At 41.1% G+C, this 72,089-nt stretch overlaps 1 protein-coding gene across 3 annotated transcripts; it reads right to left on the reverse strand.

The window, feature by feature from the left end:
* Positions 1–15,503: 15,503 nt before the first annotated feature.
* LOC125891421 (chemokine-like protein TAFA-1) lies at positions 15,504–53,035 on the reverse strand. Of its 3 annotated transcripts, none has more exons than XM_049580709.1 (6): positions 52,657–53,035; positions 51,240–51,381; positions 17,737–17,877; positions 16,509–16,633; positions 16,245–16,332; positions 15,504–16,095 (listed from the first exon to the last, which is right to left on the reverse strand). In XM_049580709.1, the coding sequence occupies exons 2-5, from the start codon at positions 51,379–51,381 to the stop codon at positions 16,300–16,302; spliced, it is 441 nt and encodes a 146-aa protein (XP_049436666.1). In that variant the 5' UTR covers positions 52,657–53,035; the 3' UTR covers positions 15,504–16,095; positions 16,245–16,299. The 3 variants fall into 3 exon arrangements, with proteins under 3 accessions (XP_049436666.1, XP_049436665.1, XP_049436667.1); XM_049580708.1 differs by having other exon boundaries at positions 16,075–16,095; positions 16,215–16,332; XM_049580710.1 differs by having other exon boundaries at positions 16,075–16,095; positions 16,215–16,332; positions 51,240–51,384.
* Between the last annotated feature and the right edge of the window lie 19,054 nt (positions 53,036–72,089).

Here is a 72,089-nt window from a genome sequence, read left to right on the forward strand (position 1 = left end):
ATATGGGCCCGTCCACCCCAGGGGCCCCAGAGCAATGCCCTGCCTGCACTGTCTATTTTCACGCCTGGTGTGAAACCCTGTTCTCCCTGACTTTCAAACGCATGTATGGTAGGCCTGCATTGTGGGTTATGGTTAAGGGTAGCAGCAGCATTATACCTCCATATTACTGGAAAGAAAAATAGGTTGCATCTACCTGGAGCAAGCAGAGATGTGATGCTCCACCCCGCCAGCAAACAAGGTGACCTAAATCAAACGCACCCACGATTTTGCGTTACCAACAGGTGCGATATGGGTGTGGCTAAATGCAACTCTGTGTGATTTCAGCTTTAGTGTGGTGCTTGGCCTTTCTGCTGTTTGTGATTTAACTGCTGAGCCTTGTTCAGCAAAACATGTTTAAAAACGTTGCCAGTGGGAGCAGAGTTACTGGGACTGGTTCTTCTGGAATTTTGCTTTGAGGAAGACGGAGTTGTTGAGCAGGAGGAAGTTGAACCTGGAGACATTGTGGAGGACTCTGTGCATTTGACTCCCAGACTGCCCTCTGACAGGTGAGCACAATAACAAACTGTTTAACTGTTGTTACTCAGTGCACGAGGAGGTCAGCAAGTGTTTTCACCTCTGCTGTAATATGTGTGAGTGTGGACTTTATGTTGCTGAGACATCTCTGTGCTTTCTGCTTTGCTGATTTTTTTTATTCTGCTGTTGAGTCTGTAAGGAATTGTCAGGCTGTTTAATTAATGTGACTTAATGAGGCATGTGGTGTCTGTTGCGCTTTTTATTTATTGTCGGTCATTTTTAAATTGTCTGAGTTTTGTCCCAGTATCTGGTGAAAGCTGCTCCGAGGAAGGCGACTGTATGCTTCTAATTGAGAAGTAGTTGTATGCACAGGCAACAAGGTGTTTTGTTGTTGTTCCTCCGGTGTGACATTTAATGCAATTTATTTTGTAGCCTGAAGGTGTTCTTTAATTTATCAGTAGTGCCATATATCATCGGAAAACATTTTGTCCTTACCCTGAGTGCATTTTTACACAAATACTTTTGCTTGAGTAAAATCTGTACTTACAGTAACAGTACTTTTCCTTAAGAAGGCTATAATATTGTAGCACTCTCCATGTTGTTGCAGTAATAATGGTGCTGTATTTCTCTTTCTCTCTTGTCATATCCACATGATGTAACAGTTAGGGGTGTCACAATATACTGGTACTGACAATAACTGTGATTTATAAAATAAAATATTGATATCATCTTAATAATACACATACAATAATATTGTATAAATAATTCAGCGCCTCTTAAATCCTTTCCGTTATGGCTTTGTCTCTCTCCCACGATGCCATCTGGCTGCCTTCTCACTATTTATTATGTGTAAATACTATTTTTCTATGCAGTTGTACTGGTTATGTTTACAGACTCTCCCCACCTCCCTACACTTGTATTGTGAGTTTAGTTCGTTTGCCAAAAAAAGAGACACACACACAGTTAACAAAATTAAAGATGATTCTGACTGGTAACATTATTATTGCTATTATTATTACTCAAATTTTCTATAGGATAGATATCGTGGTAATATCGTTTCAGTGCCAGCCCTAATAGCAGCTGTATATTTCAGCAGTATGTGCTGAGTTTCCTCTGCACTGCATCTTAAAGTGAACCAGGAATTTGTAAAAACAGCATCTCTAAATCTGCTAAAAAAAGAAACCATCTCCATGTAAATGTCAGGTTTACAATACTGTCACTACTGTACTGTACTGCTGACAGAACCAAATCATTTTCCACTTGGGTCTCTTAAGAGTGTATTGACAGTCTTCAGTTTGCCTAGGTGTCTTGAGTTTATTGAGATGTCACTGCCTGTCATGTGGAAAACTAGGTACTTTTATGGCACGTGTCCCAGGTATCAACATAGTAACACATTTCTGACCGTTTTTTTCAATGGAGTAAATGCATATTATTACATGTTTAACAAAGAATGATGAAGTAGAACACCTCAGGCAACAAGGACAGATGTTACATCTCATTAACAATGAAAATAAAACAGAGTAGAATTGGTACTGGGGAAAAAAAAGGATCTTGTTGTGTGAACGTGTCCGTGTATAGTTGAGAAATGTTGCAGTTACAGCCTCAAGTTACTTTATATGCGTGTTAACCATTTCCATACAGAGAGATTTAAAGATTTTACATTCTGGATAAAAGAAAGATGACGCCTGCAAGACAAAAACCAATCAAACATGAAACTCTAGGAGCTGTACCTTGTTAGCCTGGAAATCCAGACCCAGATCTAGAAAGATTTAGGGTCTGGCCATGAGTAATGAAAATGGCCCAACTCGAGGGGCGGCACCAAGCATGCATTTGTAAATATCACAGCACGCAATTGGATAACACTATGACCAATCAGAACAATACACGGAGTGATGTATACGCTTAGCTACCAGCGGAGCTAACTGGTAGATTAGACTCTTGCTGTATCCAATAGGCAAAACAGCAAAAACGTCCTTCTTGCAAAGGAAAGCGCCATCTTCTGTTTCTCTTTTAGAGAAAAAGCCAAGTCTAACTCGTTCATTGTAGCGGCCAAAGCTGTTTCAAACAACTGGTGTTCATCCGTAGCCATCTTGCAATGTTTACCGACTGATTCCGGACTTCGTCATCGCAGCGCTGTCGTCTTCTGTTTAGATCGCTTCAGGCCCGCCTATATCAGATACACCGATGTGATTGGTGCAGCTCGGTTTCATGGGCATGGGTAATGAGCATCATTACTGATTGCCAGAGTGACTTGCTGAGCAAATTCAAATTGTGCTCTTGCGAGAACTCTGGATTTCCAGGGTAGTGCCTTGTCAAAATAAATCAAAACTTTAATTTGAAAGGACTGACACAGGAAGTGGCCACGCTCAGCAGTCAGACAGGAGTCACGTTACAAATCAATCACAGCTGTCAGATATCTTTCCCTTCTTCTGTAAATATTCAGTCTGATAAATACAGAAAAGTTGATCATGTTAGTGCAGGGCTACCCAGAGCTTTACATCTGTCCCCCGGACGATAGGTCTACACATTTAAAAACAGCTCCTGGAAGAAGATCAACTCTACACTGAGGATTTCAGGTAAATAGGCGATATGATGCTTGTAAAGCTGGCACAAAAAAGGCAGAGTAGTGCCCAGCAACCGACCTCACATTTTCAGGCGGTTAAAGACGCAGCATGTGTACGGCCCCTAATTTCCAGGGCTGATACCTGCAGTTATTCCACAGGCTAGTTAATAACATTGTGGCAGGAAATCCAAAGTGTGGGATCATTTTGAGAAGGTGAAGGACGAACCCAAGGTGATATGTAAACTCATCTTTATTGGTCGACTACAAACATGACGTATCATCTGAAACATGGAAGTAGCTACATGCCCATTAGCCCACAGCATCATAAACAGGCGGCTTGCTCAGTGTGTGACGTGCACTTGTAGATAAAATATAGGCCTATATTAATGAAGGGTCATTAGTACGGTTTTGTATTTCTCTGTAATGTAGCACAGTGTTAACAATGTTACTGATACTATTCTTTCTCACACCTTCAACTCAAACCATTGTGTTGCCCTGCCCAAAATATATCATTTAATAATTAAATTAATATCGTAAACATGCAGGCGACTAGTCGACTAATGGCCCTAAATGATGACTATTGGTCGACTGGGAAAACTCTTAGTCCGGAGCAGCACTACGCCTACGTCAGCTCCATTCGCTGATGAAGATCATGGGGTGAAGTCGTAGGCTCAGAAAAAGCTTGTAATGTTTTTTGTATTTTTCATTATTCTCCTCTTATTTTACAGACTGGACATTAATCACATACATTACATATTATATTATTTTCCTGGCCTTCTAAAAGTATGTTTGGTACTCTAACAGAGTTTGTCTGGTGTTTCCTTTTTCGTAGTTGTAAATTCAAAAGATTAGCTGTCATTTTCCTGCAAATGTGTGTGCACAGCTCATAAAGTAATTGTCACCAGAGCATTTTTAATAAGCTTACATGTTGATGAGCAACATTTTTCCCCCTAAAATGAGTTGAAAACTCTTCCCTGTGCAGACTGTTTCTTGTATCTTAGAGTCAAACAAGGACAAAGGTTTGACTGTGTGTCCTCTGAACTTTCAACTTTCACATGATGTGCCCTGGCAGAAAGCTGCTCGGTGCGGGCCATGTGTTCACCCTTCAGATTAGGCCAGCCTAATTTCCTAAACTATTTTTAAAGTGTCTTGTATGGGTAATTGTGATTTACTGTCAGTCTCCATTAAAGTCAAGTGTAAGGGTGAGGCCTGAGTGGTGAGGAAGAAAATAACCTACAGCAAGACACCACAGACAGGGAGACGGATTGGACACGAGTCGCTCGCTGCTCATTTCATGTCCTTCGCCTCAAAGGATGACGCTCGCATTATGTCATTGTCTCGCCATGAAACAAACAAACAAATTAAAATCTCAGTCAGGCAGTTTCTTGGTGATAAACACAATAGTATCTCTATCTAAAAACATTTAAAGGATAGACATAGTAAATAGGTGGATCTTGGGCCCAAACCCATTATTATTTTTACCTTTTCCTCTTGTTTTTGAGTCACATCTTTGCCCCTGGAAACAGAGTCACAAAGGGTAGTAAGTGAAATCTTCTCATATTAAATTTGACAGCCCTTTAGGACCCTGATAGATCATCAGTACTTGTCATTGATGGCATTCATGTAAACAGATGCAACTATGGCAATAATGGTATTATCACAATCTGCTGTGTATCTGATGGAGATAGAAAAGCACAGATGCTCATGAGCGGTTTGCAACTTAATCACGCTATCAACTGGTCAAACGATACATCAAATAAAAAAGAACATTGCTTCATTGCCAGACCACTTGTGTTACTCTGTGAGCTAACATTAGCAACCTGTACTCCTATGTACCCTGCCAGTATGCACTGATATTAAAGGAGTGGTATCAAGTGGCTTTAGTCAAATTTCGGCTGTCGTTTGCCATTAAAGGGGGGAATGCAACACGAAAATATGTCAAAACGTGGGACTGCCAAACACAAATCAGCAATAACAAAGTAACGTTAGCTAGTTTGCCACCAAGACATACTTTTTTTTGTGTTATACATCTTAAAGCAGCTGTGTGGAACTTTTTACCATTAATAAAACTATCCCTAGTTCGTATCACCCCCCCTTGAAGATCCGCATATTTATTTGAACCCAACAGCGACAAAAAAGCCTTTCTCTATATGGCTATTTAGCATAGCCTCGCGCGGGTCAGACACAGCGGAAGTCAGCAAACCAGAATACGGCACCCAGAGGCGGAAGGAAGTCTGCACGCCCGCAGCAGCCCGCAGCCATTAAACCACAGAAGAAGAAAGAGCCGTGTTTACGAGTAGGATTTAAGAAACAGGCTAAATGACATGTAGTAGGAGTAGTGAATGATTTCGGACACATTGCACACTCTTGTGCAGTAGGTGATGGTATGCACCTGGAAGTTGTTTGCAATCCGCCAATAAATTGAAAGAAGAAGAGCTTTGTTTACAGAGAGTGTTCTTCGAGTAAGCGGTACGCAACGGGCATTGCTGAACACATAACAGTTTTACCAGATGTACTGTATAAGGACTTGGTTGTACTTTCGATGTCATGGCAGATAAAGAAGGAGCACGATCTAAAAGAAAAAGAACAGAAGAAGGCTCAATGGGACAGTGATAGGGCTCAAGCCCAAACGCGTGTAAACCTCGGTCGGGCATTCACCAAGTGGAGAGAGCTGAGAGAATTGAAAGGTTTTAAAACTGATCCCGAGTTGGCCCTTTTCCTAATCGACAGGTATGCAATTTTTGTTTTTATTTAGAATATACCACAACTTGTTAGACGTTGTTTCACTTCAATATATGACGACATGGAAGTTATAAGCAAGCTAAATGTAGCGTTAGCTGATGTGAACCGCTTTTGTCTAGTAACGTTGCAACAAATGCCACAAAATTATCTGTGACTGTGACCATGAACACAAATATACAGCAGGCAGTTGTCCTCAGTTTATGAGAAATTCAGAGGTACACCAGAACATTTATGATTTTCCTCTGGCTCTCCAAAACAAATGCATGCGGTAATTGCCGGCTGCAGTCGGAATTTTACTACACCAGGCTGTGGGTGTCATAAAACATAAAGTTCCACACAGCTGCTTTAAGAAAAAGGATGATAATACAAATGGTTATTGGAACATTTAAATCTTTATTAACAAAGAAAATACATTTGTAGTTTTCTGTTGTTCGTGTGGCCATCTTGCTGATGATTTTTCATAACACTGGGTTTGGAGCGTGCCTCTTACAAACCTCAATTTGGAGGGCCTTGTAGCCCGAACACTTTGCCCTACCCCCCACAAGAGTCAGAGCACCTTACCCCTAGATGAGACCTTGTAAAACAGAGGGGTAGGAGGGGCACTGTGCTCCAGAAATGAGTCCCAGAACCCAAAAATGAGTCAGCAATTTAGCACTCCTGGCTCCCTTGTCTCACAGTCAGTGGGTTTGGGTTAGATATCTGAAATAAGGTCTGTGGTCATGCTTTGTTCTACAACATTAAACATGTCACCAAATACCACACTTAGGAATTTAGAGCTTGTGTGTGTCCAATAAAAGGTAGTTGCTAACAAGTGGCTAAATTAGAGTACAGCAGTGGTTCCCAACTGGTCTGGCCATGGGGTCGTTTGGCCATGTTGTTGAGCTAGTTTGCTGTCTCTGTCAAGTAGCTGTCCGTTAGTCACTCACTCTACAGCAGAAAATGGCACTTCAAATTAAAAGCTCTGTGCCAAAAATTCACTGTACTTCAATATAAAGTGTGTTTTTTACAAAGGTGACACATTTGTGAGTTGTTTGTGGACCATTCAGAATGGACTGCAACCCACTTTTGGACCGAGACCCAACAGTTGGGAACCACTGGACTACAGAACATCATCACGCTGAACTTGGCTTTACAGCCTGGTTGTGGTGGTGACGTTATGTAATATGACCGTTGAGTAGTTTGTTAATAGCCGAATGTTAGCTTTTTAATTCTGGTGAGTCCATTTGGACTTCAAAATTTATGTTCATTTGTGAGGATTATTTTGCCGATCAGAAAGTGTAGGTATCATAAATATTTGTTTGCCGCAGTGCTTATTTTCTGCAATAATCCAAAATTCAATGGAAATTCCCATAGGCTTTTGACGAGGGAGCCAGGATGATGCTAACTGCTGCGTCGACCTACAGAAAAATATCCTTGGAGCACTCTAATGGGATTGAGCCTTAGAAATCCTTTTAGACCCTTTTAAAGGCAAAAACCATTTTATTTCCAAGGCTGAATCATTAGTACACCATACTACCAGCCTGATTAAATTGTCAATATTCATTAGCAGCGCAACTTCAGTTCATTTTCAGGTTTTTCATACATATGATTTTCAGCCAGCAATTCCAATATACCAATAATAAGAGCACACAGCCATCTTCCTCAGCCTGGAGGTACTTTCATGTCATGGTTAGTCTGTTCAGCTCCTCCACAAAGCTTAACTATTATACCAGACCTATTTTTGCCTACCTGTAGTTATTGTGTACTATATGCTGTGTTGTTCACAATAGCTTGACAAAATGCAGGGGGAGCTCATCTTTAATTCAAGGCAGTCTTTCTCACACAGAGATAAATCCTCTTCCCCACTTATAAGAAGAAGGAAAAAGCCTGCAAGTATTCATTTCTGTATTCGGCAATTATTTAGCCTACCTGTATCATCTGCAATTTCAGAGAAGGATTCAATTTTATGTTTCCGTTAGGCGCTTAGCTGGTGCTCTTACCCAGGGCGACACTGAGTTGCTTAAACTGATCCACTTCCACAATGCCAGCACTCCAGCCCGCAACATATGGCCGACACACATGTCACGTTCATTTCCAAACAATCACTTCAGGTTCACAGCAGGTCACAAGCCCTATTCAAATTACCACGCCAGGAAACTTAACATTTTGTTGTGTTTTGTCTTCACGGAGCAGTGTGATTCTATTAGAAAACCATTTTTAGCCCTCTGATTTAATTTACTCTCTCACATTTGTCAACATGAATATCTGCAAAAAACGTCCCTGCAAAAACACAAAATGTCAGCTGAGTGCCTCGGCATCGGTCTGACATAACTTGATATAAGTCGGTGCAACAGACACTGTGCCGGTGTCATTGTAAATCTGTCTGTGTTTGCTTTGTGTGATCAAGTTGTTATTCCTTTGTGAGGACCTAACGGCATGAAAGGCCTGGTGTTCTCTGCATGAATCATTTAGATGAAAGCCTGAGGAGGAGGGGGGGAGGGAGAAGGAGCATGAGGCACCTGATGTCAACTTTAATTAGAATCCAGTTTGGTCGGCGTTACCTTGACTTTAAAATCTCAGAATCCTGCAGGGGCAGTGGAGACAGTTCTCGGTTACAGGATGTGATTAGACTGGGTAATTCTGGTGATTGCTTGATGCCACAGAAAACAACTGCAGAGAGGAGTCAATGACTTTTACCTTGTTAAATGCTTTGTGTGTGTATATGCATCGCTTGCAGTTTCTCGTACGTGCATCCAGTGCAAATCTGGTGTTTGTAACAGCCGTGCAGCTAATTTTATACACTACTAATAAAAAGGCATCTTGAGCATTGATCTTCTCTCAAGCAGATAATTATCGGTGTGTGGGGACTTTGTCTTGATAGGAGTTATTTCACACTTAACACCTTATCATCATATCCTGTTGCTTTAAGTTGCACCTTGATATTCATGGAAACAGAGCAGCAGCTTCCAAGTGCAGAGAATGGAGCATGACTAGACTGTCTGAGTGTTTTGAATGAAATGTGTCTTCAGAACAAACCCATGGGAGCCTCAATTCCCAGGACGTCCCTGGTGCATCATAAAGAGAAGTCAGGGCACATCACCATCACTTGTGTCTTATTTCTCACTGTTCTGCAGCTTGATGTGAGACATCAGAGCCTACAGCGGCAGCCCAGAGAGCCACTCCGAAGACTGACAGAAAATGAGATGCTGCTCGCTGCCATCTTGCACATATTATGCCCATTTAGCAATCCCATGTTGGACAGGAAACATCATTTCAAAGGCTAGTCTGAACTGTCACAGCCTGAAGCAAATAAAGCACGGCCTAAACAGCATTTTCATGTATTCACGCAGCCATGTTCAGCAGCCACTGCTGCCTCGGACAAATGCTGTAATTTTCAGTACAATGGATGATGGACAGTGTGCTGTAATTTGGCATCTGTGTTTATGCTGCACGATCCGCAGCGCAGATGGAGCCAACAGACAACATGTGCAAGGGCAGAAACACAGCAGGGAAACACTCTCATTCAGATGCTTATTGATTGCTAATACTGTACTACCACACCTGGATTTACAGTCCAAGTCCTCCCCCTCAGTATGGCTGAACATGCTTGTCTCTCTATTACTAACTGAGTCAAATTCACAGGCTGTATGGTAATGAATGGGGGCGACAACTGCTAGTACGACAACTAACAGCTATGCAAGTTGACTCTAGCTGCCATGCAAATAAGCTTAGCATGTGTTTCATGTGAGAGCCAAAGTCTCGCCTCACTTCCAGGTTCTGTTCCACTTGTTTTTGCACTGTATTTTTGCACAGTGGGTGTCTTTCACAAGGCTTTCTAGAAAGCTGATTTTTTTTACTGGGTTTGGGGTTTTGATTTGTGATCTCAGCACTCCATAAGTCACTCGGTGATTCTGTCACATACAAGAGCACTCTCAACTAGGGCTGCACAGTTTATCGAATTTTAAGCCTTATCATGATTTTGGCTTTCCACAATTAAGTTAACATGATTGCAGGGTTTCCCACATATTCACTGACTTGTGGCAGCCTACCATGAAAACAACATCTGACACCATGTATTGATTTTCTATTTTTGGAGCTGGACTGTTCATTAGGAACTCCACTGGAATATGTATACCGGTCGGTTATTTATTGCCCCACACTTTCAGAGTGCAGAGCGTACTCTGGGCACAGACGGAGCAGTAAAATGAGCAGCAGCTGCTCCTCTCATCCATAGATCTGATCTGATCGACTCATCAATTATCCACCCTATGACTTAGGACGCATTCACACTGGCGCTATTTAGCCCACTTTAAACAAACCCTGGTCCACTTTCTTGAATAGTTCGGTTTGTTTGGAGTGGTGTGAATGCTCATTCGAACTCTTGTGTGGACTCAGTTCACTTGCAAGTGAACCCTGGTGTGGTTTGCTTACAGTGGAAAATGCAAACAGACTATTCAGCGAACCAAAGAGAGGAAGGCCGCATTGCATTTTGGTGTTTGGAGTTTTTGTGGTGACCAAGCTGGCTGAAGGGGACGGATTTCCATTTTCAGTCCTGGCCAATCGGTGAGCCGGGTTTTCTTCTTCCTCCTGCTTTTTTCTTCCTGGCCAGTGGGCGTTTCGGGCATTACCACCCCCAAACGAGCAGCTGTTGTAACTGCATGACATTGTCCAGGCGGTTTGGTCCGCTTTAAAAAGTGCAGTGTGAAAGTGAACCGAACCAAATGAAGGTGTGAAATTTTTCGGCATTCTCCGCCCAATCGAACCGAGTCCCCGGGACTATCCTGGTGTGGATGCACCCTTAAATTCCACAAACTGCTGCTGAGGACAAAAATACCTCACAAAGAGCTCCACCTGCAGTATGTTCATGGACCTGCAGAAACCTCTGAATTTAGAGAGGACACAGAATGATACAAAGGGACGCATATACACACACAAGAAAAAAACAAACTGAAAGATGGAAGATGGGAGGCAGTTTCTAACATGGCAGTAGGAGTATGAAGCGGTTTCTAACAAGTGCACGCAGACAGATTTTGCTCTGCTGTGCTGACTTCACCACGTTGAACTTCTGGTGGCTGCTGCGTTTCCTGCCAACTGATTTGCGGGCATCACAGAAACACAAAGAAGACAAGATGACGGAGCTGATAATGTTGGTGTCAAAATACCCACAGTCACAGCGTCAACTTTTAAGTACAACCAAAGCAAAAACTGGACTGGGGATAAGATTTCCACCAAACTTCAGATGATATATGCAAAAATCTTTTGTAATTTCAGTTATTACCATTGTCTTGCTACAGTATGCAGCTACGAGCTAGCTTATACTTCTGCCAGTGTTCAGCTAAGCACCTGCCTGGCATCACAGCCACTTTTAAAAACGCTTTGCTTTTGCAGGGAACTCTCTTGCAGATAGTTATTTGTTGCTGTGAAAGCAGCTTAATTCTGTGGGAAACACTGTCATTGACTGCGATGTTGATGTTAAAAATGTACGCTCTGCTCATAGAAAACTGTGCATGTCAAATCAAGAGCTTCCTAAACCAACAGCCGCCACCATGGATGTGTTTTGGCTTCACTTTCAGAGGGCTGTGTCATGACACTGTGCGCCCCCTCACAGCTGCAGTTTGTGAAAAACTTTCCTTAATGTTGCAGCAGCAGTGTGTAAAATAGAAGAGAAATATACAACACAAAGCAGACTGGTAAAACAAAAATCAAATGTTTGGAGCAGAAGGTGAAGAGCTGCTTCCTCGAAATAGATCAACATATCTGTTGCGTGGAGCTATGTCAGATTTAGGGCATGTGATGTTAAGCAAGAACAAGTCATATGTAAAGAGTGCATGAGACTTGTGTCTGCGCCGCAAAAGTATCACTATTAATTTGTTCAGCGACCTGAAAAAGCACCGCAGACTGCAGTCTGATGAATGCATGAAGGCCACTAAGAATACATCACCTCACTGAATCCCTGTCCTTGTCCAGCATCAACTCAGACATCTATAACAGTGATTCTGCACAGTGTTTAACCTCATCCTTCCAGCTCCCAAAGACATACTGAAATAACTAATGAAATCACATTCCATTTGACCAAAGATGTGTGTCCAATAACCACTGTGAGCAATGAAGGCTTCAGGGAAATGGTCACCATGCTGGACAAAAGATATGTGATCCCCAGACACAATTATTTTTCCAAAGTGGCATTACCTGCGCTGTATACAGAATGTCGAGGAGAACTAGAGAGCGATGTCCCAGCTGTCAAGCACTTGACTTATGAGAAAAGTCATCTGTTACTTTACCTGTTATACAGCAGCGGTTTGTGTCTTCTGAGGTTTTTTCACGACCTCACACTGTCAGCACAGAAAGATAAAATATTTGCCCGGGGGCAAAACCAACGTTTAAATCCAATATTTCCCCACACTGCGCCGGTCACTGCCACGACTTCTGCAATAGATTTAACACATGTTCCAGCAAAGAGCAGAACTGTAATGGTATTGGATTCAAACAATGGTTTTGCCGTGGGTCAGCATTTTACATCTCCGGGCAGGAAGTGGGCATCTGTGAGATCACAACAATGCATTTGAAGACGCAGCCTGTTTCTGGAGAAGGGGTAAAAAATAACGTTTCAACTTTCCCCCTGAGGTTTGTGCTGTGTGACCGAATCATTGAGTCCCAGATATGAAACCAGGGTTTGAGGCACTCATGGGAGCTGTCATTGATGAATGCTACCAAAAATAAGCCCTGTTTTATCTTTGTTAAAATGACAAGATGATCAGATGTCACTCACAGGGACAATGGTAGATACCCAGTGTTACATCATATCAGAAAAACTGATAAAAGAAATCTCTTCAATGCATAAATAAACTGTGCGAGAGGCCATTGGAACAGAGGCTCTCTATTCCTGCTCCAAACATTGTTGACATTGGTGGAGCATCGGTCAGATGCTGAGGCAAAATTATTTTTAAGTTAAAAGGCAGATGACATTAGAGGAAAACAATAAACAGAAATGAGGCATTTGTATTTTTATCAGAATGAAAGGATCGGTGCATTCAAATGGTGAGACAGGCAGTGGGTTTAAACAAAGCTGAATTTAAGTGGACAGAGGAAACTAATGAAACGAGTGGAAGGTCCAGGAAAAACTTTCATTTTTCCGGAAGATGGATGGCACACAGCGCCCGCAGTCACCCAGTGTTCCTCCTGGAATAATCCCCGAGGGGCAGAGGCTGTGAAAGCAATGGCCAGCATCCCACTGTGATAATGCATCAAAGTGTGATAAATACAGGAGCGAGTCCTGTTGCCCATTCATCTATGTGTGTGTAATCAGATCTTAGCTTTATATACCTGTGAGTACAGAGAACAAGTGTAACTCCAGTTGATGACATGGCTTAAAGATGCAAGTCTGAGGGGGGTGATTTTTTTCGTAGTTTGACGGTTTACACTTGTTCGCTTTGTTGCCGATAGATGAGAAGAATGATACCACTCTCATATTTGTCTTAAATTTAAAGCTATGATCTCATTATCCATGACCACATGCTGTTAGAAATTGCAACCAACAAGTCCACCAGGCTGTACGACCACATACAGTGTTTGTTCCTTCCCTCTAGTTTGACCCACTGGGGTGTTTGCTTAAATTTGCACCCCTACTGGTTAGGCCTAGGAAAACAATCATTTTATGTTACATAACGATGGGATGCGAAATGCATAACGTAACCTTACGTATGTCGGTAACTTAAGATAAGTCAACCCTGACTTTAGGTTTTAAACAGGTCCTCTGGGTCCAAGTCTTTGTGTTTGTGTTTTTTGACCCATCCAACCACTCTGTCAGCTGACCTTCTCCTTTTGCTACTATCATAATTACAATGACCACTAGAGGGTGCCATCAATATGAAATAGTAAATTTGGGTCGCAATAAGTCGCGTGTGCAAATGACCTCCAGTGACATTTTTTGGGGAGGACAGTTTCAGTCTCTCACCTTCTGTAAACAACCAGGTCTCGCTCTCAACTCTGGTATAAGATGCACTAGGCGGCGGGATTTTTTGATGCTCCAAGAAACTGCTGTAGTATTCGGAGCGAGAAGTCTCCATGGGGTGGAGGTGGATAGGTCCAACAAACTCCAGACCTTTACCCTGGAGACCACTGTTTGTGTGCAAGCATGTGTGACATATTAATTTTAAGCTGACTCAAGTTTCTTTTTTATAATCGAGCAACATGCTCTTGTTGCCTAAACCGAAGAAAGTGACCCTAAAAACAAAGGTAGTTTATTTTAAAAAAGACAATGCAAGACCCCCAAAGCCAGTCTGCAACATCAAGGGTCAGCACGCCCCTCTGCCCGCCTGGCACATAATGCACCTGGCCCCAATGCCAGTCCCTGCAGGTGGTGGTCCCGCAGGGTGGCGGCTCCATGTTATTCACTCGGGTTGGGTCCGACTGGGCCCCATGGTCCAAGGCTTGGCCACCAGATGCTCGTTGGCGAGCTCCCCTTCCAGGTCTGGCTCCAGAGGGGGTCCCTTGTGTCCCCATACGGGGTGAGGTACTCTGTCTCTGAATGTGCCGTTTCATTGTGGTCTTCTCGAACCACTCTTAGTCTGGTCCCTCCCCTGGGGCCACTTTGCCTTGGGAGATCCTACCAGGCGCTATTAGTCTAGGATCCAGGATCACAGAGACACGCAAACCCCTCCACCACATTAAGGTGGCTATTCTTGGAGGGGAAACGTCCCACCGGTAGGAGGCCCCTGGGGCAGACCGAGAACACGCTGGAGTGATTACATATCTCGTCTGGTACTGGAAACACCCCGGGGTCCCCAGGAGGAGCTTGAAAGCATTGCTGGGGAGAGGAACATCTGGAATACTTTGCTCAGCCTACTGCCCCCGCGACCTGGCTTCGGATAGGTGGTTGAAAATGGATGGCAATGCAAGTAATTAGTGTACGCTGACACGCTGCCAGGTGCATCTCATACTGTGGCTTAAGTGTGTCTCAGTGTGTTGGTAACTGAGGCCAGGGGCCACAGACCATGCGTCAAGTTCGGAGGGGGAACGTGTTGCTTTAAAATCACAACTTGTCCTTTTTACACCTCCATTTTAGTCTGACCAAACAGAAGAGATATTATGTGTTAATTAGGGAGCTTAAGAGGTGCTGGTTGGCAGATTTTGTCACCTCTGGACAGTGTTAGACTTCCTGTTTCCGCCTGTTGCCAGTCTTAATGCTAAGCTAAACTTAGCATTGCCTGGCAGCAGCTTCATGAGAGTGGTATTAATCTTCTCATGTAGCTCTTAGTAAGAATGGTAAGAAAGGTATGTTGGGAAAAGGTGTTTCCCAAAACTCTCTCTTTAAAAGCAGTGCTTTGACTACCTCAGCATCAAGGTGTATTCAGATTACTATGACTGAGCACTGACGCTTGCAGTGGCAGTGACCAAGGATGCACTCACGTTAGTTACAGGAACAATGACTTTAATGAAATTTCAGCACATATCAATAGATGACTTCATATATACAATATTATCATTTGAATGATTTGACACAAATAAGGCATTTCAAGTATTGAAAACAACCTACTGGTATCACATTTTTGGTGAATCGATCTGTTTCAGGGTAGCGGACACGTTACCGAGTTCGACTGGTAAAGCCATTTAAGAGGTGATCAAAGGCATACAAGTACCATACAAACAAAATGGTAAAATGTACAGTATCAAGACACACAAGCTGTATTTGTAAAACATCTCCCTCGCAACGCATCTATTTATCTTAACATCCTTTAAACTCGTCAAGCTTTGGCTGTGTTGGGTTTTGTGGGTAACAAGAGGAAATATAAGACTGCATTCAGGGACTCGGATGTTTTTCACCACCATAAATAAAGTTCATGTACACAAGAAAGGACAAACAATTTATGTACAATATTTTTCCTCTTACGATATTAAAAAAAAAAAGAAAAGAAAAACCTGAGGGCTGTCAACTACTGTACTTGCTCATCCCGTGTCCTTTGATGTATTCCTCTCCTGTTTGGCGCTTCATCGTGAACATCTGTCTCACTGATGTCTGAGGAGGGACGTCAGATGCTCTCCAGATATTAATCCAAATGCACAGACGCTCACGTTCCATCTCAAAGTCGGAAAGAAATGATGAAAATATATTCATTACAAGGTTATGATGAAGTTCCCTGCAGGCATCTTGGAGTGTCAGTATTTTCAGTAGCCTTGAGCAGGATGTGCTTTATGTATTCTACAACTTTTTTTTTTTACACTTTGATCTGAGAAGTGTTCACATTTCTTAAAGCAACAATAGGTTCATTGTCTTTGTGATAATTGGTCCTGTGACAGTGCTGGAACGAGAAGGAAAGACAGGGTGACATGAGTATCACAGAAATGAATATAAATTGTGTGTGTTTGCTCCTGACAAAGCGTAGCAATTAAGTCAGCTGGGAGAAAATAATTAGCATACCGGTGTCCAAGTATAAATGAAGAAGCTGACCTGCAGATTAACCTTTCCCACCAGAGGCGTTCCCTCGCGTCCTTCCCGCAAAGTGTTAATATGTTGATGTTGTGTATGGCTGTGTGTTCTGACAAGGAAAAAGAGGAGGAAATTGAGGGGTTAGACCATGCTGTTAACAAGTCAATTTGCAGCAAATTCCAGTCCCGATAGCTGTTGCTGTTTTGTGTAGCAGCGCTGTGCATTTCTCTCCCACTGTTTCTGCCATAACGTCTTGTTTCCTGCGGTCAAGAGAGGTTATCTTACCCTTGTGGTTTTGATCTTGTTGCCGGCGTAACACATCCAGCCTGAGTTGTCAGGGAGTGTCTTGCATTCCTCCCCCTCCAGGCAAGGCTCCATCTCACACCACCACTTCCCAATTACTATGGATGCTACAGGCAACAAAGACAAGAGAAATGGTGATGCAGGTGCCTTTCACTCTAACAGAGTGTAAAACCAGATAGCACAGAGCGGCACTTTGCAGAGAGACGGCCATTAGGCGGGGGTGTCTAATTCTAATTATCAAATGTGTAATGTTAAAGGTGACAGTAAGTAACTTGGCTGTATGTGTCACATGTGTACGCCTCAGACAACTTGTTACAGTGCAAAACTGTTGCCGAGCACAATGCGGTTTCTTTATTAGATGCAGTTATACATGAATGCAGTGGGTGGAACCGGGGCTTTTCATTGAGTGAGTGGATCGGTGGATGTGACTGTGACTTGACTTTAATGCACGCCACATTTCTGCTGTCAGGAGAGAAAATTGCCTTAAATACAGGGTAAGTAGACAGTAAATGGTTTGTAATGTGTGACAGAGGAAAGGAATCTGTCAGAGCTGACATCGAGCAACCTCATATTCCCCCAGTCCGCTCAGAGATTTCAGTAATATTTGCAAAAGGATTTAAGATAAAAGCTCCAGGTGAGAGGTTTTACTAAAGCCAATATGTGTTTTAGTTGTGTCAGACCTGAGTGCCAAATCCATTTCTTACAAGGGATTGAGCCAGTGCTGCAGACATTTGTCAAAGCATGTGTAAACCATCATGAGATATCTACAAGGTACCAATATAATCAACAGCTGCTTCCTTCTGCATCGCTTTGCTTTATATTATTCTTTATTTTTCTGCTCTTCCCTGAGGTGTGCTACCTTCAGCAGTTGTGTTTGACTGTTGGAGTAAAGCTTACCCCTGCAGATACCTTCTGCTGTCTGTCAGCAACAGAATTTGGATGTGACATTATCCCAGGTAATGTTAATCTTATCTGGGACAAGGCATTGCATGGGTGACTTAGGCTTTTATTTGAACACATCTCTGAATCTTTACAAAACATAGCAGTTTTGTCTGGCAGGGTTTGGCTTTTTAGCGCATGTTTAGTTGAATTAAATTTTCCTGCAATGCTGGAGTGCATTCAAAGCGAATGTTTTTCCTTGTGCAACATTAGAGCAGCAGTGTAGTAAAACCTAATATCTCATGTTTTCTTTATCTGTTAAAATACTCACCGTCGACACATGAAGGTCTGTTTCTGGTGGTTCCAGCCACCTTCCCTGGCAGACAAGAACACTTGACCGTCTGTGACCGCTCCTCAATGCGATTCTTATTACAGCATCGGTGAGCAGCGATTACTTCACATGTGCCCCCCTCTGATAAGGAAAAAAAAACAGACAACAGGCTACATTAGTTCAGCAACTCTGGGGTGATCAAACACATCTCTCTGAGGATGTTTGAACACATCACTGTGATGACATTTCATCATTGGTGGACAGTAATCAAGTACATTTCCTCAAGCACTCATTTAAATATCACTATGATGTACTTGTACTTTACTTAAAGCTGGACGTTTACATATAGATGAATGTCTGTTACATTCAAGCCCTTGCCAAACATGTTCACACAATGCTGAAAAAGCCTGCCGCCGCCAAGGAAAGCTCTCTGTATTTCACAGTGTAATGGAGATGTGGTGTCTGTGGCAACTTGCCCGCGCTGCCACACTAGTGATGTGTTTTACATCAGCCAGCCAGAGCGAAAAGGGGCAGGTAGACCATAGCAACGGAGCAGCAGCTAGGAGTATGGAAGAAGCTTTGGTGGAAAATTCTAAGAGGTGTCCAAGAAAAGTTTGTCAAGAGGATGCTCCAGAAACTTGCTTTTATTTTCACGGGAAAAGTTAAAGAGACAGCGGGGAGATCTGGCAAGCTCACATGCAGTCGTTATTAGCACAGAGTTTGTGTAATTACTCTCACTGCCAGAGGGGGAGATAAAAGTTAGGTTTTTCTAATTTACGTTCCAGAGAGAAACACTGCACTTTTTATTTCTCTAAATCAGGGCCGTAACGGTAATCTAATTAATCGATAAATTGATAGTGAGAAAATGAATCGCAAATGCAGGGATTTCCTGCTTTACTCTACTCTTTACTCTTTAGACCGAATGCTAATCTCAATAAACAGAAATCTGCATGTGTATGCAGAATATGTGGGCAATAGGACAAGATTTTAGTATCGAAGTCATTCTGGTTTCCATTTGTAGTCCAAGTAGTATTTGCCAATCATGTTTGAGCAGGCATCCTTTGCCCACAGGTAATCAGTCCTTGTGGAGAGCAAAAGAACGCATTGACCGAAATGCAGTCTCAGAACCCATCAGCTATCTTCTGATGACAGTTTAAGTTTTGATTAGCTTTATTCTAATTTATCTGCATTAGGTATGCAACAGTATGAGATTTTTATGGTATGATAACTGTCTTAGAACATATCGTGGTTTCATGCTATCATGGTATTACAGAATATATATTATTATCAGTCAGAATGATCCTTAAAGGAATGAAAATGGAAGTGTTATTGTTGGTTGAACAAAAGTTTCATTACTATAATTGAAACTTGAAGCGGTTTGGTTAGTGAAAGTATGTGTAAAAAGTCTCCCTTTAGAAAATTACTAACGTAAGGGGAGATTCTGTGTACAGTTCAATATCGTAGATAAGTGAATGTACACGGTATGATAATGATCAACTTTTATATCATGGTATACCTTAAAACCAGTATGTTGCTGCAATCCTAATCTGCATTCATAAATATGAAGATGTCTTGCCCTGGATATCGGCTGACTACACCAGAACCCCTGAAACACTCTCCCATAACCTCTAGAGGCTTTTTAGACTGAATATCTTTGAGTGTTGGACTGCTGCTTGGACAAAATAAGACATGGAACATCTTGGTTTCTGAGAGACTTGATGGACTTTTTTTTTTTTTTACTGATTTCTGTTGTTTTATAACTTCTGAATTTCGCATCATATTATTAATAATAAATTGTAGAGCACTTTTTGAGCTGAAAGCACAAAGAGCTTTTCAATGTGCAGAAAGTACAAAAGAAAAGTGATACTAATAAAACATAATCATATACATATACACCAACATATACACTTAAGCACATATATACCTGTAAACATGCAGGCATAAACACATGGCTGCAAATATATTAATTCCCATACACACATTAGGTCTGTCAGGAAAGGACAATCTGTAAAAGTGCATTTTCGTGAACAGAGGGAGCCTGTTCCAAAGCCGAGGAGCAAGAACTGAAAAGAGTCGATCACCCTTTGTCTTTAACCTGGACTCATGAACAGTTAGAACCCTAGTCTGACCTATATTACTCCCACATATATATTACACAGTACTTTTCAGATTAAGATGAACCAAACCACCACCTTATACAATGCACTGTTAAAGACTGAACCATTGGTGTCATAACTTTTTTGGCTTGAAACCCCTTATTCCAAAGTCTCGTCTGGTTGTTGGCTCTTGTCATGTTTGGATGAGTTGTTAGCAGACATAAATAGAAAACAAATGTGTGTAACAGGACTTCTCAATTCCTCTCCCATTCGTCATCTTCTGGCCCCTCAGATTTATCTCATGACCCTTTGGAGGGACTCGACCCCGGGGTTGGGAACCTCTGGACTACACTACCTTACTGTATATAAGATTAGCTCCATGTCGACCAGATACATCAGTAAAATACTGACTAGACATTCATGTATTTGTACAGTCTATCTACTACAATCACAACCAGTACGTCAACATTGATACGCTGCTTGCATTTAACTGATATACTGCTGTACTTTTATGTAAGTAGGAATTTGAATGAAGGACTTCTCCTCATAACAGTGTATTTTATTACATTGTATTCTTCCTACTTCATGAAAAGATCTGAATACTTCATCCACCACTAACTGTCTTATCCATGTTACATGTTAAAATTTTTAAATATGTATCAAAATCTATTTGGAGGTATCTTCATGTCATGTATCTCATGCCTAATCTACACTGTCCATATTCAGGAATTCTCTCTGCATACACTCGGGTTTATTTTCTGCAATAAAAATAACTGTAAAACATTACACAAGTTTGCTGTAAACAAGAATAATTGTGCCTTACACTCTCGGAGCCCTGCAGCTCGTTGAATGTTGATGAAGAGATGTGTGAGAGCGGACAGAAAAAAAAATGACATCTATTCGCAGGAGGAGAGGCCTGCTTCAGGGTTATCATGAATATGAACACTGGCTCCAGCATGCAATTATCACCAGGCTACTGGCTTTGCCCTGAAGGATGAGAGGACTGGACCGAGCGGACTCGACCCACCTCAACCGCTGGCCTCTCCCACCCACTGTGCTCAAACTCTCCACATATGAGAGTTCTGCAGCAAAGGACCATCTGACAATTACACCCGTCAGCGTGACACAAGATCAAGGAGGTTGTGGAGAGAAAGAGCAGAGAGACGGGAAAAACGTAGCCAGTATTTTGCCAGCAAAGTGATTTGAAGTAATGTTTGACAATGAGCTGTGGGTTTGTGAAATGTGTCATGGCTAGATTTGCATATATCGCTTTACTACATTTGAATATTTTGGTTTGTGAGGCCCTCCTGATGCTGAGCAGTTTCTTAGAGGCAGGAGTGCTATCTTAAGAGAAAACCTGCTGTAGTTAAGGCAGCAAACAGTTTAGAATTACTACAGCTTAGTCAGTCATAACTCAATCAATATAAAAGCCTAGTGGTGACATTAATTAGTCCTTATTTCAACATTTTCTAATTGGCATTTAGAGGCAGCGTATAAACAGAGACACACAGTTTTGAGCAGATATAAAGATTTTTTTATTTGTCAATAAATACAACGCCTTCTTTATAGCTCGATATATGAAGCATCTGTAGCTGGAATATAAATTGATGATCAATGCTTTAAAGGCAACATAATGTAGTTGTAACCATGCTGTATGATGATATGTAAACTGAAACGAGTGGTGGATTAATTGATTAGCTGACATAGAGAACATTAATCTGTGACAATTCTGATACTCTTAGTTGTCTGATAAACTAAGATTTCCAAATATTTTCTTGTTCCAGCCTCCTAAATGAGAGGATTTGCAGCCCGATCGGCAGAAGAATGGCATTGTATGATTCTGCAAACAACGGATACGTTACATTTGTACATGTTTCTAAAGTGATGTAGTGTATGAGCTGACAATGTCATCGAGAGATGGAGGGCATAGTGGATTGTATGATACCTCGATGAGACAGCTGCCAAACTGCAGACCACTGTTCGAGTCAAACAACAAAAGTGGTTTTCCTTTAGTGAATCATGGTGACTGTGCTGTGTTTCCAGCAGCTTTTTAGCCACCAGATGTTGGGTGTTCCTATAGAGACAAAGCTGCGTTTCCAGCTGGGATAGTGCCACCAAAACCAGGTATTTTAAGCCAAAATATGATAATTTCTGAACCATAAACACATGGTTTTTGTGCCTAAATCTGATCACATGTTAACCACAGTGTTATTGAAAGGTAAAAAAACATAAAGTTTTGATGTATCTGCTACATAATAACATACAGATGTAAAGTATTGGTGGTTTGCATAAATTGGGTTGGGATTTGCTGCATCTTTAGTCTTTGAAGTCCACCCCATCTCCCCATTTGGCATGTATAAGCAATATATTAAGATTTAATAAATTATAGTAAGAAATACTTGTTTTTATATTGTCATACAGCTACATGTAAGTGTGTTCTAACCTTTTATTAGATGTTACTGTATATGGCTAATGAATGCAAAATATGGGAGGGTAAAATAAACTGTTACTAGTTTGGTGAGTGTTGGCCGACTAAAAGAAGACATTTGAAGGTGTCAACTAAATCATATATGTTTATAATTATAGTACCAAAAAACAAAAAGCTTAATCAATAATAAGTTTTAGTTGATGCCCAAATGATGTGTCCACATGTATGTTAAGTTCACTTGGAAACATTTTGAGACTGGCATGTAAGTGATTTGTTCTCATGTATGAACACTTTTTGTAACACAGTGTAAGTCTGAATTCACATGCATAATCATAGATCATTATATGTGATTACAACTGTGTTATATTGTGTCATCCAGCATCCATGAAGTCTCTGAACAACAGTTATGGATGCTCTGTAGAAGGAGTTTAAAAACTGTTTAAAGCTTTAACATTTGTTTTTATTATGGATTAGTCTACAAATGATTTTCTATCTATTTCTTCTTTCTATCTATTTTGCAAAAAATAGTAAAAAGTAGAAAATTTCCCCTGAGGTAATGCAGGGTATTCAGACGGCTTGTTTTATTCAACAAACAGTACCGAACCTAAGGAGTTTACTATCACCCTTTCCCACTGGACAAAAAACTCACTCTTACACACAGACATCTGTCTTTTGTCTTTATTTGGAAAGATTTCAGTCAGTGTTTATTCCATGAAAAATGACTGAAACAGTCACAGATACTAATCGTCTCCAGCTGTGATCAGAAGTGGTGGAAACATGACAGCTGAGGGGACACACGAATTTTCTCCCCTTTTCTGGTGTGACCGTCAGTAACTTCGGTGACTCTCTTATCTTAGCTACAAATACCATCCAAGCAGCACTCAAACATTTCTCCAAATTAGTAGGCACTGAGTTTGAATATATTAAAAAAGGAAAGACAAAAGAAACCCAAGTAACAATTTCACTGGCCGCTATGCTGCTTTCTACTGCTTATTAACCTGTTACCCAGCACATTATTGACATTGAACGTGACACACGAGAAAAGAAAAAGCAAAGGGCATCTACTGGCAATGGGAAAGGAGTCTATCGCCTATTTTTTAGGCGAGTTTTCCCGATATAAGACAAAGAAAAGCAGCGACAAATGACTCAAATATGAATTGATGCAGGATTATACTCTGTCAACCAGCCAACCAGTTAATCTACAAACAGCTGCAGCCGTAAAATGGTTTAAAATATATGTATATTTTGTGTTTATATTACCACCTATAAATGCTAAATGGGGGCTGAAATGAAGTGTTACCGTTAAGCTTTGAATCACAAATTTTAACAAGTCATTTGGGATCATAAGAGCGTCTAAGCACTAATTGTTCAGTTAAAAAACAAAACAGTTTACCACAGTGAAGATCATTGCATTACATATAACATTTGTTCAGCCCACAGTGTGAAACCAGCCAAACTAAGCAATAAAGTAGCTTAAGTTTAGAGCGGACAGAGGGAGAGAGTTGAGTGTCAGTTTCTGGATATAATTGAACCATCATGTGAGCTCCTGTGGGGATTAACCAACAGGCCCCCACTTGACCCTCTGGATAGAAGTAGATCAGTCGGCTCGTATCACACTTGAATCTCTCATCTCTACAACATCACACCACAAAATAAAAGTCTCTTACAACTTAAAGAGAATCAGATAATGATAAACTTGATTGCAGTTCTGTCAGTATTCAGTGTTTCTCGGGGGTGGATATGCTGGATACGTGCAGCGTCTGGTTGTAAATCTGCTCACGCTGAGGTAAATGACGAGTAATAATAAACAGAACTAGTGTCAAGGTGTTGATTGGACATGGTGGTTTTAAGAAACAAAATTAATAACCAAATTCGAATACAGGACGGGAGAGAATTAAGAAAGCATGTCTTTTTCCTGCTTGTTGCCAAGTCTGTTGAGTTTCTCTGGGTTATCATGACTCCTGGCTCTGTGTTTCAGAAAACATCAACAGCCTTTGGTTTAACTGAAAAATATCCAGATCTTGTATCTGGTCTGGGAGAATGTTGCCTGCTGTCTGATGCACTCAACAAAAGGGCATGTCTGCACAACGTTAATCGTGATGTACCAGTGGAAGCAGTGGGGCATCATTTGAAAACAACAGCCCACAGGGGTTTGTTCTTCTTAATGCATCTCCTTAATTGCATAAGACAGCCCTAGATTTCCTCTTTGATCTATTAAAAACACACTACGCAACAGAATTAACTTGCATTGCTTGTTGCTAGCAAACAGAGCAAAGAATCGGGATACTCTATATTTGGAAATCATCACCTCCGAAGAATACATTAAAATCAAATAAAAATGCAAATCAGTGTGGTATTGCCAGCTGGCAGGTGTGCAGGGTACCTTTTTTAAACAAAAGCAATGCAACACTTGAAGTTCACCCATGGTTTCAGCCTGCAAGTACAACACGCTGCATGCTCCGAGACCCCATCTTTGCATTATAAATATTTCAGAGGGAGACAGAGGATAACATGGCTGGAGATGAACGCTCTCATCAGGTGAAGGCTGGAGCCATGCAAGGGTATAATTGTTTTCTGTATTTCCATTTTCCCCCATTATCAGAGACAAAGTCAGTCTCCCAAATGACAGCTTCAGTGTTTGTGTGTGTGTATGTGTGTGTCAGCTTACGTTGACTCTCCAGCAACATTTTGACTGACAGGGAACAAGGGTCACACAGAAGTTGTCATTGGTGGGGTCAGAGGTCACACAGAGGCAGAGGGTCTCAACTGGAACTGCCCTGTTTTTGTTGCCATGCTCTGTGCTCCTGCCTCTTAATTACTATGAACCGGGGAACAGAGGCTGTCAGGAAACAAGGTGACCACCTACAACCTGCGCCCAACAGGGCACGGCTCATTTTCAGGCCTGAAAGAGCCGATAAAGTCATAACTGGAGGTTTTGTCATGTTTTCTGGGATGATTTGTTCCTGGTGTGTTTTTTTGGTTTCTTATGTTAATTTACTTCCTGTGCTGAGATTTTTTTTGTTGGTCTCTTCTGGCTATGGAACAAAATCCTCCTCCATATTTTCTGTATCTAGTTTTGCAGTCCATTGTTCAAATTTTCTGTTTTCAGTTTAATCTACATTTACTCTCAGCCTTGACTTAAGCCCCTTTTACACTGCCTATTCAAGGCAGGAATGTTGTGCCATTATTCTGCCTTGCTGTTTTGTATACGAGGTACGATTGCAAAATGGTGGTACAGAGGTTTCTTGCCTGTAGGCTGGCAGCGGAGGTAGTAACAGCACTGAATTGTAAAAGTTGTACAGGGGACAGCTGGAAGGATGGGACAGGTGTGAAAATGTGCATGACCCACCGCTGGGAGATTTAGAACACAGCTAGCACCAGTTAGCAGCTGACTCAAAGACAAAGAAGAGCCACTGGACTATCCAAAAACTGATACTAAGGGTCCAGGAGCGTCTTAACCACCGAGCAGAGGCTGAGATCAAGTGCCAACTAATAGGGACTGATTTTTATTGCCATGTTACTGTTTAGAAAGCTGTTACTCACTCACCCCTTTTCCCCTTTATGGGCGGTGGCCTTGTGATTAACCTGTGAGGGTGTGACGTGTGCTTCATGGTGTATGTGGAGGGAAGCAGCTCACTTGGGGTGTCATGGTGAGGATGTCAGGCAGCAAAGTGTGACGCTAGCAGCAGAATTAAGTTTCTAGATGAGCTCAGGGCTTCTGTTAAACCTCATGAGAAGGCCATGTTTATTGTTTTGTGTGAGGACTGCAATAAAGCTATTGTTGGTGAACGGCATCCGAACGCCTCTCCATTCTTCCTTCTGCAGAGTGGTCCGGACTGCTACAAGCTAGTTACCAGCTAATAAAGAGCCAAGCTAAAATCAGTGTAAATAAGCCAGTGTGTTCCCAACTACTGGAGCTGGTAAGCTGTCACTGAGAGATGTCATATGTCACACTATAGAGGCAACACTGACACACCAAACTGACTTCAGAGAACTAGCAGCGACAAAAGCCCCCTGCCGTGTCACCTCATGTTGCCGTGTCTCAGATGAAAAAGTTGCTAGGCTGACCAAACGTCCTCTTTTGCCCAGACATGTCCACTTTTCACGTCCTGTCCGGGGCGTCCGGGGTTTTTTTATAAACTGATGATGATGTCCGGTTTTCCGTGTGTTTGTGTGTATGTGTTAGAACGCGGCACAGGCCGCATATTTCTGCCGAACCCGAACCAAGCCCGACATTATTTAATGCCCAAAGCACTGAGTTTGTGTCACACAGTTGTTATGGTTACAGGCTATTTAACAGGCCAGGCGTGCACCGGGCGTGCTCAGCAGAGAGTGAGACCTCCGTGTGTGAGACGGGAGCAGGAGGCGGGAGGTCCGACGCCTCCAGCGAGAGAAGATGGAGAAATAAAACAAAATAAGATAAAATAGGAAAAACCAGTCCCCCTCTTTTATTTTATTTTCAGCGTTTAATCAAGGCGGAGGTGGGCGGCTGGAGGTCCAAGACTTCCAGCGAGGAGAGAGGTAGAAACAAACAGCCAATGTGTGTCTGTGTGTGTTTTGTTCAGGTGTTGTCACGTAAATAACAAGCAATAAACAGGACAGACAATAGGATTTTATTTATTTTTACACTACATTTTCACTGAAAGCTGACCGAATCCGACCTGAGCCTGAATACAATTTATATAGCTATAACGGGTTGGGCCGGGTTTGGTCAAAAATGTAGCTCAACATTTTTGACCAAACCCGGCCCGACCCGTCGGGTACCGTCAGGCTTGGATCGCCACACTCTAGTGTGTGTATGTGTCCCCTATAGGGGCCTATCTGAATTTCAGTCTTTGAGAGATATTATTTTGAAATAAAACTGAATTTTCTATCCATACATATAAATTTTAAATATATTAAAATGATAAGGCATCTTTGAGTAAACTGTGAGTATTATTTAAGTAGTCGTGGCCGGCTGAGTGTCCTCTTTTTTGGAAATCAAAATATAGTCACCCTAAAAGTTGCACATGAACACACCACAACAATTACAGCCAACAGTCAACCAGCACATACGTTCTGCGCCTGTGTGACAGGAAACAACTTTCCTTATTCTTTAAAGGAAACCGGAAGGCCGTCTTGACGCTAGTTAGCCAGTTAACACATTAACAATACAATCGTATTTACTGTGCGCCAGTGAACAATAACACAAACCATCAGGAGACATTTCTGCTAAAGAGCTCAGTGGCGAAAGAAGAATATTCTTACCCTATGTAACAAGTTTGTTTTGATCTCTCTCCCTCTCGACTTTAGCTTTTTGTTTACTTTCCTCACTTCAGTTTCTTTCCTCTTGTGCACTGAGCTGAACTGCCAGTCAGAGTGTATTCATTCACCAATGCTGACGCTAATTTAACATGTTGAAGTGGCAAAAAAAAAGGCAGACAGGGCGTGACTAGGGGCAACGATGTGGGACGCACCGCACTAACGAGGGTGGCAGATGCTTACCAATGGCCCAGCTTTGACCGATGGCCGATCATTAGATTGGTATGTGAGGGCCTTTACACATCCTGCCCGTCACAGTTCCTGAATGCTGTCATGTTAAAATGCCACACTGGGGCGGCAATATGTCTGCATTTTTGTTTGTATGCTGGTAGCAAAGCAAAGGTAGCGTAATGAAGGGTCTGTGGTGCAGCCCTATCATTGGATCCCTTTGTAAAAAGGGCTTTAGTCTCGGATTAAAGTGACTTGTTCTCTGATCAAGTGGACCAAAGGCCTTTTAATGAGCTGTACGCTTACAGATGTTGTGTATTGTTGTTGATGTTGTCCATTTTTATGAATGATCAAAAATTCAGCACCAGCTTCATCGTAATGTTGAGCCAAATTAAATTGCAGTCGAATTGGAAAGTGCCTCCGTGTGACTTAATGTTCATTTAGAAAACATTTGCAAAAGTATTTAATTGCTTTGCTAATTTGTTTTTGTAATATTTACATTTATACAGTGGTGAAGACACTTTTATGGGTCAAAGTCACAAAACACTGGATCCTGCATTTCCCAAAATACAATTCTCTCGCTTTCTTTATTTCATTTCATAGGGACGATGCAATTTAACATAGTTTCAGTACAGAGTGTGAGACTGATGTGAGGCAAAGAGAGTTTAGAGCTTTTACTTATTCTCAACTCTTGTCTCTGGTTTGATAGCATCTTTCATTAGATGCCCCACTGCCTCCCTAAACGCGCACTTTTTTCAATCTGCACACCTCCAGTTGGTAACGCTGAGTCACTTTAGGCAAAAAATAGAATAAAATAGGAAAGAGGACCAAGAAGGACTGAAAAATGGGTTAAGATAAGTCCAAAATATATCTAAATTTAGCTTTTTCCTTTTTGTGTGAAGTTAAATTCTGGGCTCAAATATTATAACTCACATTATTGACATTAAGGGACAAAATAATTCACCAGTTTTGGAAAACACAAGTAGACATACGATCCATGTTCTTATACAATAGAAGGAAATCAGTCCTTTAAGGTGAAACTCTACAATGATGTTTTTCGAACAGTAGAAAAGCTGCAGAGTTTGTACAGTAACAAAGGAGGGTCTTACAGTTTGCTATGGCGTCACGATGAGAATCATTAGACAGGACTGTTATTGAGATAAGTTTTTCTTTCTTGACTTTGAAAACAGCAGTTGAGAAAACAGTCTCACCACCACAAGGTTTATTTATTTATACTTTTATGCTTAAGGTTGAGTGCGTCTCAAGTCTGCATTTACAATTCAAATCAAGGTTTTTCTACAAGTTAAAAATATATACAAAAGTGATGGAGTCACTGAGTGAATCTCAGCAGAAGGTCCATGCTGACGCATTCTGGAGCTGTCGGTCTTATAATCCATGAACTTCACCAATAGATGGAGTCTGCCCATTTGTCATGGCATTGTACTTGTTCACTGTATGGGAATATAAGTAAGTACATGTAATAAAGTACTGCACTTAATATGGGGTACTTGTACTTTAATTGGGTGTTTCCATTTCATGATACGTTACACCTGCACTCGACTACATTCATTCATTCATCTTCTAACCGCTTCATCCTCTTGAGGGTTGCGGGGGGGCTGGAGCCTATCCCAGCTGACATCGGGCGAGAGGCAGGGTACACCCTGGACAGGTCGCCAGACTATCGCAGGGCTGACACATAGAGACAAACAACCATTCACGCTCACATTCACACCTATGGACAATTTAGAGTTATCAATTAACCTAGTCCCCAATCTGCATGTCTTTGGACTGTGGGAGGAAGCCGGAGTGCCCGGAGAGAACCCACATTGACACGGGGAGAACATGCAAACTCCGTACAGAAGGGCTCCCACGCCCAGGATCGAACCGGCAACCCTCTTGCACTCGACTACATTTCAGAGGGAAACAGGTAACACTTCTGCAGAATAAAGAGAAACAGTTGAATTGTCAAATCTTAGATAATAATCTGTTGAAACATTATAGATACCCTTAGACTATCTGTAGGCAGACCAAGATTTTTAATTCAAAACATATAACCAACTTTTAAGTTATGATGCATTTGTTCCCGCTAAAAATGTCCTTCTTTACCTTTACCTTCATTTTACTTTCAGTGGAGATCAGTTTGTTTCAGGTACTTTCAAAAAACAAGTTTCATTTTTCATAATTCTAGTGCAGCAATGTGTTTTTACTTTCTTGTTTCATAAGATACAGTCAGTTCTTTGGACAGGTTCATTTAAATTAAAAACAGGTTAAAAGACTGAATTTTTAAGCAGATTTATTCACTCACTCACTTTGTGAAAACTTGTACACATGTTTCGAAATAGATGTGAGAAGTATTCTTTTGTTCACTTTATGAAAAGACAATTTTGGCCAGAATTGTCTTTTTAACATTGAGACTTCTTGCTGTGAGGCGACAATGCCAACCACTGCGTCACCATGCCACCCAGGGTGAGGGGTTTGAACCCCAGGGTGTGGGAGCCCTTCTGTATGGAGTTTGCATGTTCTCCCCGTGTCAGCGTGGGTTTTCTCCAGGTACTCCAGCTTCCTCCCACAGTGCAAAGACATGCAGGTTAATTGGTGACTCTAAATTGTCCATAGGTGTGAATGTGAGTGTGAATGGTTGTCTGTCTCTATGTGTCAGCCCTGTGATAGTCTGGTGACCTGTCCAGGGTGTATCCCACCTCTCGCCCAATGTCAGCTGGGATAGGCTCCAGCCCCTCTGCGACCCCCAACAGGATAAGCGATTACAGAAAATGAATGAATGAATGAGACTGGGATTTTTATTGGATTGAATGGCCCAACAGTACAAAATGAAGTTAAAAGTAGCTCCACCTCAACTGATTGTAACAGTAAAACTAATAGCCACACGCAGTTTGAGTGAAGTAAATAACGTCTTTAGAAAGCTGGTGCAAACTGGGCGGTCCTCTGTGGAAGCCTCTCGCCCAGACTTTGCAGTGATTGTGGCAGCAGTGATCGTCTGTTAAATCAGTCTGTAAATAATATTTTGACATTATTATTATAATCATTATTACTTTAATGGCATCCGAAGATATTGGTGCGTTGAACAGGTGACAGTCTGCGGTCGTTCTCAAAACGCACTTCTGTCACGCACTTAAAAAGCAACTTTCAAACGTGAACAAAAACGGTTCCATAATTCATATGAAATTCAAAAGGTAACGAAAAAATAGCTACAAGTGAGAGGGAATAGTGATAAAGTGGTCAAACTTGGTCAAATCCACAGCCTCAACCCATCCGACACTGTTAGACTGACTCACCAGCAGACATCACTATATGAGGGTACACAGTAGTCAGTACTTTGCCAAACAAAGTCTGCCATTGTTCTGCCACGGTGTTCTTGGCGCAAAGCCATTTATACTTTGCCATGTGGCTAATTGCAATCAGGGGCAAATCAGGGGAAAAACTGCACTCAGCTGCCAAACTTTGTGGGTGTGTTTGCGCTGGTATATCATTAGCGCAATATCCTTTGTGAATAGGACGTTAAGATGGAGCAAACTGCGGGTGCAAGTGAAGTGCAATTCAAGGTGCTATCAGCGGCCGCAGTTCATTCTTTGTGAATTCGGCCCAGAGTATTTTTCCATAGCTGTATTATTACTTTTACTTGAGGAAAGGATCTGTGTCTTTAAGTATATTTTTTACCTTTACTTAAACATCCACAAGTCTATTACATCGAGGTAAAAATGCCATCTGCTGGTGAAGTTCATGTGATATGATTGAAAGCTCCAGAGCACTTTCAGATTAACCTCATTGTGAGATTTATTATGAAACTCCATCATTTCTGTATTTATGTTTTACCTTTAGAAAAACATTGATTTGAATAGTAAATGCAGACTGGGCAGAAGCACTCAGCTCTAAGTATAAAGTAGATATATCACAAATAATCTTTTGTTGAGATTGTTTTCTTATCTGCTGTTGTCAAGGTCAAGAATGAATAACTTACCTCAATAACAGGCCTGTCTAATGATTTTCATCATCTCATGCATAACGTGCTGTCATACTCTCCTGTCTTACTGTACCCACTCTGCAGCTTTTCTAAATTTCCAAGAGTGTCATTGTAGAGTTTCACATCAAAGGACTGATTGCCGTCTGGTACAGGAACATGGGTCATAAGTCGACTAAAATATTTCAACCCAACTGCCAGAATAAATGTTGGCATAGTAAGTTTCTGCAACTACAGATATTTTACATTTGTACGTTTCATACATAGCTGATATGTTGAAACTTTTTTTTGTTTCAGATTTCAGTTTTATGCTGTGACATACAATATCTTAAAAAATTTCAATATTTAATACCATTTTCAATAACAAGGTGGAAATTGACATTGAGGTTATACATTTTTAGATTTTATTAAAAAGATAAATATGAACATGACAGTGACGACTTGTCTTTTCGTGGTTCGTATCAGAGAACAGCAGAATGACTGTAGTAAACATGATCTATAACCAAAACCTTTTTACGTTAATGAAAACATATTCACACATACCCTCCAAGATTGTCATGCATTCAGATGCAACAAAGTGCAAGTCAAAAACAAAACCGTGTTGCAAAAGCCTGTATGCATCTAGGTGATGAGATGAGTGATGAGAACACAGCACTGAGTGATTGAAAGGAGGCGGAGCTATGGGGGAACTGCAGCAATGTGTGCCAACTCGTCCGGGAGATGATTGATACTGCGGAAAATGAGTACTGAAACCATTTCAAATATTCAGAATAACTATGATTAAGTATTTTTATGCCTCTGTGCCAGCAACAGTGACTGGAGGTATTATTTTTTGGGGCCATCCATCCATCCGTCCATGTGTATGTTCGTACGGCCATCTCATTCTTGTGAACCCATATCACATAAACACCTTGAGGGATTTTTTTTCAGATTCGGCACAAACATCCACTTCGACTCAAAAATGAACTGATTAGAATTTGGTGGTCGAAGGTCAAAGGTCACTGTGACCTCACAAAACACGTTTTTTTTGCTCAAGAATTCATATGTTAATTATGACAACATTTGACACAAATGTCTAACAGGATATAACAATGACATTGTGACATTTTATATCCAAAAGGTCAAAGGTCAGCTTCACTGTGACATCATAATGTTCTGCAGAAAACACTTCTCTGGCCATCACTTTGTGACAAAATCTTGGATGTTGACCTTAAAACTGCTGGTTGTATATATCTTCTGTGCTGCTGGGGAAAGCTGCATGTGGAGCGTCCATGTTTTCACAGAGATGGATGTAAACTGTAACTGCAACTTGATTGGTTTGCAAAGGCATACAACCATGAAGCATTAATTCTAGTTGACAACACTAGTCTATTGCTTGGCGGCCATCTTGCCTAGGACTCAGACCATCCACAATCCCCTCCTCCTCCTGATGAGAACCTCAGCTCATATGCACATCGGCGAAGATTTTACACCGTACATTGATGCAGAAAAGGCACAAATTGGTGCAGAATGTTAGCAGAGTTAGCAGAATGCAGGAAATTAAGTGTTTGATGCTCAAAATTGTCTTGTAGAGGCCCGCCAAGCCCCTCATTTCATATTCCCATTTCCTTGCACATACATGTAATCTGAACTACATCAATTTGGAAATGTTGATATAATTCATATGAAGCATACTAACGTAACCTGGCAACTGGGCTGATTATTTTGCCACATAATAACCTTCAGTATAATATTTGAGCCCAAACTTTAATATCACACCAAAAGAAACATTGAAAATGGCTCAATAGAGATTAATTCTGGACTGATCATGACCCTGGTTTTCAGTCTGCCTCGCTCTTCTATTCTTTGCCTATCGCATGGCAAGTGGCTTCTTTTTTATCTGCAGATCAAGATGTAACAGTGTGTTGACAGTTGCTGCAAAATAAATTAAACAGCGAGAGTAAAATGGCTTTTGTGAAACCTAACAAACTCTTTGGCAGGCGACACAACTTCTCGCAGAGGGATCCGCTTTGTTCAAGTCTACCACACGAAAATTTGTCAGAGCACTTAACTGTAACGCTATTATCTACACAAATGACAACACCTGGCGTCAGCAGTGTCTCAGCTGCTGGGTGGAGACCGAGCGCTGTTGAGTCGACAGTCTCTGGCACAATGAGTCACACTGGAAGCCAACAACACTGCATCAAAATCCGATGAGTTATGGACAGCAAGCCTGGATGAAGGCAAATGCTGTCAAATCATGCATGACATGAACGCCCAGCGCCGATTCTGAATTTCTGTGGATCTGCGGTTCTGCGTGCTTAATGAATGTGAGCAGAGTTCATGTGGGACCAGTAAATGGTTCTTCAAACGTGATGTAACAGCCATTGCGCAGAGGAAAATGGTCACTCTATCTCAATAGAAATGTCAGTATGCAATAAGTATGCAATGACTCGCTGTCTACTGTAATGAGCCCAGACTGTGTGGTTGTCTCTGGAGACGCTGATAGCAAGTATACTGTCTGAATGGCAACGCTCCTCTGCCATCTGTTCTAGGCATTCGACACGATGCGTACATGAAAAAATACTATATACGCAATTTATAGAGGGATTCAGAACATCTATCATTTTGATTAAACCTAATAATTCAAGTAAAATATGTGGATTTAATGAATATAGCATATGACTGGAGGGATAGCAGAGAGAGAAGTCATTGTTACACTCCAAATGGAAAGCCTAAGGGACTCAATTTAGCAGGTAACCTGACTCTCTGGGGCTTTGGATTCGGGTGATTGGCAGCCGGTGGCACTATTTGTACACTCTGTACTGAGTGTGCATACTCACACACACATTTAAGTGCCACGTGACGATATAACTGATAACTGTGTGACATTTGAATACCAGTCACTCTCTGCGAGCTCAGAGTCCATGTCACATGCGAATCCCTGCAAACTCAGACTCCTTATAACCTGCGGTAAATTATTTTGTAGCTTAAAAGTAATTTACAAGAGACAGCAGGCCCTGATTTCCAAACCACAGCAGTCCGTGTTTCAGAGCAGCATGCCTGTCACCTTTTAATGGGAAATGCATCCAAGGTGACCCATAATAGGCTCCACTTTCTCCGTGCATGCTCTCTGCAGACATCCAAGCCAGCAGGCTACAGCAGTTCTGTCGCTGACAGGAAATGGGAGCGCCAGATTAGAGAAATGTCAAATTAATGCAGATGGAAGACAGTGAGAGGTACAAAACATGTGACTGCATGGTGTCAAATTGAGTGACTATTTTTTTTCCCCCTGCCTTGTGTGAAAACATCTGAAGTCCCCGTAGTACTGTTGTTATTCTAGAAATAAACGCCGGGGTGAAAGTGAGTGACATATTGCTCGATAAACTGCGAGGCAAATTTGTTTAGAGGCTGAAGAAAATGCAGAGGGCTTCTTGTGTGAGGTGGTGTAAACGATTACGAAACGCTTCAGTAAATTTGAGAATTCAGAGTGTTTGGAGAATTAACAGCATTTGGGGAGAAAAGCGTCAGATAGCAAAGGTGTCGACATGTGAGGATATTTTTTTCCTTAAACTAGGGGTCTTTTTTTTAAAGGCACGTGTGTGTTTTAGGTTTAATGTGTGTATGTGTGTTTTGTAGGAGAGAGTGCATGTGCTTGCTGCAGAGAGGAACCAAAACAATTTACAAAGCATAGAAAACTACCAATTGCTACTCTAAAAAAATCACTGTCCATGACAAATAAAAGCGTAGAAAGTCTTGAAATATGGCTGGCGGTTTTGACAGCGTGTCACAAGAGGAGGCCGTAAGATTGGTCCTGTGCAGTGGGCCAAAGATGGGTGATACTTTATTGAAATGCAAAATGACTACTCACAGAGCAGAGCTGGTGTTGTTTTAAGATGCATGAAAACTGCATGGAACAGAGGAAGCAGCGAGTAGTAGGGAATGGGTTTTTGCATTTGCATGTGAGCCTCAAAGGCTGTCGTCTCCCTTGTCACACACAACACAGGCCCAGGACACCGCAAGTCTGGTCCTGATCAAGGGCATTAAATGCTATCCTGACTCTAGACGAGTAGAATCCGCACAAGAAAAACGCCCGTGGTTATTTGGTTTTTATGGTGGAGATGTGTGGCTTGTTGAGCATGACAGCGATTTACTGTACGACAGCAATTGCACAGCAGCTTTCATGTCCATTAAACACGTATAATCAAAGCCACTCTATCTACGTTATCCTCTTCCAACACCCATCACGTTTTCTCTGAAACAGAAAAATAACAATGCAAAAACATGTCTTCTGTCAGTGAGATGTCATTCATTTTTAAATGTCAGGCTGTTCCTGTCCTTCGTTCTAGCCCTTTTCCCAGACTGGCAAATGTCCAGAACTGGTATTTCATATTTTTAGATCGCCCGCTCTGATGAAAGAGTTGCATTCAGAGGGAAGAAAAGGAAACAGAGATAGAGTTGAGTCAGAGAGCCTTTAGAGAACAGCTGCTAGCCTCTGATGTGACTGCTGGCCCTCTCACTGACAGCCAGACAATCTACGCAGGGTGTCAATGCGCCTGCAACATGTAAACTGTGCAATAATGCATAATGCAAAGGCTAAATGACCTTCCGTGCCGTATGATGTACTCAGAGGGGTCGATGGTGACGATTATGCAACACCTGCAAGCTGATAAAGGGAGAAATTGGTGGAAAGGGTCTTTTATTTATGCAGTGTGATGCAACAGAGCAGATTGTGTCACATGATCAACATTTTAATCACATCTTACTGCAGTTAGGGAAGGTATAGAACATGTGTTGCTTTGTGGGGTGATATTTTCAGCACCTATGCAAGGTGTTTTAAAGGTTCAGTGTGTAGGCTTTAAGGAGACATATTGGCAGAAATGGAATATAATATAGTAAGTATGCTTTCTTTAGTGTAGGTGTCTTCAGCATTTTTTAGGCCAAGGATTCCTTTGCTCAAAGAGAGACCGAGCAGGGACCCTGTACTACATTTATTGTATAAAACCAAAGCGCACTCAAGATAATTCTCTGAATATTGTTGAGTCCTCTTTTGTTTGCACTTGCGTGTAACTGCTAAGGCAGTAGAAGTAGGCAGAACTTGACACAGCGTCTAGACCGTCAACAACCAACGCACCCAGGGTACCTTTCACGTTGTATCTCGACATGGAAAGTCTATGACCAAACATCGATATGTGACGAGGTCGGAATGAGAATGTATTGTCATTGTAGGTTTCTGAGTTGTACACTGTGTCAGAGTCTCTTGCTTTAAAACATTACACAACGATTCATTGTGGCTGCAAGGATGTCCACACACTTTTTAATCATGTAGCTAACTGGCCAATATGTGAAAAAATAGGTGCCACACCATAATTTACTGTTAGCTAGCTCACCTCATTGTGCAAGGATTCATGGGTAACAGTTAGCCTGTCATTAATGTTGTGTACTGTAAACAGATTTTATAAATAGGTCAGTTTATCATTGCTAATATGTTGGACTCACATTAATGTGTATTTTCAGAAACATTTGAAAAAACTTAAATTAAATTACGAAGAGGTAATCTGGGGCCCCACGCAGTAACTCTGAGGACCCTAAAGGGGTCACACACCCCCTGTTGAAGACCCAGGATATAGTCTATAATCACCTGAAAATACGGGTCAGTGTGTTTTTGTTACCTTGGAATGAGCCGTTTATGTCTACATAGGGAGCGGGTCCTTGTCCATGGAGATCACCATGTTTCACCGCCATGTTTCTACAGTAGCCCAGAATAGACAAACCAAACACTGGCTCTAGATAGGGCAACATTTGCATTATCATGCTGGCCACCGTAGTTGAACACCCCCCCACATTTTTCAACGTGAAACTACTTTATAACGTGGATCTTGAGTTATCAGAGAAAAAGGTGAGCACTGATTTGCAGGTGCTAGGTTAGTGGCCCGTCTCTGACATGCCTAACAGCATTGGAGAAACACTGATTTGTAACTTGAAAGTGCTTTATTTATTGTTTTTCCCCCCAATTTTAATTACAAGGTCCGTTTGTTTCAGAGAGGAAGAGTCCACTGCAGATAATTTGGCTCCTAGTAAAAACAATCCTGAATGGATTAGAAATAAGCTGAGCACATATTAGCAGGAGCTGGATGAGCGACCCATCTGTGATATGCCAAGCAGCGTCGGAGGAACACTGATTTGTAACATGTTTTCCTGTTGGAGAGGAAGAGATCACTGTGGAGAACTGAGCACCTGGCAAAAACCTTCTGAACAATGAACACCAAAGGAATTGTAACCAGGAGAAGTTTCAACTGGTTGCAACCTTCAATCCTCACCACTAGATGTCACTAAATCTCCCTACATTTTACACACTGTTCCTTTAAATTGGACATATGTTGATTTCAGTGACTGCCTCCTTAGATTTTGTAACTTTACAGAATATAGTAACAGATCATATTAAGAACCTATAAAAATAACTTTTACATGCTTTTTTTTGTAATTTAATATCATCTAGTGAGGCAGGACATGAAATATTCCAGTCAATCCTGCTATCATGTTGTTCATATTTGACAAAATGTCTTTCCCCCCATTTTCACACATGCAAACTCCAGTCTCTCCAGGAAAGGTAATTGGATCTGTAGTGTAAATATGCTAGAAGACTCATGGCACACCAAGGAGATATTAGAGAAGAAAAAAAAACTAAAAATCTGCAATAGAGCCTGATAAACCCAGTATTAATTACTTTGCTTATTTCTCATACTACCCTCCCCCTTGGAACCAATTAGTAAGTTGAGATGCTTCTTTTCAGTTTAATGAGGTCTAAGTAACGATAATGAATTTCATATTCCTGCCAAGCATTTAAAATAGGCGAGTGGAACCACAAAGGCAGTGCTATATGAAATGATCTCTCAAGCATAATTCCCATTCTGCAAGAAATATTTCTTTCATTGAGAAAATCAGAAATGAGGAAATTAGGTCCCATTTCCACCACTACAAATACAGAGGATGAATTAATAGAAGTAGTTTTTCTTCACGCTGATACCATTTGGGGATGGTAGGGTATTAGTCACATGAAATTGCACGGAATTGAAAGACCCAGTTTTAACTAGATATGAATAAACGATGTGTCTCACAAGTGGGTCACCAAATCTTCAAAATCACATCTAAATCTCACCACGAACGGCCAACAGTGAAGTGACAAAAGCCCTGCTCGTCGTCTAAAGAGCAGGGAGAGCCTGAGGACTGCCACACCTTGAAAATCCTCCACAAAGGGATGAAAGCCAGAGAGGGACAAAAACACCCTGTGACAAACTTGTTACATCTCCCCATATGATGTGGGTTAACAGGAAAAGTAGGCAGCAGGGTAGCCTTTTACCTTGGCAGGGAGCGTATTTGCTGCAACAATCCTCAGAACACATAAGACAAGAAGGTCTGAACTCCCTGATATAATATTTACAAGCGGTGGGGACACAAAGCTATCATTAGGGAAAACGTTGAATTAAAGAGGAGCAGTGCTCACACATGAACCCACAGCGGCTTGTGCAACCACTGACATCAGCAATTACTGTGAAGTGTGGTTATGGTTGGATCCTTCCCATTGTGAGGGCTTGTTTTCATTCCCTGGCATGGGAACAAAAGATGAAAGAGGTTGGATTGATTTTTTTTTTTTTTTTAAATGTTATTAATCATGAGAAATTTGAAGTGCTGGGCAACAAAAATGACAATGCAGAGTCCAGGTATGGTGCTTTAAAGTGCTTCAGATTTGTGGTGTTCACAGACTGGGTTCATATGCACAAATTTTTGCCCCTGTTTTGAAAAAGTCAGTGTTTCTACTCTGTTGTTTACATGGCTAATGAAAATGAATATTTCACTAATATTCCAATTTAAATGCAACCACGCGTACTCTGATTAACATGCCCTAAAATGTCACATATCAATCAAGTTTACCAGAGGTGGCAGACGTGTTTCATCATGCAAATAAAACCTCCCTCTTTCATTCCTTCAACCACCTTCTTAAAAAGGTTAGCGTTGCGATGTTTTCACTCATCCAAAAACCTGCTGATATTCAAGTCTTTTCTTCCAACCAGAAATGTCGGCTTTTCTTGTGGGCTTGCATCTCTGCCCCAGCCTTGCAAACTGTTGGCGAGTTGGTTTGTGTACAACGCACAGAGCTGACCATAAACAGGCAAGAGGTTGTGTTATAAACTGCGGGAAACACCCCAGTTGAGACGCATATTCCATATACGCTATATATATATATATATATATGTATATATATGTATATATATACATATATATATATACATATATATACATATATATATATATATATATATATATATGCCTAAAGAATGCTCCCAAAACCAAAATAATGTTGGCATATCCCACGTCTTAATCCGAAAGGGCTACATTCAGAATAAGGTCTATTTTGGAACATCTAAATAGACTATACTGTTTACATGACCCGCATCAAATTTAGAATGATGTCAATAATAGGCAAATATATTGTGCATTTAAATGACCCACAATTTAATGAAAGCACCAAAGCAAATTCCTTGTATGTGAAAACCTACTTGGCAATAAACTGGATTCTAATTCTCTCCTTAATACCAAGCGGCAGCCTGCGGGGCTGAAAAATGAAGCTGTTGCGAAGTGCCAAAAACTGCAGTTTTTCAAATGGTCACTTGAGGCTGGCTCCAAAAGTGAGTTAGTCCTCATAGACATCCATGCTAAAATGCTCAACTTTACATCAGAAATAAACATGGTTCTGGTCTGTGTAAGTAATTTACCTGTTCATGACAACTGTAACTATAATTCATTGTCAAAATGTTATTAAAGCTTTCAGTTATGCATAATTAATAGCGTGGCCGCTTTGAGTGACAGGTGCCATCCACTGACAAGTTGCTACGTTCGATTGCACTCAGAGACCCTCTAAGGCAGGGGTGTCAAACTCATTTTAGTTCATGGGCCATATACACCCCAATTTGATCTCAGATGATCCAGACTAATAAAACCACTGCACTACAACCTATAACTACTGTAAATATTTTACAGTATTTTCCCTTTTTTGTTTAAAGAATTGCAAGTACATTCTGTAGACGCTCATCCTTTTACAAAACAGATGAAGAGCCTGAGATGTCTCAAGAAAAATAGGTGCAACAACATGTCTCAGTTTTCCCACATTTAGTCAGTCTACCTCTCACTGTCATTACATGTGCATTAATCTGCACATTTATCGATATAGATTCTTTTGAACTGAAGCTGCTGATTGACAACATTTTGCACCATAGCTATCTTTAAACATGGTCACAGTAAGTATTCATCGTTATATCAGAGAGCTGTATTCTGCTCAGGGACTCTGAAGCAGAATTTTACATGAAGTGGGCAATGAATTGTTTAACTCGCTCCTGACACCTCTTTGTCATCTAGTGGGCTGGACTGGACCCTTTGGTGGGCTGTATGTTTGAAACCCCTGCTCTAAGGAGTCAGATGTTTAGATTTTCCATTGAGCACACTTAGTTTTAATGGTTTTAAGCCATTTTTTTTTTCTTTTGCTAGCTCAAATTTGCATCAGCTGGGTGCCAAGTAGCCTAGTGGACGTCCCATGTATGAAGGCAGTGTCCTTGCTACAGCAGCTGTGGGTCCAATTCCAGCCTGCGGCCCTATGCTACATGTCATCCCCCCTCTCCCCCCCGTCCACACCCACATCTGTCCTGTCAAAGAAAGGCAAAAGCCCAAAAAGTAATCTTTAGAATTAGCATTAGCATTATCATAGTTAATCATAAGCTGTGTCTCAAATTGCGTACTTCTGTACTTACACTAATTATTTTGAGTGCACAAGTGTGTTCACACTGAGAAGTATGGAAAAACACAGTGCACTGTGAGTACCCCGATGGTGCACTCAAAACGGTCAAGAATTTGAGTGTGGAACTATGGACACTTCTCGCCCTCAATGGTCGCCATCTTGGCTACGTAGCGGAAGGGGAGGGACCACTTTTCAAACTGGAAATGGCGTCCAAGGACGAACGTGAACATCGCTGCATTGTACAAATGTAAGTTATACATGTGTTTTTTGCACTAAGCACCACTATACTGTTGTCAGATACAAGCTGGCAGTATGTTTATTGGGTTAATTTAGCAGTCTGTAATGATTTTGTACTGCTAACGATAACGTGAATGCTAATGCTAGCTTGCTAACTAGCTAATTTGCAGTTGTCGTTTCCGGAAAGCGCACAACAGCCTTGTTTGGTTTGAGACAACACTACCCTGTTGAAATTTGTGCACTACACCATTAAGTACATAGTGCACATAGTATACTACATGCAAGTGTACTAACAAAAGTATGTGATTTGAGACACAGTGATAGATTGTAACTGCACAGTGCTAACCAAGCTAGCAGCTAGCGTTAGGTTTAGCTCCATTCTCTCATTCAAATATGGTCTCTTCTGGCTACAAAAATCCAAGATGGCGATGGCCAAAATGCCAAACTTCAGGCTTCAAAACGGGAGTCCACAAACCAATGGGTGATGTCATTGTCACTACGTCCATTATTTTATACAGTCTACAAGTAACACTTGATGACATCTTGCTTCTGCACACAGTATTTTGTTTGTACGCCCACTGGCTTTTTGGAGAATACTGCAGCAGAGAAAGCATTTAACATAAAAGCCTCTGCATTCTCGTAGCTCATGTGTCATCTTTGGAGGCCACTGTCGGTGTATGGCGCCAGCATAAACAAAACTTTAGTGTCGTGTATTGCTGAAGTCACTCCAACTCTCTTCAAAAAGCAAGACAAACACAAAGAGATGTGAAATGACTTAGAAAGAGACACAAAAGTTCTAAAAAGAGAAACAAAAAGACCAGACAGAGGTGCAAAAAAACCTCAGAGTGACACACAACGACTACAAAGACTGTCCTGCAGGAGGTGGTTTACAAGTCTGCATCCAGGGCCTCATTGTCTCGTAATCCATCTGTGCCTGTGAGCTATTTAGAGTTACAAATTGCAGCTATTTATCAATATTTCACAGAGATATTTTATTTGGTATTCATTTATTACAATGAATAGACAATGTAATTATTAATAATGTACAGTTTATCATCGCCCAGAACCAGGGCTTTGAATGTGTCTTAACATATTTTTACTTTTTTTTTTTAACAAATGTAAAAAAGTGCCCTGCTCTGACCCCCCACCCAAAGTTTCTAAACTCCTGCACAGAGGCATGATTAACAGTAATGAAAGTTTAACACTAATTGCTCCTAACATCATCATTACACATTTATCAGTATGAAAAATTAATATAATACATAAACTCTGTTAAGAAGCCTTTAATTTATTTTCAGCTACAGATCATTATGTTCTGCAGGCTCAGTAAGTTTCCAGAACATTGTTTAATATGAGCAAAGTCCCTTATTTGGTTTGCTGTTTGCACACAACAACAAAAAAAGAGTAGCATCTGTAATAGCTGAGCTTTGTTTTGGACTATTTCTGGATTAAAGCAAACTGAAGGCTTTTATCAGGACTCAAGGTTTCAGAGTCAACTATCCTTCAGCTATGTCAGCTGTCACAACAACATATTTAGAAAACTGCTGCTAACTACTAAACAAAACAAGGGTCTTAAAATCTTGCTAATGACCCCAAGAGGATGCTCTGCTTCTTTTACCCAGCGGAGCAAAGTGGTTTGAAACGACTAATAATCCCATTCTGAGGCACAATGTGTTCTGCAGTTATTAAAAAGCAAACGTCTCTTAACTACAAGCCTCCTTTTATGTGCAGTCATGATTATTTTTTTGGCTAGGGGCTGCAATCCGTGGTAGCAGTGCTTGAACATAAATGTACTTCTTAATTTGGGCTTTAACAGTATAGTCCTCATTAGCTATTTGGAGCAGGACATTTGGTTTAGTACACAGAGTGTTTCAGCTCTCTCTATCCTGTGATCCCAATAATTACAGACTTATTAGTATAATACACCCTACTTACAGTTTACATCTTATAAATTGCGGAACATTTATTGAAAAGTCTTACAAAGTTAAAAGTGCGTCAGCAGTCGACGAGCCCGCTTCATGTGCTTATGTTTAATGTTGACATTTTTAACCCTGAAACACATACCTCAGTTCTTTAGAGAGATAAGGTCCATGTTATTCTGTGTTATTGATTCATTTTATTTAATTGAGCTCATAAGTGCCTGCTGTTTCTCAAAATATTTGTTTCTAACACTTCTCTTGTGTCAGAATGCTATTGTGTGGATGTCCAGTCCGGTCTGAAATATATCTACAACTATACAACACGATCTCACTCCGAAGTCTTTCGAATTCCGGCTCTTGCAGTGACTTCTGGCGTCAGACTCCAATGAAAAAAGCTGGCCCCTCACGTCAACATGATATGTGGTTGATTGTCGTTATTGTTTAATGGGGCCTGGTGGCATCAAGGGGAAACAGGGTGGAACAACAGCAAAAGTTAAGGCACAGGTAGTCCGAGTAGGGCAGACAGGAGGTGTGGTGGATGGGATCATCAACCACCAACTTTCACCTGGGAGGCTGGTGTTCGCTTCCTGTATGATTGTAAAGCCAAACCCTAAACGTAACCGCATGTGTTTGTTGTTGAAGGAAACAAAAACGTCAATTCATGGTGTTGTACCAACGTGCGTTTATTCTAAAGGAGAATGTTTACAAATTGTACATTTCCTTTGAAAACAGAAGTGTATTTTGGAAACAGACAATGCATGTAACAGGCAGAACTTGGCATGGTATCCCAGAACGTCAACAACCAATGCACCCAGGGAACCTTCCACATCGTATCTCGACGTGGAAAGTCCATGACTAAACGTCGATATGCGGCAAGGTCGGAGTGAGAATGTGCTGAACTATACGATGGATTGCCATGTAATTTTGCTAATGCAGTCATGGTGCCTGAAGGATAAAGCCTAATGACTTTGGTGACATCCTGACCTTTAATACCTCCATGCCAGCAATCTCTGTGGCCAGAGGCATTACAATTCCAGTTGCTTGTCTATACCATTCTCATGCACATAACATCTCAAGGACGCCTTGAAAGGTTTTCTTTAAATTTGGTGGCCATAGGTCAAAGATCAAGGTCACTGTGACCTCCCAAAACATGTTTTTTGCCACGACTGAAGAATTCACTGGCTAATTATGACAATTTAACACAACTGTCTAATAGGATAAAACGGTGAAGTGATGACATTTTATATCCAAAATGTCAAAGGTCAGCTCCACTGCGACATCATGATGTTATGCAAAACACTTTTCTAGCCACTATTCAGCGCCATATCTCAGGAGCAGAAGGGGAGACATTTGGTCAGATACTGAATGTGACGGTAATCTAAGTTCTCCGTCTTGAAGCTGTGCTGGTTGTTATAGATCTCCTGTGCTGATGGGTTGAAGGTGTGTGTGTGATGGACCCATGTTTAAGGAAATGCTGCTTTACAGTAACATCAATATTTACAGCACTGTCAGCTGTCATGGCTACATGAGTCTGGACAGATGTGGATGTAAACTGTAACTTGACCGGTTGGCGGGGTTCTCTTGCACCACCATGAGGCTGACTTGGATTCCAGTTAAATGTCTCAACAACTAACTGATGGATTGGTGTGCAATTTGATTCAGAAGCTCATGATAAATAGAAACTACTTTGATGATCCCTGAACTTTTCCTCCAGCGCCATTGTCAGTTGGCGTCCTGTCCATGATGTACCTTGTCTTTTATCCACCGTCAGCTGGGACTGGCTTCAGATCCCCCGTGACCCTCAAGTATAAACGGGTATAGCAAATGGATGGGGATGTGCTAATGACATTCCCATCAGCCTCAGCTGTACTTGTGTTTAGTGCTAATTGGCAACTGAGATGGTGAACATGCTGCTGATGTTAGCATTTAGCTCAAAGCCCAGCTGTGCATGAGTGCATCCTCACATTGCTGTAGACTCCTAAAGTGTTTCCATATCAGGTATGATTAATTCATACCATACCCGGGTATGATCGCCTCCCTTCTCCACTCCCCTACCACTCAGCTTTTCATTAGTAATATTCTTCCATACCACAGTATACTTGCGTCATCGTCTACGTGATATTTGTTTATGTTGTCACCACAGTGTAAAAAAACAGCACTTAATGCAAGATCCCAAGCTTATACAATGGAGTCAACCTTCGCATTGTGCCAACAAAAAGGACCCTGTCTCTTGCCTTCCTACTTTATCACCCATGGCTGTGCAGCACAGAGGATGAGATCGTTGGGTTCTGCATGCATATGCAGATTTCAGAGGAGACGTGTGGTGCTGAGAAATGCCTTTGCAACTCTATACACCAACTGCTACTCGCATTATATCTACTTCCATGTTTTGGTACAGTTGGGTTTCATACCTGATGCGAACCACACCAGAGTCACATGAACCATTCTTGAGACCACCTTTTTAAGGAGGGTATGGTGGGTATGGTACGGGGTTCACACTACTCAAACAAACTGGAATTGTGGTCAAGTGTACTCAGATCCAGGCCCAGGTCCCTGATGTTTAAGCCTCCTTTGTGTTGTTCTGATTCTTAATATTTCATATCTCGTGCCCATGAGGATGAGGATTATATTTTTGAGCCAAATGATCAGTCAGATATTTCAGAAACAGAATTGGAGACTGATTGTTGTAGAGCTAGCTCAGAGTTCTTTTTCTCAACAGCAAAATAGCAGGCAACCGTGTGTATGTCCATTTTTCAATGACCACAAGACTGTAAGATTGATTTGTGATAACTGTTCTGGCTAGTCTGTGTTTGGTACCTGACAGTCATTGACAGTAGCCTGTGTGCAATTTTGTAGCATAAACAAGACTTAAAATAAGAGAGGCTCAGACATGGAGTTGCACATTTGAGGGTTTACACACAAGAAAGCCAAAGAATTAGTGCATCATGACAATTTGTAGTGTCTGGCAAACAAGCACTATCAGTTGACATACCCACAGCTTTCCAATACACATTTAAAGGTGTTTCCTGTCACTTAAGCTACTGTTTTCTCTGTTATTCAGACAACCAGCTCCGAGAACAACTGCTTCTCCTCACATAACAAATCTGGCCTGAATCAGCGCCAGATCTTTCACCCTCCTCAGTTAACATTTGTTTAAATTTGTTTAACATGTAATTAGAAATTGTTTAGTATCAGTTTAGCATTGATTTAGCATTTGTTCAACTCTCGTTGTCTGTGGGGGAATTCCCCCACGGCCCCCCGACTATCCTACACTAAATTTATCATTGTAATCCTATCTATGGGCGACCACGTGTTCCGCTTGCACTGACTGTTACGGATTATATAGATGACATAGATTATTCACAACAAAGTTATAAATGTAATGTAAGCATGGCTAAACATTCTTCAGAGTTAGTGCTTGCCTGTATTGTGCAGCTATGTGTAATTCAAAACATGAAATCTAAGTATGCATATAAATGCAAGCATAGATTTAAAATACAACCCTTTAAATATTTAAAATATGATTATAAACTGAATACATGAAATCCCACAGCCACCTATCAGACACAGTGTACTCTTCATAGTATATACTCAGTGTGTTTATTAGACAGAAGACAAATAAATGGTATAACTGCGGTTTGGGTTGGGCTTACTCTTGTTAATAGAATGTTCTGAGATGCTCATAAGCCATGCTATTTTAATTTCTAGCTCAATTTGTGTTAAATAACTAATTGGTTTCCGCAGACCAAATGTATTAAGATTTGGAAAAACACAACACTTATATGTAAAATGGAAAGAAATTGTATTTCTCCCAGCACCAAAAATAACTGTGACCTCAACACTGCGACATGAATCGAGCCGTGAACTTTGTCTGCTGTTAACACCCTTTTTATTAATGCTTGGGGAATCTGGCTAAGACAAGAAACAGCTGGTGTAATCTTAAGAGAGAAAGCTGGCTAATTAATTAAGCTGTGGGCCAAAGAAATTCATTTTGCATATAAGCGTTGTGACCACAAACCATAGCCCCTGCACAGAATTGGCTGAAAGACTTCAATTAAACATGCTGTTTAAACAAATATCCACAAGCTTAGAGGAGCTCTCTCTTATGAATAATTCATAGCCTGGAAGAGAAAATAAATGGGAAATACTGAAATATGTAAAACCTATTTGTAGCTGTGAGCATACAGTAATAATTACGGCACTGATTGTTCTTAGATTCATTTACTTAAGAATATATTTTTCTTGCAGGGCTAACCAAGGAAATGACACGAATAGTTTATTTCGGGTAGAATATAAGATACAACATTGGCAAAGTAAACAAGCTTCTCCTCTTCTTACTACAGAGCAAATAAAGTAAAGCAAGTCCACTTTTTTAGGCTATGGAGAAAGTGTCTGGTTTCACAGAATGGTCAGGGGTCCTTTGACGGCACGGTGGCATGTGTAATAGCATCAGGACAAAGTGGGTTTGCTGAGCTCCAGATGTGGAGAGGCCTCGGGCAGAGGTTGCACGCCACTTCCCATTGGCGCTGCAGCGGAGCAGAGATGACACTAGCAAGAGCATGGTTGAGAGGAAGTCTAGGGTAGGGGTGGAGGAAGATGTATGTCAAAATAATGTGCCTCCAGGATGCATTATATAAGGCTATTAAATTGTCAGTGTCTAAAACAGTGCATAGAGGATACAACCTTTGTTTGTGACAGCCGAAAATCCATTTTTCATGTTTGTTTCATTGTGAGCTTTAGCAGCGAGTGGTTTCTTTTGTTGGAGCGCACTGGAGAAAAAAAAAAAAAGCCCTGATCCTCTACTCCTCATTAAAGCTCCTGAAGGGGAGACATGAGGGATTTAAATGGTATTTTTGCTCTGGAAAGAAATGAAACTATAGGGGCACTCCGTTTTCTAGAGGAAAACTGATACTAATGCTGCTTAACATTGAAATTACATTCATGTTTTCAAGACGGACCGACAAGGCCGAGGAAGGACGGTGACCATAGGTGATATAAAGAGCTATCACAGTAGGTAACAGTGTGAGGCGAGAGGAAGACAGTGAAATGGATATTGCACAGAGTAAAGTATTTATGATTTAAGTCTGAATAAATTATAATATACAGTGGATACTTACAAGTGAGTTACTTCTGCTTGTATCCCCTGTTCTGCTGCTCTGAATATCTTATCTCGTTATGCTCGTTCACTCACAACTACACATTTTACAGCAACGACTAGGTATGAGATTATCCGCACAGTGTTGAGAATTGATGCCCTTTCAGTTATGAACAGGTTGACCCGGCAAAGCCGACATTCGGTGGGAGTAAGTTCACGAGGGAGCAAGGCCACCTCAGGCAGCCGCTATCTACTTTTTGTCTCCTACTCTCCGTTATCACCTGCATATGATGCACTGCATCACCATTGGCATGATTTCCGCCACAGGAAATAGACTGCTGCTCAACACATTTAACACATCTTTGTTCTCTCTGCAGTGAGCATATATTACATACAAGAGCTAAGCTGTTACTCCTGAATAAGTGTGATTTGTCACACCTGCATATTATATTCTCACTTTTTCAGGGGCTGGATTAAGTTTTAAAATCGATGCAAGTGGGAGGATTACTTTTTTTATTTAGCCAGTCAATGTTCCAGACAAGGACAGTTCTCCTCCTGAGGTTTCCCCTGGACATGTTCAGGGGTCGAGAAACGCATGACCCCAAAAGCAACATCTCTGCCTGGCACTTTACGGATGCACGACAAATACAATCTGTTCTCTTTTGTGCACAGTTCACGCTCTTTGCACCAAATAAATACAGCACCTTATGAATCATACCGCGGAGAGCAACACTGCCTGCACCAGAAAGGCAGAGAACAGCCGTAAGCATATCTAAGAGAGTGGCAGGCAGCAATCTGTAAGTAGAGCTGTGGGGTGGAAAGCAGGATTCCTTGTCCGAATCACTGAGCATACACAAGCAGCTACTCAAGGGTCATCCAGCTAATGGACCTCTGGACACACGCTCTTTGCAATAAGGCTGTCAATATTTCAGTGCACAAGTGGAATAGTTGCTTATACGCTGTCAAGGAAATTATCACCAAAAACACGTTTGGATTGAGCAACACAATGCTGCTGATAAATCTGTAATCTTCCTGTCTTGTGTGCCTTTTCACGCTGCAGGTGTTTTTATTTACAGCTGATCGTTTATCTGGAGTTTGTGTGTGCTGTGTCTGAACATCAGGTCACATTTCAGCTTTTTCCAAAGTCACCACACGTGATTGACTTGGTTTTTCCAAGCAGCACCTCCCCAAATAGATCTAAATTTCTATTGGCAAGGACACAACTGATCCCTCGGCCTCTGTAATCTCGATTTCCGCTGGTAATACCAGTCACCGTGAACTTGTGGCATTTCGCTGCCTTTAATGATTGGCCCAATGGTCTGCAACCAATGGCCTTCTTGCCACCAATTCATGACCCGTCAACCCCAATCCTCCCACCAATCCAACAGGCACACAGCACACAGCACAGAACAAATGTCCCAGTGTCAGAATCAATCCAGACAGGCTTCCCATCCTCCTCTCATAAAACTGGCATCTCATTTATCCAGGAGTGAGGACTAGCCATACTATGGTAAATGGAATGACAGGGCATTTACACTTTTAGAGGCAGAGGGTCCTGAAGGATTCAAATTGTCCGCTTTGAACTCGTTTTCTCCAAAGAGGTACCTCAATGCACATTTGAAATATTAATTCCATTTCCCTTTTGTTGACTTGAGACCACTTTCTAGAAGATATCCTATTTGTGAATGTTTCTTCCTTTTTTCTTTCTTTCAAAAACATTTTTTCCTCCTCCAATATATGTGCAGACGTGAGTAATGAAATGAAGGTGTTGGAACAGGAAGTCTTCTGACTCACAATATTGAGAGTATTGAAAGGACCCCTTGCTGATATGCTTGAGGTGCACCGGCGCATAGAGGAAATAACAGACACCAAGGACCTGCACGCTCATGCAGCTACTTCTCCCTTTGAAGTTCTGACAGCATTCGACTTCCTCTCCTCCGTTGAATCCTGAGATCATAATTATTTACCATAACCACGGCACACATCCGCCTGATGAAAAACAAAAGTTCGACTGCAATGTTTCGGTCATATTCTATTCAGTGCAATTTCACAGGAACCACAATCACACAGATCAAATTGAGAAGGAGCAGTGTAGCATGAATATCAACTGTAATAGCTCAAGACAGAAAGCGCAAAGGCAGTCATTGTCTATCTTTGTGATCTTCAGTACAGAAACTCTCATGCTATCAAGGCCAGATCTTAATGAAAAACAGCCACTGTACAATGTGTCTGCTAAATAATTGGCTGTTAGTCCAAGCTTAACTGATAATATATCAATGACTGAAACAGCTTCATGAAATCAAGATGGAAATAAAAACCCAGAGCGAAATAAAGAGTTATTTTCCCCAACCTTGTGACAATCTAATTAAACACATGAGCAACCACACCCAGGATGCCACAGCAACATAACAGTGCTAAAGGGGCGATCACAGCGAGTGAGAGGAAACATTTGCTTCTCATTTTGATGCTTCTGAGAGATCTGTAGCACCCAGAGAAGGACAGCGAAGGACTCACCGATCATGTGGATGGTGGTTCGTCCGGGCCTCGTCCCATGATGCTGTTGGATGGTGTCGTAGAAAGTGGCCTGACACAGCTGAATGGCAGTCACACTGACCCAGAGGCACAGGCAGAGCAGCCAGGACATGACAGGACACATCTGCTAAGGACCGGCAGAGGTGGAGTCAAAGCAGAATACATCATGTTCTCAACCTCTGACCTTAAACCCACCCTCCCCAACACACTTCCGGAGTCGTGAGCAAAATAAATTAATAAATACAAATAAATAGATTTCGTGATTTTGTATGAGCACTCCTCTCTATAATTGGCCTTAACGCTCCTCGGCGGAGTCTTTTAGTCATCGGAATTTATCATTAGCATGATTATATAAGTATGACTTCTTCACTGTTTCGTCTTCCTAGTTTGCCCTGTCTTGTCCCTGAGCCACAACGCTGCAAATGTGGAGTGATCCCTGGGGAGTTTTTCCCATGCAGCAGAGATTTCCCCTGACAGGCTGACTCCCTTCAACTCCTGAGCTGTGCTCCTGCCTCAAAACCTAAATCAAACTTAAAGAAAGATAAGATTTTCTTTTTTTTCTCTCTTTTTTTTTTGCAAGCATCTGGCTGCCGAGGCTTTTCTGTATCTGTCAGAATAATGTGACAGTGACACAGCAGTAATAGGAATCAAAAGCCTTGTAATGTTTCACCATGCTGTTATAGATAAGAAAAAAAAAGAAAGAAAAGAAATAGAACAACAGCGAGGAATGCTCCTGGTCATAGGAGAAAGGTAGCTGTGAAGGAAATCTATGAAGGAGAAAATGCAAAACGTTTTAGCCCTGAAACAGTTTTATCCACAGCAGCAAACTGGCAACAAGCATTAGATTATTAACCATCTTTAAATGCATTAATTCATACCACGGGCTGTTTGTCACATTTATGAGATATATTAGGATTTAATTCTTCAGGATACGATTTCAACATGATAAGTGCACGAAAACTTTTATAGGTCCACAGGAAGAATGTATTGCATCTATTAGCACTATTAAGGTCATGCAAGATGTGCTTTCTCCAAATTCTACTCATGATATTTAGATTGCAGAACACTTTTCAGCCCTTTCACATGTTCACTGTGCTTTTCAGCATCTACAGTAGCGATAAAACAGTTTAGAAAATGGCTAAATGCCTGAATAAACATCTTAAATGAAATTTTCGGTTGAATCAATATTAAATCGTATCATGGGAAAAGATAAAATAAAATGCATTCGGTTTATCTAGACAAAATGTCACAGAGTACAGTCATGTGTGCAGATTTCACATTTAAATCCAAACTGATTTTTATGCTACATATATGATTTGCCAGTTCTATGCAAAAAGCTGAATCTCTTCACAATTACATGATTTATTTTTTGCCCAGAGGAGAAAGAAGAGAATCTTACCTGAGCAACCCAACAAAGAGTGTATAAATATCTCAACAGAATGACATAAATCCATCCATAATGCTGCTCATGTTGATCCCATCCAATAACTCTGAATTTAGCTCGAGGAGGGAACTCCACTGACTCTGCCTCCCTGCTCCACACTTTGATAGCAACAGTCCAGTGATTCAGAAATGACCGTCAAGCCGGAGTCAGGAAATAGATTTACAGCTCTTTCAATTCCACCTTTGAAATATCACTGCTTCCCCTTGAGGAGCTGCTCCCACTGACACTGAATTCATTTGCCCCTTCGCATTTATAGGCACGTGCGGAGTGCTCCTTAATTAACTGTAGTGGAATCTCTTCTTTCACCGTCTGCATCCTTCCAGTGAGAGGCAGCCTCTGAGCAGCGGCTCTCGCTGAGTCCCCCCTCAGCGAGCACTAAGAAACAAATGTTCCCGTGCAGCCTGGCTGTGTGTAAAGACTGTATCACATGTCTTAAAGCCAGACTGCCTCTGGATTAGATGGCATGGTGGAACTCCACCTGATCATATGCTTCTGACAAATGCAAATCAGGGAAAGTGGCACCACTCATGTAGCTGTGACCACATGATTAACAATTATTTACATTTAGAATGGATTCCTTTTTCTCCCGAGGAAGCATTGCCTTTCATTCCTCTTGGGTTTTTTCTTGTCGTCAGACAACTAAGAACATGCCTAATCTTTCTTAAGTGATTGAAAGTTATTCCAAGAAACTTAACCAGAAAGTCAGGCTGTTATATTTCCAGATAGAGTATGTGAGGAGGGAAAGAAGTACACCCTCCATCCTTAGCTTACCTTTGTGCTGGTAGAGGAAGGTGTGAAAAAGAAGATTATGAGCACATGTTTTAACAAGCGGAGCAGAAAAGAAAATTGAAATCGGATTGTGATGAGAAATAATAATGTCCATTCAGCTGAAGGTAATCTTCACTTACAGTGGGGGAGTTCTTCAGTGTATGATGGAGACGTAATGGTTGATCGTAGCACAGAAGGGGAGGTGAGTGCTGTTATTTGGAGTAAATCAGCGCCGATCAGTATGTGGGAAAAAGCTCGATCCTCCCCGTTCCTCGCCACCTTCGCTACATGGTGAGCTCTACTTTTGCATTGTGTCTGGATTTTTTATCACTGGCATGCAGAACATGCCCAAGGCCTGCAGCTCACACTGCCATCTCTACGGCATAAAGACTTCACATTTTATTTTGATGCTTGCTCAGGAAGACAGGGTGCATTCCCAGTTCAGGAAGGAGTGAAGAATACCCAGAGTGAGAGGAACAGCAAGAAACTGCTTGAGATGTAGGCACACTACAACACAGCATTAATGTCTGAGGCTTTGGCAGAGTCAACTCTGTGCAGAGGGGATTTGGGACATATAGAAGGGAGCCAAATAGCATAAACTGCTGAGTTGTAATAAGCAGAACAATAGTTTCTGAAGATGGGGCAGTCATTAATTGTTCATAGAGATTTTCCCATGTTGACACTGCGCTTTGACACTCTAGGACTGAACTTTATTCGAGCCATCTGTTTCACAGGGAGCTTGTTGAGAGATATGTAGAATTCTTGGAGCACATTGAAGGGTTCTGTATCCAGCACACAGTTAATAATATAATTGATCTTTATTTCTCTGAGACACACAGGCAATTATCCAAAGCGCTTGGAAAGAAGTGTTCATACAGTCAGGGTGATACCACAGAATCACTGATACTGACGCCAATACTTTTATTAGTGAAAGTAGGAGGCTGTTGTACTATTAGGAAATAGGGCTGGTGTTGGAGCCATAATATAGTTTTGTTTGTTTACTCTGTCCTTATCTAAACAAGGTAAACATATTATATACACATGCAGTTATTAAACTGAGCACAGGGTGGAGCATCCATGGTGAAGGGCATATACTGTAGGTAAGATAATGAGAATCAGGTATTGAATGGGGAAGCAAACAGTTTTCAGCCGTGTTGTGGAAGCATGTTGAAGTATTGATGTGTAAAACTGAATTGCTGAATGTAATAATGATTACATATGGACAATGCTGTTGCATGTATATATTGTTTTGAGAATAAATGGATTGCCAAATCCAAAGGGATAAAGCACACTGGACATTGCTTTTGTCAGCCCAGAACTGTCTGGAACAAGTTCACCTGTTCACCCCTCAGTAGCTTGTTCAGACATTTTGGGATGTTAAAAAGTCACTACAGCCGGGTTAAAGTAATCTGTACCTTTTAAGGTATCAACCAGTGGCGTAAGGTAGTTACCGGCCCCAGTGCACCGGATTATGACGGGCCCTAGTGCATATGATCGTCACATGATCAGAGACTTGACATTGGGTAAGATCAACAAACATATCACCCAGCAATCATCATTGATTATCTGTATATAACTTAAATTTAATTTAAATAGTTGATTTATAGTTATAGAAAAAGAATATATTTATTTTATAGATGCTATTGACTATTTTACAACAAAAGAAAAAATAAACATGACAGTTGGGTTTGCCTTGTTCAAAGGCATATATAGCAAATGGCACTGTTTTTAATAATGAGAGTTCTTTGAACAATCACCCATAAGGGCCCATTCTCCACCCACACATTGCTGGAGGTCCCACTCTCTCAGTGGGCCCCCCACCACACGGGCCCAGTGCAACTGCACTGCCTGCACCGTCTATATTTACACCCCCGGTATTGACCAAAATAAGCCAGTACCAAGTGTTTTTCTCTAGTCAAATGATAACCACATTTGATCATTTTTGTACCCAGATCCTTAAAAAGTAACTACTTGTATGATTTCGCAACAAGCAAGCAACTACAAGTGTTTAATTCGACGTGTGATTGGCCCACTACAACAGCAGCATGTTGTCTTTACCAATAAAACGACCACATAGATCGACTGTAGCAGCTTATTACGATTCATACTTGTATTTATTGTAATGCAGTACCCTCTAGTGGCTGTAGTAATTATTACAGGAGCAGAGGAGGAAGTGACGGGACCTGACATGGCCTAAAAAACGACAAAGTCTGTGTAATGTTCAGATATCGTGAAAAAGGGTGGATGGGAGGGATGGTGGATGGGTCAAGCAAACACTTCTTTTAATAACAACATAGCCTAGTTTGCAAGTTTGTGCAGCATGCTAAGCTAGAAACTTATGTGACATGTTGTATGTGACGTATGTCACCTGACATACATCATGTTATGTTAGTGACTAAAGTACTTACTTAATGCCAAACCATGATTTTTTTTCTAAACCTAACCATGTACTTTTGTTGCCTGGACCTAACCAGGTAGTTTTGGTGTGGAACTGCAATAATTTCATGAAGTTAAGGGATGTTTCATGATGGTAAAAACGTGGTAATATATGTAGTTTTGTAAGTCAGTGGAAATTGACCTGTTCTACTGTTTAGGTATGAGAGAGCATTGTGTCTGTTGTTTGGTGAAGTTGAGTGTGGTGTGTTTGACGGAGTTGGATGTCACCAAAACGTTCGAAAGTATGGCTAAACTACACACGTGTGGCATCCGGTGGCATTTAAGCAACCGAATGTTTCCACTCACATGATGGGTATCGAATGACGTCGATTCCTGACGGAACTGATGGGGCAGTATATGCGTGTCAGTTGGTGCCGAGGACGAGCACTGAAGAAGAACGTTCTCCATTGTCTTTCCCTCTCTCCGTGACTTTTACAAGGGCTGCTGGAGCAACAACACCGCAGCTTGTCAAAAAGTCAGGTAGTAGGAGTGTGTGGAGAGGGTCTCATTTACATCGCAAGCGATGCATTTGAGTAGCGCTCGCGAACTTGTCGCTGTTTACTCGCGTTTTGATTTCGGTGAGCGTGTTAACAGGTTAGAGCACTCACACCGCATCCGTTCCATGCACTGCTGGAGTTGCGCTGCTTTCGCGAGCAAGCTCGAAAATAGAAGAGATGGCGATTTTTGGCGCGAGTCACGAGCGTATGGTCACGGTATTCCACAAAAAACACGAGTTTGCGTGTGTTGTGACCTCTCTCGGCCACCGTAGACATCTCCCCCTTGACCAAGCGAGACCTGACAAGCACATGTACTTACCCATTTGTAGTGCTAAATATTAATTCTCCAAGCATTGGAATAATCACTGGCGTGCGAACCTGTCCACCCTGGGCTTTGGGTCCAAACTCACTTCTAATTCTTTGTGGTTCATTAGAGATTTGCAAACATGGTGCACTACCGCCACCAACTGTTCGGTTGTGGTTTGTATTTTGATAGGACAGCAGCGGCCGTCGGCAATGCGTCTGTTCTGTTTTGGTGTGAATACACGTGTGCTGCCGCATGCTTGTGGATCGCTTGCGGTGTAAATGAGGCCTTAGAGTTAAAGTTTGAAACAGTTTTAATAAAGTAGTGAATTCACTTTACATGAGTTCTGTTTTTTGATTTTTATTGTGATATCGAATGAGTATCGAGAATTGTGGAAATTCACTAGTTTTGGTATCGACTACTGAAATTCTGGTATCGTGACAAGCCTACTCTAAGGGTACTCGTATTGCAGTTTTCTAAAGAATACCCAGCCCTGCCAGGAAAGCCATGTGTCATGATTTAAGCATCATTAATAATCTACTTCTCAATACATTTTCAAGCAGAGTTCAAGCTGTAAGAGGAGTGTTCATGAATCCAGAGGCATTAGTCCTATTGAAGCAAGTGCTGACACTCAAAACAAGACTTAGTATCGGTAGTACTGATGATTTTATTATCAGTCTCCCCATCCCTAATGTTCAACAACCGTTGACCTAACAGCAGGTCTCTAAATTCCTGGGTAAACATAGTAAAGGTCTGTAATAAAGTTGGACTCAATTAAACACAAAGCAAATCACTCTTGTCAATAACTGGAAAGAGGTTGGAACCCAGTGAAGCACAGTCAAGAGGTTACTTTGCTGCTTGTTCAAAAAATAATTATCCGTTTTTTTACATTTATTTTTGGACATCATGAATGTTGTGGGTCTAGTGTTGCCACATCATCCTAGAATTCAAAAAGATAATTGAATTAAAATTTTCTGTATTTTTTCTCATTATTAACAAATCAAATTTAAAGACTAATACCCCTGGGGTGGCAGTAGCTCAGTCCATAGGGACTTGGCTTGGGAACCAGAGGGTCGCCAGCTCAAGTCCCTGCACAGACCAAGTATGGAGCCTGGACTGGTAGCTGGAGAGGTGCCAGGTCACTTTCCAGGCACTGCTGAGCTGCCCCTGAGCAAGGCACTGAACCCCCAACTGCCCAGGGCACCTGTCCAAGGCAGCCCCCTCACTCTGACATCTCTCCATTTAATGCATGTATAGGTCATGATTGTGCATGTCTGTGTATTTCAGGCGTGTGTGTGTATGTGACTACAGAGTAACAAAAAATTGAATTTCCCCTCAGGCATTAATAAAGTATATCTTCTTCTTCAAAACCAACAATGTAGTCGTCTGTCTCTAAGTACGTTCTGACTACCCCAGCCTGTCTGCAGCACTCAGCCCCATGACTATCCCTTCTACTGAAGACAGAAATCTTTAAAGGTATAATATGTAGTTTTTCCACATAAAAATGTCTAAAAACGACTAAACCAATATTATATATTTTGTTTAGTTGTGATTATCAGAAATGTTTTCAACAATTTTTCAAACCCAGATAAATATGAAATATTAATAAAAGTTACGGACCGTGTCATTAGGTCGCATGTCAATTACGACGTAACTCCAGTTACCATAGCCATTAAATGAAGGAGAAGAAGAAGAACCAGACCGGATGAGACGTTAGAGAATGAACGTTACTGTTGCTAGGCTAAGCTAACTCGTCATGGATCATGATTATGCATTGACGGTTGCTGCACCTTCTGACACGGAAGCTGTCCCTGTAAACAAGCCGGTAAAACGGAAATGTAGGGGTCAACCAAGCGATCCCAGAAGAATTTGGGATAAGAAGAGAGTTAAATCAAGGATAAATATTGGTGTGGCCTTTCCGAGATGGAGAGAGCTTCGTGAAAATCTAGGACTACAATTCGACGCCAACCTCGCGTGTGTTCTACTAGACAGGTAAGCAAACATCTGGCTGATGTTATCGAAATATTAATCATTTCCACCAGTCTATTACAAGCACTGCTGCCCGCCGGGGCACCAGCGCTCCGGCTAGAATAGCTAAACATAAGACGCACTGAGCAAGAGAGAGCAGCAGAGAGGGAGAAGCCATTGCTAACTGTAAAGCTAAGTAACTAGCAGTTTGCTCAAATAACTAGCAGATTGCTAACCGCTCAGCTAAAGTAAGTAGCATTTCTGAATAGAGTGTAAATAACTGTTTATAACGGTTTCACGGAGTGAGGAACGTCAGATCTGTATCTGTTATATGACCACAACTCCCATGATCCCACGCTACTTTGTGACGTCATCCAACTCCGTCTTCTGTTATTGTTTCGGTTTGAGACCCCTAGCGGCAGAAAATTACATATTGCAGGTTTAAAGGGGATGTATGTGAAATTCAGAGCATATGAGTTGTCTGGACACTAGTGATGTGCAGGGTCAGGGTTTTTTTAACACGCCTACGTGGTTTGTTTACTTGAGTGCACAGTTGATAGGTATGACATAACAGAAGTAATGGATTTAGTGTGGACAGAGAGAGCTTGCTTGCTGTTAGGACACGGTGTTAGGCCTACATATACTCAGTGGGAAGTATTTTCACTGGACAGTATGACCAGAGAGATTTAAATATGTTAGACTTCAACAGATTATCCTGGTCAAAAACCAGATAAGAGAAACCCTGAGTGCAGCAGTGCTGGTGATAAAAGCTGCTTGCTGTGTGTTTGAGTAAGAAGGAGAGATGGAGAGAGGGGAAGAGAAGGTGAATGGAGGACTATTGTTCAATGTTCTGTAAGTTAGGGCTGCCCCCTAATAGTTGACCAAATGTTAGTTGACCAGAAAGATTGTGAAACTCTATTAGAAGCTGCGCCTTGTCAAAATAAATCGTAACTAACCTATATGACTGGACCATGTGGGAATTTGATTTGAAAGGACAGACACAGGAAGTGTCCACGCTCAGCAGTCAGACAGGAGTCAGGTTAATTTCCAGGGCTGGTACCTGCGGTTATTCCACAGGGTAGTTAATAACATTAATAATATTATTAATAATATTAATGAAGGGTCATTAGTACAGTTTTGTATTTCTCTGTAATGTAGCACAGTGTTAACAATGTTACTGATACTATTCTTTCTCACACCTTCAACTCAAACCATTGTGTTGCCCCGCCCAAAATATGTGATTTAATGATTAAATTAATATCGTGAACATGCAGGCGACTAGTCGACTAATGGCCCTAAATGAGGACTGTTGGTCGACTAAGAAGATTCTTAGTCGGGGGCAGCCCTACAGGTACAGTAGTTATTAATAACTTACTCAAACCCCAAATATTTCCTAACAAGGTGACCTAAACCGCCCAACCTGCTGGTTGTAGGCTGCCCTGCACGTCACTACTGGACACAACTGTTAACACGGAGGTGCCTGAACAGGCGGCTAGCAGCTGAGGCTGCTAACGCCATAAACAGCGCTAAACAACGGCAACAGTGCTGAGGGAATACACGTGCCCACCATCCAACTACCCTGTCCTGAAAGGCTCAGTAATTTCCTAAAATAGCTGAGCACTGCAGTTCTTAGCAAGAAGATCTTTAATTTGTTGGGGACTATTTTCAGATGGTGGATGAATACACATTTAGGGCTGAAGTGAGTTTTAGCGGCAGCAGAACTAGAATTTTGGACAACAATGGAGCTTCAAGTAAGGGTGTATTGATCCATTGATCTGGAGTGATATATTGATTCAATGATCAACAATCCAATAATATCGATGCAAAGTGAAAACATGGATCCCTATCATCATTGTTAGGTTACACGTTTATTTGGAAAGTCTGTGTCACCGTCAAACAGCAGCAGGCAGATGGCAAGCAACTGAGAGAAAGATGATGAGGATAAGGTTATTAAATAGAGATTAATTTAGCAGTGTGGATATATTTTGGATTTTGAAGAAAATACAGGTCAACAGACAAAACACAAGCTGTTACAAGATAAAACACGACTCTTTTAACTTCTCACTACAGTGACATTAGCTTCTCTGGTTCAATAATGTTTGGTTGAGTAAATGTGTATGCATGCTGAAATATAAACGTGTCAGGAGTTGCAGAGACTTAAACCAACGGTGGGTAAGACAAATAATAACGTTACATGTAATTGTTAAGCTATAGGTAGAAGGAAAAAGTCAGCTACCCCCTTAGCTAACACATGAGTGAACAGTTGTTTTGTTCATGAACCTTGACAGTTTTATCTGGGCTAATTTATGTTAAATGACATTGTTGTTTTATGGCTGTTGGGAAAAGTTTGTCTTCAGGACTATAGGTTAGATAGACTTGACGATTTAGGAAAGAGATGATGGTGTGGGTCAAAATGAAAAGATTTCTTCCAGAAAGGTCTTTCTGTCAAAAGTTAACCTATCTCATGTGCTTTTGTCTGTGTGCTAGTGAAGTCAGTTTAAAGTAAACTTTACTGCACTTAGGTGGTTACAGGTATTAACATTATTTACAGTGACTTTTGTTGATCCTAAGATAACCTCAGTGGTTAAAGGGCCCTGTAGATTAATATAATGACTCATTACTAATTGATCGTTCTACATTATTGGTACTCACATCAAACCATGCAAGTAAGATGGGGTAATGTCATATCTGAGCCCTTCCTGGTGACTAATGGGGTTAGGCAGGGTGGGATTCTTTCACCTATTCTTTTTAATCTATACATAGATGAGCTCTCTAAAAGGCTTAAAGGGTCTAGGACTGGCTGTATGGTAGGAGAAAAGCTTGTAAATCATTTACTGTATGCTGATGATTTGGTCATCATGTCTCCCTATTCTGCTGGTTTGCAGCAACTGCTTAGAGTCTGCTCAGATTATGGAACGCAGTTTGATTTAATTTAACTCTAAAAAGAGTGTGATCATGATTGTAAAGACTAAAGAGGACCAGAAAAGGACATTCCCTGCTTTTTTCTTGGCAGACAGAGAGTTGAATGTTGTTGATAAGGTCAAATATCTTGGTCACATCATCAGGGACAAGCTAATATGTTGGCACGTACATTTTTTATGTGTACAGATGATGTTAAAAGCCTATTGTACCCCACTGTACACTGCCCACCTGTGGTGCAGCTACAGTAGGGCTAAATATCGTAAGCTACGGGTGGCATACAATGATGCTCTTCAAATTTTACTGAAGGTCCCTCGGTGGACGAGTGCCAGTCAGCTGTTTGTGTGTAGTGGTGTTCCCACCTTAGATGCTGTCCTCAGGAATTTTATGTTTAATTTTATGGCAAGGCTGAATGACTCTAAAAATGAAATTATTATGGCTTTAACCATGCCTAAAAAGAGCAGTACCAGATATTATTCTAGTTTCTGGAGACATTGGCGAGCGTGTTTGTATGTTTTTTAGGTGTGTTTTTTATCCTGTCTTGTATGTTGTGTGTATGTCGTCTATTTTTGTTTTTATTATATTTTATATGGACCTATTTTTGAGTCTGAAATAAAGATTGATTGATTGATTGATTGATGCTTCGTTTGCTTGTTTGACTTTTGTTTGAAGCTAAAATATTTCTATACAGATAAATGTTCTACACTCTTAACAAGAGCAGCGCACGTTTACAAAACTGACTGTTGTGTGCTTTCCTGTGACATCCCTTCACTCTGACATCTAAAATATCTGTTAATAATTTAGATTTTTTTTCCACCAGTGTAAGTGTCAATGACCCACAATCACTTAGCTCATAGCAAAACTTGTTGTAAAATTATTCCCATTCTAAAAAAAAGCAGAAATACCCCCTGAATCTATTGAATCTGTATCTGTCATTCTTTCCGTGCAACAAACCAATCAAAAAGATTTTTTCCTGACCTGCAGACCACCAGTTTCTGTCTAAAGAAGGTTCATGCACTGCTGATTAAACGGACTCCTCCCTGAAAGGTTCTGACGGCTGCTCTCTGAAAAGTAACCCTGAGAAAAAAGAGGACGATTTTTGTAAGAATGTTCACAAGCGTTGTCTCCTAAATCTAAAATGGTTGGTACAGATATGGCCAGAAAGCAGACAGCCCATAAGCTCCCACGGGCTTTTGGCCTGAATGTTACATACCTACAGTGATGAGATTCTCAGGGACATATCCAAAGCATCGTGCTTCTCCTTACATCTGCAGAAAGACAGCGTAAAGTCATGTACTTTACAAATAATGGCAGCAATATGGGTCTTCTCTTAACGCCTGTCTGATTCCATGTCAAATTTCCTTTCCAAATGGCATGCCCACAAGATAAGGTGTTGGTTGCTACTTTATGCCGAGGGTGGCTAAGCAGAGTAAAAATGTCAATAAATCGTTGTGTTTTGCTCAGGGTGGGAGAGCTGGAGATGTCTCAGGAAGAACTATGGAGCAGTTTTCTATTTTGCTTCCCCCTCAGCTGTGCCTACTCTTGTCATAACAGGGATCACTAAAGGTTTAGCTGCCCTAAAAAAGCATGTGACATTTTAAGATGATATTACTGTTGATTACAATAACACCAGTCCTGGGGGGGCGATTTCTATTAGACATGGAGAACATGTCATACCGTAGATCATGTCACGCATCACCACCCAATGCCTTTTGAACAATAAAGCAGGAGGGGGGAGTTCTTGTAGATAAAAGTCATATATTTCTACAGGCATTCCTGCTATAGTTTCACAAAAAAATCCTCACATGCACTGCACCGTCTCTTCACACAAGCTGTTTGGCTGCACAGCTGTGACACAAAAAAAGACAAGTGGTGTGAAAACAGTTTCAAAGATTCAATAAGAGGAGGAGATATTATCTTGCTGTTGTTTTAACTCAAATATCTTTCCTCCAAGATCAATAAATCACTGCCAGGAAATTACTTACAGTGAAACAGTGAGGGATCCCTTTCAAGTGATTCATTTGCATTTTCATTGAGTGTTTTTGTTTTCTGAAGCATTCTCTGCTCCTTTCTGCAAAGGTCAATGGGAAACGGTTGGTGTCTACTTTATCTGCATGAGCCAACTCGCAAGTTCAGCCAAGTAAGAAATAAGATTATCTTTATAGAAGGCAGTGTGAGAATCTGGCCTTTGAATCTTATTCAGCGGAGTATTAATGTCTTAGCGGGTAGAATCAGCCCAAACTGCTATTAAAATAACTTTAGTCTTGAGCGGGATGTTTTTTCAATTCGCTGAGCCCCTCATGTTGAATGGAAATTGAGTGTCTCACCTTTTACATCAGTTGATCTTAACATTTAATAGATTCTTTTAGGGATATTAATCTTTTCCATTATATCTTTGTCGTGGATAAGAGTGAGGCATATTTCTCTCAGGCCAAACAACTCATTAATTTCCCAGACACAAACCTTTCTACACCTGAGGTGTGATATGAGAAAACTCAGGTGAAAAAAGAGGGGAATAAAAAGCTAACAGTTCGCCATCGTAATGCATGCCTAGCTCTGTTATTTTTTTTTAAAGCATATAATTCAAAAGTGAAAATGCCTTTTCTCTTCCATTATTTCCTGAGTCCGATTGACATTTACTGAGAGCTACACTATTTGATCCCACCATTAAGCCAAATGTCATTGCATGCACATTATGAAAATTTAAAATTAACAAAGACGGCTACAGTATTGCAGTGTCAGGCAGAAAAAATAGAGCTAGCATTTCAACATAAGTAGCCATTCTTTTAGCCCAAACTGCTGATGACAGTCTCCAGAGAGAGCAGATGCTGTTGCCTTCTGGCTCTGGGCTTCACCGTTCCATTCCAGTAACTGCCTCTGCGCCTCCTGAGATTTGCTACTGTAAAACGTGCTCCCTCTCATGGCACACAGGTGATGGAAAACACGAATACAAAAGGTGGCTTTTACTCCTGCCTTTTAAAAATGTCATCGGCCGTCAGCGGTTATCCGGGTTAAGTGCCTGAGGCTGTGTTAATAATTGAGATTAAATGTATATGCCATGAGTGATGTGTGTTTTTAAGATTGCAGAATCTGATATGAAAACATTAAACAGGGAGATTACGGCTTCTTTGAGGGGTGCTGAAAAGGGAGGAAACCTTTTTCTCCTTAAATTCAAACAATCAATCATTTTCATCGCCTCTTCGTCTCATATGGTTGACATGGCACAGTGAAGTCATGTTGGCTCCATCACATCACACGACAACCCTGGAATTGTGGTTGCTCATGTAATTGAACTTGCCAGCCCTCTGATGCCTGTATTCATCTCCGGAGATGGAACCACATTTGCCCTCCAGATGTTTACATTAGCACCTGAATGGCATCAACATAATAATTCAGTCATGTTCCTGTAACAGCCGTATGTTATACGTCAGGGATGCACACATCAGATCACACTAGTAAAAAGGGGTTTTGTCTGTGTTTATGCTGTAGTTGATGCTGGATTGTATAAATACATCCTCTTTTCTTTTTCTGCTGCGGCCAAATACCAGAAACTGGTCAGAAACATGACAGAATACAGAACAACCTTCTCTTCTGAAACTGACAATCATACAGGGACAGAAAATGTGTTATTTTTTTGTGGTATCAGGTGGCTGCTACAGCAACTTAAAGATCCATAATTCAGGATGAAATCAGTGAGAGACATGTCAAATCTCTGCTGGTCCCTTGTGCAGTCATGAAGGGACTCAGCAGAAACCCACCTGACAAGGTCAGAGTGTCTCATGCAACCCTTTGTGGAAAGCACTCAGCACAAGAAATGGACCCCAAACTGTTTGATACCTGCTGTTTGCACTCTCAAGGCAGCTCACTCAGGTGGACTATGGAGACCCAACTCGACACTCTCCATCCCAGTGGAGTATTTGTTCTGGGCCATTGCTGGCTGAACAGGACTTGGACAGCTGGAGGAACCTCACCGGCAGAGTGCCATGTCTGTTATCTGATGGTTGCTTGCTTCCAAGCTTAAATTTAGATTAGGTTACTCTTTTAGATCTTGTTTTCAGCAAGCAAGGAAACACTTGATTTTAGCAACCTCTCTCTCTTTTTTTTTTTATTTTTTTTTTTTACCTTTATCGGAATACAGAGATCTGCTGGCCGTCTTTGTCCAGGCAGCTGCCTCCATCTCACTCAGACTCACCCTGGGTCTGCAGCTGCCTGTACTAGAGAGCAGCGTGAAAGCAAGGAGTGCTAATTCTGGAGCTATATCTGGGGACCAAATCACCCCAGAATTACACTGAACAGTAACTGACAAAAAACAAACAAACAAAAGAAAAAAATGCTCAACCTGAAGAACCTGAGTCGATGAAGTTCCCTAACTTGCAACTTTCAGGGGGCAGCCCTAGACACTGTTACATAAAATGCAGTCATTGTGTATTTTTGTCTTAATGTGCTGTAAAACTTCAATTAGTGGCCGGGCTATTATTTGCTCAAATCACTGAACTCAACAGGGTTATATTTGGGACAGGCCTTTAATTCCTTTTACATAAAACTGTTGCTCAGCAAAGATCAGGAATACAATTAAATTGTTTATTTAAACTAGTATGAATATTACTTGTATAGAAATTAGGCTTCGAATAATATCAGTTATGTGTTATGTTGTGACACTTTATCCTGTTAAAACAATATTCATAACTTGGATTAATTTTTATGGAAAACCCTTTTGATTGGTGGACTCTTACGGACTAAAGGAATATGAATAACTTACAGGGTAATCAATGAATGGACACATATTCTGACTTTATGACAGCTTCAGAGGAAGGGAGTCACCACTGAGTGAATTACAGTCTTCTCTGGTGCTCATGGTTTCAGTAAGATGAAGTGAACCGAGCTAAAGATGTGTATTGACAAAAACGTTTATATTTGTATGTGTCTTATAAACAGTTTAAACAAGTAGGTAGATATCAGCCCGGTTTTATGCATGCAAAGACCTTCCATAAAAATAAACTGCTTGGCAACCAGACCAGATGTCTAATAGAGACAGGTGTTTATTGTCAAAATGTGTAGCTACACCAGGCTAGTAAAGGGACTGGGCATTTAATTGGGACTAGGCTTTTAATTGAGGTTTTATGGTAATTAATTTTCTGTAACTGCTTATCCTGTTAGGGGTCGCGGAGGGGCTGGAGCCTATCCCAGCTGACATTGGGTGGGAGGCAGGGTACACCCTGGACAGGTTGTCAGACTGTCACAGGGCTGACACATAGAGACAAACAACCATTCACACTCACATTCACACCTACGGACAATTTAGAGTCACCAATTAACCTGCATGTCTTTGGACTGTGGGAGGAAGCTGGAGCACCTGGAGAAAACCCACGCTGACACCAGGGGAACATGCAAAGAGTGGCTCCCCCACTTGGGTTCAAACTAGGAATCCTCTTGCTGTGAGGTGACAATGCTAACCACTGCACCGCCCTTTTTTTCCCTAATGTTCATGAACAGAAATAACACTTTAGTTTCGAGTTTTGACTTTCACAAGTTTTACTGATACTGTTCATTGACACTGAATGTAACGTCCAACTACCCAAATCTCACCCGTTCGCATCTGGTCACCCTACAGCCGGCCAATGCAGCAGGCTGCACAACAGGATAAGTAGATAGTTGAAGTGAAAGAATTACTGGAATATTTTTTTGAATATTTTCCTCAAGCAGCTCGAGTGAACTTCATTTCACCATTACTGTGCTCACTATTTCTCCCCACCTCCACAGGAATAATAGGAAAATAGCTAATATAAAAACTGAAATTGTATTCTTTCCTCTGTAAAGAGAGATGATTGCATATCAAGTTGGCTGGTTGAAGTACCTCCTGTGTATGACTCCTGTGTGGTGGGAGAGGAAGCATTTTTCTTCCAACCAATGGAAGAGTGAGTCAGGTTTATGACTATGGGGAGCAGAGGGTGGCCTTTATTTCCCTGAGAAGAGTCATTATTATTGCCCTGCAAATTTATGGCTTGCTTCTGGAGAGAACCTACCAGCAGAGTGCCTGTCATTTCTCTTACTATCTTATGCATTATTGATAAGTCTATGGTCCTATCATCCATTGTGTGCTATAGCTATAACTCAACAGCAGAAAACAACATATACAGTATACTGTAGCTGTGTAGAGTGAGTCTCTCTTTTGTTCTCTCTACTGTATTTTACAACACTTTTTTATGAGGACGTTCACCTGTTAAACAAAAGTTATGACAATACCAAACAACAACTTTGACCCCTCTTAAAGAAAATATCGTCTATTGTCTCGTAATAAAAATATTTTTTAAGCATTCATGACTGGGAACATCAAACAGAGGAAGGATTGAACTCACACACACACACACACACTTTAAAGAATGATTCCCCTGCAGAATTGTCATTTGCAAAAGAAATAATTGGCTAATCAAATTAAAGTCAGTGTCATGAACCAGTTTACTTGAGCTTGACGGTTGGGTTCACATGAAGGTTGACGAGACAGGGACGATGGCTTAAAACAGAATAGACGTGGGCTGTAATGAGCATGCTAATCCACGGCAAGAAGCTCTGGATCAGACACAAGGGACAAGAGTTGTTTCTCGTTTTCATAATGCAGGTCAGCCCGGCTAGAAAAACAGAGGAAAAAGTTATAGTCATTAAAGCACATCTGTTGAATTATAGAAACAGAAATGAGATATTCAGATTTGATTAGCGCTGACTACTATGTGGTTACAAATGCTTTACTGGGCTCTGGGAAAGTGGCGCGGCGCATGACAATAGCCAGAACAACTGACTAATTGTGGAAGTCTGCTTCAATTAATATGCCCTGATAAATGGTTGCTATTAGTTCTATACCCAGCAGTTACATGGGAGATAATTAGATCATCATGCTGTTAAAGGATAATAAGGATCAGCCTCGTGCAACAAAGGGACGCCCAGCTTTGACTCTGTCCTTCACCTGGCCGTGAACGCTGTTCAAAGAGAAGGCAAGGAAAAAAAGACTGTCCAGGCTCAGACATCTTTCATTTTCCTTTATCAAACGTGTCAGTAAATGTGCCATCTTTAGACACGTGGGCGCGCACAAATTGTCACCGTATGTATAGGCTAAAAGTACAATCACACACACACACACACTCGCTCATCGAAATCACTGCACAGTACTAAACAAGTTAATCAGTGATGTTTTATTTGGCACCTCCCACATGTGCTGCTGCCTCTTTTCTCTCTGTCTCTTTCCTCCAAAGCTCCTCTCACTGAAGGACCCTTCAGACCAGCAGCAATCATCCTATTTAGACAGCTGAGAGGGCTGCTTTTTGAAACATGGTATTGTATAATGCTGCCTGCGCTTGCAATCATGCTCTTCACTCTGCGATGATGAGGTTAATTTCGGTCTTTTGTGTATATTTTGCTTATTTGGTTGTTTTATGTAAGCAGTTTAACTCAACTGCAAAACAAGCTCGTTTTTAATTTTAAACTACCAGCGTTCAGCGTGTTTGCTCATATTTTAGATTATGAATTAATCATATTGGCCTTTTTTCAATCAAGGTTTTATGCTTTTTTTGTTATCAAAGCATAAGAACCCTTTTTTACACACACCATATAAATATTTTATTTGCTCTCTTCTTGATTTGATAGTAAAAATATGTCCGAGTGACATATTTAAAGCTGCTCATGTGGTGATGCATCCGGAGCTGCAAAAGCAAAGGAAGATAAAGACTTAACAAATTTGTTTATTAGCTTCCCACTTTCTGAAGCTCAGCCAATCCATCACCACTGAACGACCTTATGAATACATTACAATACATTAAAGCTGATTGGCTGCACAGGAGTCAGTTTGTGAGTTATGTGGTTTGTCATTCTGTTGCATTAGCTCTTAACTCTTCTCCATTAAAAAGATAGATGCTGCTGCAGCTGTTTACTAAAATCTCCCAAAATCTATGTCAAATAGTTCTTTGAGGTGTAATTTTCCACATGAGAGAAATAAGGAAAATAATTTCTCATTCTCACTTTAGGCTTCAGTGGAGGCGACACATGTATTGCAGAACCAACAAATACTTGATAACTAAAAGGCTGATCATTGATTTGTGTTGCCTGGCAGGAACAGGAATGACAGGGCTGATTTTAGAGGAGAAGCAAAACAAAAACAGTACAAGGGTTGAAATGACGTGGAATCTATATATATTCATACACAAAGTGCTGTCCTAAATAATTGTAGGTTAAATAAATGAACCGGGGCACTTAAAACAGCAACTAAAGCAGCAATAGTCATCACAGTTAATAACAGAAAGATTTAGAAACCCACACTGCTGCAGCTGAGCTGCTACTGAATGCAGAGAGTTACAGAATAAATCCTCCTTTCCTGGTAAAGAATATCCAGCATAAAGAATATACTCAGCAATACTTAGCCTTAGACGCACCCAAATTTTGACATCAGTTACAGGCAATGATGAATTACTAAATGGGTCTACTGGACACAGGCCCAGGGGCCCAAAGTGTCAGGAGAGGGGCCCTGGACTTCATCTGCAAAAACAATGACACACTGACCAGAGAGAGACACAAAATAACCGCAAAGAGACACAAAATGACAATAAAGAGACTCAAAATGACTGCAAAGAGACACATATGATCTGCAAGGAGACACAAAAAGACTACAAAAAGACTCAGAATGACCACAAAGAAACACAAAAAGACCACGAAACACAAAAAGACTACAAAATGACCACAAAGAGACTCAAAATGACTCCAAAGAAACACAAAAAAACAAGGACTCAAAATGACCACAAAGAGAAACAAGAAGACTACAAAGAGACTCAAAATGACCACAAAGAGACACAAAGAAACTGCAAGGAGACACAAAAAGACTACAAAAAGACTCAGAATGACCACAAAGAAAAACAAAAAGCAGAAAGCAGAGCTAAATGGTAAACAAACATGGCAGCACACCAGTAAGGTAAGACAACACGTTTACATGTCGTTTTCTATATGTTCTCTGACATTTATCCTAACAATATGAGGCGGTCTTTGTGGAAAAAAAGCTTGTTTAGTGGACTAACTTTGCACTTTGAAGGGATGCCCGTTCACTTACGTTTTAACAGGTCTGACGCTACGGCTGTATCTAGGCTAACGGCTAACATGCTAACTATTATCTGTATGTCACGAGTCACTTGAACCAAATTTAGGACGATAGGAGACGGGTTGAAATAAACCGAAATTTCCCTTTAATGTGATTATGATTATGTGATTACCTACCTACCTACCTACCTACCTACTTACCTACCCATCCACCCATCTGATTGGGCCTATTGCATATCTTTACCCAGGGGTCAAATGTCTCATAATTCGCGCACGATTACAGGGTCCAGCAGACCTTAAAATATAACAACTGAACTATGGTCTTGACCTGGCCTTTTATTAATATGTATTCATTAAGAGGGCTGGTAAAGTGGTGAAATGTTTGCATGTGTATCAGTTTGCAAATGTAAACCAGTAATTTGTCACTGTGTATCATCACTCTGAGGCGAAAAGAGATCTGTGACAAGGCTATGCTACTGCATTTGTCATAAGTGCTAAAAGCTATTATCACAAACTACATTAAATATATTTGAGTGGCTGTTTGTAGTTTTCATTATGAATGAACTGATCTTTTATTTAACAATTTAATTGGAGCATTATTAGACAGATGAATTAAACAGAGACTTTATTAATAAAATTATATTAATTAAGAGAGAGCCAGGCAGTCTGCTGCTCCTCATATAAAATAGGAAGTCATTATAGTAAATTATTTATTTCTTTTCTTTAGAAACACCAGGATGAAGACAACAGAAGGTGTGAGATGTACAGTAACATCAACACATGTCGTGCCTCTGCTGCTGTGATTCCTATACTGCTAAAGCACCAAGCTTCCTGCTGCTTTACATTAAATATAACCAAACCATATACAGTATAGTTACATTTGCTCTTATCAGTCAAGTCAGATTTATTTACATTGCCCATTATCATATTATTCCATTCCATTCCATTATTCCATATTGTCCACTTCTGCATCTCAAACTCAAAGGACCAGACAGAATATCAGTTTAGATCGACTGGTTCCTCCTGCTTACAGTCTGGCACCTTTTATAAAGCCCAGACCTCACCTGAATGTCAGGCAGAGGGCAGAAAAATACACTGCCACACACTTCTAGTGGGTCAAAAGTGATGATTCAGAGTTATTACTTCTGTATGAGTCATTGTTTTAAGAAAATCCTGCATAGTAGTAAATCTTTAACGTGGGAGTCTACTGTTTCCTTCCAATTTCCTGTAGACCAGGGGTGTCAAACTCATTTTAGTTCATGGGCCACATACAGCCTGATTTGATCTCAGATGGACCGGACCAATAAAACCATTGCACAATCACCTAAAAGTACCATCAGCTCCAATATTCACCTTTTACAAAACAGATGAACAGCAAGAGATGTCTTAAGAATAATCAGTGCAGTTTCAACAGTTTCTCAGTC

This window comes from Epinephelus fuscoguttatus, linkage group LG7 (genome assembly GCF_011397635.1).
Source record: "Epinephelus fuscoguttatus linkage group LG7, E.fuscoguttatus.final_Chr_v1".
In the NCBI taxonomy this organism is placed as follows: domain Eukaryota; kingdom Metazoa; phylum Chordata; class Actinopteri; order Perciformes; family Serranidae; genus Epinephelus; species Epinephelus fuscoguttatus.

What these genes read in the sequence shown, in the direction of transcription:
- LOC125891421 (XM_049580709.1), bottom strand. Translation starts at nt 51,381, where the DNA reads ATGTGTCCTGTCATGTCCTGGCTGCTCTGCCTGTGCCTCTGGGTCAGT. An exon ending in CAGACCTTCATGTGTCGACG is followed by an intron (nt 16,634 to 17,736) that starts GTGAGTATTTTA and finishes TGTTGCCTGTAG; the next exon opens with CATCCATAGTAATTGGGAAG. An exon ending in ACAAGATCAAAACCACAAGG is followed by an intron (nt 16,333 to 16,508) that starts GTAAGATAACCT and finishes TTTCCTTGTCAG; the next exon opens with AACACACAGCCATACACAAC.